The sequence below is a fragment of the Amblyomma americanum genome, chromosome 6, assembly GCF_052857255.1.
Source record: "Amblyomma americanum isolate KBUSLIRL-KWMA chromosome 6, ASM5285725v1, whole genome shotgun sequence".
NCBI lineage: Eukaryota > Metazoa > Arthropoda > Arachnida > Ixodida > Ixodidae > Amblyomma > Amblyomma americanum.
In genome coordinates, this window is record NC_135502.1 from 157,736,201 (window position 1) to 157,808,129 (window position 71,929).

Below are 71,929 nucleotides of genomic sequence, written 5' to 3' on the forward strand. Positions count from 1 at the left end.
TTTAGAAACTCCAGTTGGAAACACCCTGTTGGAGGAACTCCATGCTGGAGCAAATCCTTTTAGGAGAAACTCGTTGCTGGAGAAAGTCCAGTTTGGGGAAATCCCTGTTGGAGAAATACGATGTTAGAGAAACTCCCAGTTGAAGACTCTTCATGTTGTAGAATGTCCCTGTTGGAGAATCTCCCTTTCGGAGAAACTACCTGTTGAGGAACTCCATATTGTAGAAACTCCCTGTTGAAAAACACTCTTTTCGAGAAACTTCCTGTTAGAGAAACTGTATGTTGGAAATACTTCCTGTTCGAGAAATTCGCTGTTAGAGAAACTCCTTTTTGGAGAAACTTCATGCTGCAGGAAATTTATGTTGGAGCAAATCTTTGTTGGAGAAACGCCGTGTAGGAGAAATTCCATGCTGGACAAATTCCCTGTTCGAAGCGCTTAATGTTTGAGATACTCTTTTGAAGAAACTCTCTGTTGAGAAACTCTATCCTGGAGAAACTCCTTTGTTGGAGAAACTTTCTTTTGGAGAAACTAGATTTTGGAAAAACTTTGTGCTGGAGATTTAATCTGTTGTAGAAACATTGTTGCAGAAACTCTCTGTTGGAGAAACTCTTAATTGAAACTCCAAGTTGGAGAAACTTCATGTTGGAAAAAATCCCTGTTGGAAAAACTCTATGCTGGAGAAATTTCCTGTTCGAGACCCTGCCTGTTGGAGAAACTCAATGCCGGAGAAATTCCCTGTTCGAGACACTTCATGTTTGAGAAACTCTTTTGAGAATCTCTACGATTGAGAAACTTCATGTTGGATAAACTCCTTGCTGGAGAAACTCCATGTTGCAAAACTCCCTGTTGAGGAATTCCATGCTACAAAAGCTCCAGGTTGGGGAAACTCCCTGTTCGAGAAACTCCGTGTTGGAGAAGTTCGCTTTGAAGATTCTCGATGTTGGAGAAAATTCAGGTTAGAGAATATGTCGGACAAACTACCTGTTGGCGAAAATTCATGTTAGAGAGACTGCTTGTTGGACAAACACACTTTTCGAGAAACTTTCTTTTAGAGAAACTATCTTCTAGAAACTTTTGGAGGAATTCGCTGTTGGAGAAACTCCCTATTGGAGAAACTTCATGTTGAATAAACACCACGTTGCAGAGACTCCCTTTTGGAGAAACTTCATGCGGGAGAATCTCCCCGTTAGAAAAACTCCAATTTGGAGAAGCTCCATGTTGCTGAAGATCCCGGTTGGAGAAACGTCATGCTGTAGATATTCCCTGTTTGAAACACTTCATATTTGAAAAACTTTCTACTGAAGAAACTTCCTTTTGAGAAACACCATCTGAAGAAATTCCCGTTTGGAGAAACTCCCTGTTGGAGAAAATCCATGTTGGAGAAACTCCATTTTGCAGAAACACACTGCTGGAGAAAATCCCTGTTGAGGGACTCCATGCTGGAGAGGCTTCAGGTTAGAGAAACTCCCTGTTGGAGAAACACTCTGCTGGAGACACTCCATGCTTGAGAAATTCTCTGTTCGAGACCCTTCATGTATGAGAAACTCCCTGTTGAAGAAACTGCCTGTTGAGAAACTCCGTGCTGGAGTAACTGTAGGTTTGAGAAATTCATGTTGTAGAATCTACCTGTTGCGAATCTTCCTGTTAGAGAGACTCCCTGTTGAGGAACTCCATGCTGACGAATCTCCAGGTTGGAGAAACTCTGTTGTAGGAGCTCCCTGTTTAGAAACTCCTGTTGGAGAAACACCCTGTTGGAGGAACTCCATGCTGGAGCAAATCCTTGTAGCAACTCCTTGCTGGAGAAACCCTCTGTTCGAGACACTTAATGTTTCACAAACTCTATTTTTGTAGGAACATCCTGTTGAGAAAATCTATGCTGGAGAAACTCCAGTTTGGGGAGTTTCTTGTTGAAGAAATTCGATGTTGGAAAACTCTGTGTTGAAGCCACTCAATGTTGGAGAAACTCCATGTTGTAGAATCTTCCTTTTGCGGAATCTCCCTTTCGAAGAAACTCCCTGTTGAGGAACTCCATATTGGAGAAACTCTCTGGTGAAGAAACTCCATGTTGGATAAACTCAATGTTGGAAAAGCTCCCTGTTGAACACCCTTTTCGGGAAACTTCCGGTTAGAGAACCCCTATGTTGGAGAAAATTCCTATTGGAGAACCTCGCTGTAGGAGCAACTCTTTTTTGGAGGAAATTCATGCTGTAGAAGCACCCTGTTAGAGAAACTATGTTTTAGAGACTCCATGCCGGAGAAGCTAAAGGTTGGAGAAAGTCCCTGTTGGAGAAACTTTCTGCTGGAGAAACTAGATGTTGGGGAGACTCGGTGTTGGATATTTAATCTGTTGGAGAAACAATGTTTCAGTAACTCCCTGTTGGAGAAACTCTCTTTTTTGAAACTCCAAGTTGGAGAAACTTCTCGTTGGAGAAACACCCCGTTGGAAAAACTCCATGCTGGAGAAATTTCTTTTTCGAGACACTCCTTGTTGGATAAACTTCCTGTTGCGAAACTCTATGATGGAGAAACTCCATGTTGAAGAAAGTCCATGTTGGAGGAAATTCATGCTGGAGAAGTTTCCTGTTCGAGGCAATTCATGTTTGAGAAACTATCTGTTGAAGAAACTCCCTGCTTGAGAAATTGCATTTTGGGGAAATTCCATGTCGCAGAATCTCCCTGTTGGAGAAACTCCGTTTTGAAGAAAATTCCTGTTGGAAAACTTTATGTTGGCGAAAATTCCTCTTGGAGAAACTCCAAGTTGGAGAAAATTTCAGGTGCAGAAACTTTCAGTTGGTGGAAATTCATTTTGGAGAAAATCCCTGTTGAGAACCTAAACATTGGAGAATCTCCAGGTTGGCGATTTTGTTGGAGAAACTCTCGGTTGGAGAAACTCTGTTGGAGAATTTTTGTTGAGAAGCTTCATGTTGAAGAAGCTCCAGGTTAGAGACTTTGTTGGAGAAACTCCCTGTTGACGAAAATTTATGTTGGAGAAACTCCCTCTTTGAATTACACTTATCTAGAAAATTCTGGTTAGAGAAACTTTGTTGGAGAATCTTCCTGTTGGAGAATTTCGCTGAAACTCTATATTAGAGAAATTCTCTGTTCGGGACACTCCATGTTTGACAAACTTCCTTTTCAAGAAAATTCCTGTTGAGAAACTCTATGCTGGAGAAACTCCAGGTTGGAGAAACTCCCTGTTGGAGAAATGGTATGTTTGAGCTACTTCCTGTTGGAGAAACTAGATGTGCGCTAAACTCCGTGTTGGAAATTCTCTATTGAAGAAACTATGTTGCAGAAACTATCTGTTAGAGAAACTTCATGTTGGAGAAACTTCATGTTGTAGAAGATCCCTGTTTTAGAAACACCCGGTTGGAAAAACTCCCCGTTGAGAACATTCATGCTGGAGAAGATCCAGGTTGAAGAAACTCTAGGTAGGAGAAACTCCCTGTTGGACAAACACCCTTTTCGAGAAACTTCCTGTTAGAGAAACTATATGTTAGAGAAATTCTTTGTTGGAGATTCTCGCTGTTGGAGAAACTCCTTATTGAGAAACTCCATGTTGGATAAACACCACGTTGGAGAAACTCCTTTTTGAAGAAACTTCATGCTGGAGAAGCTCCCTGTTAGAGAAACTCTACGATGGAGAAACTTCATGTTGCAGAAGCTCCCTGTTGGAGAAACTCCCTGTTGAGGAACTCCTAGCTGGAGAAGCTCCAGGTTGGAGAAACTCCCTGTTAGGAAACTTTATGCTGGAGAAATTCTCTGTTTCAGAATTTTCATGTTTGTGAAACCACCTGTTAAAGAAACTCCCTGTTGAGATATCCCATGCAGGAGTAACTCCAGGATAAAGAAACTCGCTGTTGGAGAAACTTCATGTCGGATAAACTCCATGTTGTAGAATATCCCTGTAGGAGTATCTCCCTGTTGGAGAAATTCCATATTGAAGAATCTTCATGTGGTATAAACTGCACCTTAGAGAAGCTCCCTTTTGGCGAAACTCTATGTTGGAGAAGCTCACTGTTAGAGAAACTCCATGTTGAAGAATCTCCATTTTGCAGAAACTCCCTGTTGGAGAAAAACCCTATTGAGCAACTCCATCCTTGAGAATCTCTAGGTCGGAGAAACTACCTGTTGGAGAAACTCGTTGATTCAGAAACTCAATGCTAGATTAATTCTCTGCTCGAGACAGTTCATGTTTTTGAAGCTTCCTGTTGATGAAACTGCCTCTTGAGAAACTCCATGCTGGAGAAAATCCAGGTTCGAGAAACCCGCTGTTGGACAAACTCCATATTGGTGAAACATCCTTTTGAAGAAACATCATGTTGGAGAAATTCCATGTTGTATAATCTCCCTGTTGGAGAAACTCCCTTTCGAAGAAATTTCCTGTTGGAAAAAATCTATTTTGAAGAAAACTCCTGTTGGAAAACTCTATGATGGAGAAAATTCTTGGTGCAGAATCTTCTTCTTGGTGAAATTCCAGGTTGAAGAAACTCCATGTTGGACAAACACCCTTTTTGAGAAACTTCCTGTTAAAGAAACTCTATCTTGGAGTAACTCATTTGGAGCAAATCGCTGTTGGAGAAACTGCATAGTGGAGAAACCTCCTATAGGAGAAACTCCATTTTGAATAAACACCACGTTGGCAAAACTCCCTTTTGGAGAAACTTCATGCGGGAGAATCTCGCTGATAGTAAAACTCCAAGTTGGAGAAGCTTCATGTTGCAGAAGCTCTCTGCTGGAGAAGTTCCCTGTTGAGGAACTCCATGCTGGCGAATATCCAGGTAGGAGAAACTGTCTGTTGAAGGAACTCCCTGTTGGAGAAAATCCGAATAGAGGAACTCCCTGTTAGAGGAACTTTATGTTGGAGCACATCCTTTCAGGAGAAACTGCATGCCGGAGAAATTTCCTGTTCGATACACTTCATGTTGTAGAAAGTCTCTTTTGAAGAAAATTCCTGTTGAGAAACTCAATGCTGGAGAAGCTCCGGGTTGGAGAATTTCCCTATTGGAGAAACTTTAGGTTGAATAAACACAACGTTGGCGAAACTCCCTTTTGGAGAAACTTCATGCGGGAGAATCTTTCTGTTAGAAAAAACTCCAATTTGGAGAAGCTCAATGTTGCTGAAGCTCCCGGTTGGATAAACGTTATGCTGTAGATTTTCGCTGTTTGAGACACTTCATATTTGAGAAACTTTCTATTGAATAAACTTCCTGTTGAGAAACACCATGCTGGAGAAACTCCAGGTTGGAGAAACTCCGTTTTGAAGAAACTCTCTGTTGGAGAAACTCCATTTTGGAGAAGCTCCCTGTTAGAGAATCTCCATATTGGTGAAACTCCATTTTGCAGAAACACCCTGTTTAGAAATTCCCTGTTGAGGAACTTTATGCTGGGGAGGCTTAGGGTGGAGCAACTCCCCGTTGGAGAAAAGCTCTGCTGGAGACACTCCATGCTTGAGAAATTCTCTGTTCGAGACACTTCATGTTTGAGAAACTCCCTGTTGAAGAAACTGCCTGTTGAGAAACTCCGTGCAGGAGTAAGTCTAGGTTTGAGAAATTCATGTTGTAGAATCTACCTGTTGCGAATCTTCCTGTTGGAGAGACTCCCTGTTGAGGACCTCCATGCTGACGGATCTCCAGGTTCGAGAAACTCTGTTGTAGGAGCTCCCTGTTTAGAAACTCCTCTTGGAGAAACACCCTGTTGGAGGAACTCCATGCTGGAGCAAATCCTTGTAGGAACTCCTTGCTGGAGAAATTCTCTGTTCGAGACACTTCACGTTTCACAAACTTTCTCTTTGAAGGAACTTCCTGGTGAGAAACTGTATGCTGGAGAAACTCCAGTTTGGGGAACTCCTTGATGAAATTCGATGTTGGAAAACTCCGTGCTGAAGCCACTCCGTGTTGGAGAAACTCCATGTTGTAGAATCTTCCTGTTGTGGAATCTCCCTTTCGAAGAAACTCCCTGTTGAGGAACTCCAAATTGGAGAAACTCTCTGGTGAAGAAACTCCCTGTTGAATAAACTCAATGTTGGAAAAACTCCCTGCTGAAGAAACACCCTTTTGGGGAAACTTCCGGTTAGAGAAACTATGCTGGAGAAAATTCCTGTTGGAGAACCTCGCTGTGGGAGGAACTCCTTTTTTGGAGAAAATTCTTGCTGTAGAAGCACCCTGTTAGAGAAACTCTATGTTTTAGAGACTCCATGCCGGAGTTAGCTCAAGGTTGGAGAAAGTCCCTATAAACTTTCTGCTGCAGAAACTAGAAGTTGGGGAGACCCCGTGTTGGAGATTTAATTTGTTGGAGAAACATTGTTTCAGAAACTCTCTGTTGGAGAAACTCCCTTTTTTGAAACTCCAAGTTGGAGAAACTTCACGTTGGAGAAACACCCTGTTGGAAAAACTCCATGCTGGAGAAATTTCTTTTTCGAGACACTCCTTGTTGGATAAACTCTGTGCTGGAGAAATTCCCTGTTCGAGACACTCATGTTTGAGAAACTCCCTGTTGCGAAACTCTATGATGGAGAAACTCCATGTTGAAGAAAGTATATGTTGGAGGAAATTCATGCTGGAGAAATTTTCTGTTCGAGGCAATTCATGTTTGAGAAACTCCATGTTGAAGAAACTCCCTTCTTGAGAAATTCCATTTTGGGAAATTCCATGTCGCAGACTCTCCCTGTTTGAAAACTTTATGTTGGCGAAAATTCCGCTTGGAGAAACACCGAGTTGGAGAAAATTCCAGGTGCAGAAACTTCCAGTTGGTGAAACACCATGTTGAAGAAACTCCATGTTGGAGACACTCCCTGTTGGAGAAATCCCTGTTGAGAAACTAGACGTTGAGAATCTCCAGGTTGGCGAATTTGTTGGAGAAACTCTCGGTTGGAGAAACTCTGTTGCATAATTTCTCTGTTGAGAAGCTTCACGTTGAAGAAGCTCCAGGTTAGAGACTGTTAGATAAACTCCCTGTTGACGAAAATTCATGTTGGAAAAACTCCCTGTTTAAATAACACTTTTCTAGAAAATTCTGGATAGAGAAACTATGTTCGAGAAACTTCCTGTTGGAGAATTGCGCTCTGGAGAAACTACATATTAGAGAAATTTCCTGTTCGAGACACTCCATGTTTGACAAACTTCCTTTTGAAGAAAATTCCTGTTGAAAAACTATGCTGGAGAAACTCCAGGTTGGAGAAACTCCCTGTTGGAGAAACGCTATTTTAGATCAACTTTCTTTTGGAGAAACTAGAGGTGGGATAAACTCCGCGTTGGAAATTCTCTGTTGGAGAAACTATGTTGCAGAAACTCTCTGTTAGAGAAACTTCATGTTGGAGAAACTCCTTGTTGTAGAAGTTCCCTGTTTTAGAAACACCCTGTTGGAAAAACTCCCTGTTGAGGAATTTCATGCTGGAGAAGATCCAGGTTGAAGAAACTCTCTGTTGGAGAAACTCCCTGTTGGCCAAACACCCTTTTCGAGAAACTTCCTGTTAGAGAAACTATATGTTGGAGAAACTCGCTGTTGGAGAAACTCCTTATTGGAGAAACACCATGTTAGATAAACACCACGTTGCAGAAACTCCTTTTTGAATAAATTTCATGCTAGAGAAGCTCCCTCTTAGAGAAACTCTACGTTGGAGAAACTTTGTTTTGCAGAAGCTCCCTGTTGGAGAAACTCCCTTTTGAGGAACTCCTAGCTGGAGAAGATCCTGGTTGAAGAAACTCTCTGTTGGAGAATCTTCATGTTGGATTAACACGAAGTGGGTAAACTTTATGCTGGAGAAGCTACAGGTTGGCGAATCTCCCTGTTGGAGAAACTCCATGCTGGCGAAATTCTCTGTTCGAGATACTTCATGTTTGAAAAACTCTCTGTTGAAGAAACTGCCTGTTGAGAAACCCCATGGTGGAAAAACTTCCTGTTGGAGAAACTCCATGTTGGAGAAAATCATGTTGTACAATCTTCCTGTTGACGAATCTTCCTGTTGGTGAGACTCCCTGTTGGAGAAATTCTATATAAAGAAAATATGTTGAAGAAACTCCATGTTGGATAAATTCCACGTTGGAGAAGCTCCCTGTTAGGGAAAATAGAGCAGCACGTAACAAAACAGGACACAAAGAAGAGACATGGAACGACACGAGCGCTAACTATCAACTGTTTATTTCTTGCTGTCGCTACGTATAAATACATGAGCCTCAACTCGTTACGCTCTGCTCTATTTTCATGGATCACCAACTCGCCCAACAAGCAACACCCCTGTTAGGGAAAGTCCATGTTAGAAAAACTCCCTCTTGAAGAAACTTCCTGTTGGAAAAACTCTATGTTAGAGAAAATTTCTGTTGGAGAAACTCCATGTTGGAGTAAATCCCTGGTGCAGAAACTTCCTGTTGGTGAATCTGCATGTTGAAGAAACTCCATGTTGGAGACAATCCATGTTGGACAAACTTCCTGTTAGACAAACACTCTTTCGAGAAACTTCGTCTTCGAGAAACTCTATGTTGGCGAAACACTCTGTTATATAAACTTGGTGCTGGAGAAATTCCATATCGGAGAAACTTCCTATTGGAGAAACTCCATGTCAAATAAACACCACGTTGGAGAAACTCCCTTTTGAAGAAATTTCATGCGGGAGAATAACGCTCTTAGAAAAAGTCGAAGTTGAAGAAACTCCTTGTTGCGGAACTCCCTGCTGACGAACCTCCAGGTTAGAGAAACTCGGTTGGAGGAACACCCTCTTGGAGACACTCCAGTTCAAGAAACTCCGTGTTGGAAGAACTCCATGCTGGAGAAAATACTTGTAGGAGAAACTACTTGCCGGCGAAATTCCCTGTTCGAGATACTTCATGTTTTAGAAACTCCCATTTGAAGAAAATTTCTGCTGAGAAACTCTATGTTGGAGAAACTCCAGGTTGGAGAAGCTTCCTGTTGGAGAAACTAGTGTTGGAGATTATCTCTGTCGGAGAAACTGTTGCAGAAACTCTCTGTTGGAGAAACCCTCTGTTTTAGAAACTCCAAGTTAGAGAAACTTCATGTTGGAGAAACACCCTGTTGGAAAAACTCCCTATTGAGGAATTCCATGCTGGAGAAGCTCCAGGTTGGAGAAACTCTATGTTGGGGAACTCTCTGCTTGAGAAATTCGATGTTGGAGAACTTCATGTCCCAGAATCTTCCGGTTGGAGAACGTATTTGAAGAAACCCTCTGTTGGAAAAACTATGTTGGAGAAAACTCCTGTTGGAGGAACTCCGTGTTGGAGAAAATGTTTGGCACAGAAACTTCCTGTTGGTGAAAGTCTATGTTGAAGATACCCTATGTTGGAGACACTGCCTGTTGGAGAAAATTCCTGTTGAGAAACTTTATGTTGCAGGAACTTCAGGTTGGAGACTTTTGTTGGAGAAACTCTCTGTTGCAGAATTTTGATGCGGAGATTCTCCATAATGGAGAAACTCCAGGTTGGAGGCTACGTCGGGGAAACTTCCTGTTGGCGAAAATTATGTTCGAGAGACTCCCTGTTGGACAAACACACTTTTCGAGTAACTTCATGTTAGAGAAATTGTATGTTGGAGAAACTATTTTTTGGAGAAATTCATTGTCGAAGAAACTCCATATTAGAGAAACTCTCTATTGGAGAAACTCTATGTTGGATAAACACCACGTTGGAGAAACTCCCTTTTGGAGAAACTCTCTTTTGGAGAAACTTCATGCGGGAGAATCTCCCTGTTAGAAAAAATCCAAGTTGGAGAAACTTCATTTGCAGAAGCACCCTGAAGGAGAAACTCCCTGTTGAGGAACTCTATGCTGACGAATCTCCAGGTTGGAGAAACTCTGTTGGAGGAACTTTCTGTTTAGAAACTCCAATTGGAAACACCCTGTTGGAGAAACTCCATGCTGGAGCAAATCCTTTTAGGAGAAACTCCTTGGTGGAGAAATTCCTTGTTCGAGACACTTCATCTTTGAGAAACTCTTTTTGAAAAAACTTCCTGCTGAAAAACTTTATGCTGGAGAAAATCAAGTGTGAGGAAATCCCTGTTGGAGAAATACGATGTTACAGAAACTCCCTGTTGAAGACAGTCCATGTTGGAGAAACTCCATGTTGTAGATTGTCCCTGTGGGAGAATCTCCATTTCGGAGAAACTACCTGTTGAGGAACTCCATATTGTAGGAACTCGGTGTTGAACACTCTTTTCGAGAAAATTTCTGTTAGAGAAACTGTATGTTGGAGATACTTCCTGTTCGAGAAACTCGCTGTTGGAGAAACCTCTTTTTGGAGAAGCTTCGTGCTGGAGGAAATTTATGTTGGAGAAACGCCGTGTACGAGAAACTCCATTCTGGACAAATTACCTCTTCGAGGCGCTTCATATTTGAGAAAATCCCTTTTGAAGAAACTCCCTGTTGAGAAACTCTATCCTGGAGAAACTCCTTTGTTGGAGATACTTTCTGTTGGAGAAACTAGATATTGAAAAAACTGTGCTGGAGATTCTATCTGTTGGAGAAACAATGTTGCAGAAACTCTCTGTTGGAGAAATTTTCTTTTTTGAAACTCCAAGTTGGAGAAACTTCATGATGGAAAAACAACCTGTTGGAAAAACTCCATGCTGGAGAAATTTCCTGTTCGAGACTCTCCCTGTTGGGGAAACTCCATTCCGGAGAAATTCCCTGTTCGAGACACTTCATGTTTGAGAAACACTGTTGAGAATCTCTACGATTGAGAAACATCATGTTGGAGAAACTTCATGTTGGAGGAAATCCATATTGGTGAAACTCTCTGTTGGAGAAACTGCATGTTGGATAAACTCCTTGCTGGAGAAACTCCATGTTGCAAAACTCTCTGTTGAGGAATTCTATGCTAGAAATGCTCCAGGTTGGGGAACTAACTGTTGGAGAAACTCCATGTTGGATAAACTCCACTTTGGAGAAGCTCCCTGTAAGAGAAACTGCATGTTGGAGAAGCTACCTGTTGCAGAAACTTCCTTTTGAAGAAACTTCCTTTTGGAAGAACATTATGTTGGAGAAAATTCCTGTTGGGAAATTTTTATGTTGGAGAAAATTCCTGGTGCCGAAACGTCCTGTTGGTGATCTCTATTTTGAAGAACCTCTATGTTGGATAGGCTCCCTGTTGGTGAAAATCCAGGTTGGACACTTTGTCAGAAAGCTCTGTGTTGAAGATTTCCCGACTGAGAATCTCCATGTTGAAGAAACTCCAGATCCCTGTTTGAGAAACTCCCTGTTGAGGAACTTCATGCTGAAGAAACTCCATTTTGGAGAAACTGTCTGCTTGAGAAATTTAATGTTTGAGAAACTCTATGTCCCAGTATCTCTCTGTAGGAGAAACTCTTTCTGAAGAAACTTTGTGTTGGATAAACTCTATGTTGGAGAAAATTACTATTGGAGGAACTCCATGTTGGAGAAAAGTTTTGGCGCAGAATCTTCCTGTTGGTGATACTCTATGTTGAAGAATCTCCATGTTGGGGAGACTGCCTGTTGGAGAAAATTCCAGTTGAGAAACTTCATGTTGGAGAAACTCAAGGTTGGAGACTTTGTTGGCGAAACTGTGTTGCAGAATTACGCTGTGGAGATTCTCTATGTTGGAGAAACTCCAGGTTGGAGACTATGTAGGAGAAACTACCTGTTGGCGAAAATCCATGTTAGAGAGACTCCTTGTTGGACAAACACCCTTTTCGAGAAACTTCCTGTTAGAGAAACTCTATCTTGGAGAAACTATTTTGGAGGAATTCGCTGTTGGAGAAACTCTATAGTGGAGAAACCCCCTATAGGAGAAACTCCATGTTGAATAAACACCACGCTGGAGAAACTGCCTTTTGGAGAAACTTCATGCGGGTGAATCTCCCTCTTAGAAAAACTTCAATTTGAAGAAGCTCCATGTTGCTGAAGCTCCCGGTTGGAGAAACGTCATGCTGTAGATATTCCCTGTTTGAGACACTTCATATTTCAGAAACTTTCTATTGAAGAAATTTCCTGTTGAGAAACACCAACTGAAGAACTTCCAAGTTGGAGAAACTCCCTGTTGGAGAAACTCCATTTTGGAGAAACTCTCTGTTGGAGAAACTCCATTTTGCAGAAACACCCTGCTGGAGAAAATCCCTGTTGAGGAACTCCATGCTGGAGAGGCTTCAGGTTGGGGAAACTCCCTGTTGGAGAAACACTCTGCTGGAGAAACTCCATGCTTGAGAAATTCTCTGTTCGAGACACTTCATGTTTGAGAAACTCCCTGTTGAGAAACTCCATGCTGGAGTAACTCTAGGTTTGAGAAATTAATTTTGTAGAATCTACCTGTTTCGAATCTTTCTGTCGGAGAGACTCCCTGTTGAGGAACTCTATGCTGACGAATCTCCCGGTTGGAGAAACTCTGTTGTAGGAGCTCCCTGTGTAGAAACTCCTGTTGGCGAAACACCCTGTTGGAGGAACTCCATGCTGGAGCAAATCCTTGTAGGAACTTCTTGCTGGAGAAATTCTCTGTTCGAGACACTTCATGTTTCACAAACTCTCTTTTTGAAGGAACTTCCTGTTGAGAAACTCTATGCTGGAGAAACTCCAGTTTGGGCAACTCCCTGTTGGAGAAATTCGATGTTGGAAACCTCCGTGTTGAAGCCACTCCATGTTGGAGAAACTCCATGTTGTAGAATCTTCCTGTTGCGGAATCTCCCTTTCGGAGAAACTCCCTGTTGAGGAACTCCATATTGGAGAATCGTTTTGGTGAAGAAACTCCCTGTTGAATAAACTGATTGTTGGAAAAACTCCCTGTTGAACAAACACCCTTTTCGGGAAAGTTTCGGTTAGAGAAACTCAATGTTGGAGAAAATTCCTGTTGGAGTACATCGCTGTGGGAGGACCTCCTTTTTGGCGAAAATTCATGCTGTAGAAGCTCCCGGTTAGAGAAACTATGTTTTAGAGACTCCATGTAGGAGAAGCTTAGGGTTGGAGAAAGTCCCTGTTGGAGAAACTTTCTGCTTGAGAAACTATATGTTGGGGAGACTCCGTGTTGGAGATTTATTCTGTTGGAGAAACAAGGTTTCAGAAATTCTCTGTTGGAGAAACTTCCTTTTTTGAAACTCTAAGTTGGAGAAACTTCACGTTGGGAAAACACCCTGTTGTAAAAACTCAATGCTGGAGAAATTTCTTTTTCGAGACACTCCTTGTTGGATAAACTCTATGCCGGAGAAATTCCCTGTTCGAGACACTTCATGTTTGAGAAACTCCCTGTGGCGAAACTCCCTGCTTAAGAAATTGCATTTTGAGGAAATTCCATGTCGCAGAATCTTCCTGTTGCAGAAACTCCGTTTTGAAGAAAATTCCTCTGGAAAACTTTATGTTGGAGAAAATTCGTCTTGGAGAAACTCCAAGTTGGAGAAAATTCCTGGTGCAGAAACTTCCAGTTGGTGAAGCTCCATGTTGAAGAAACTGCATGTTGGAGAGACTCGCTGTTGGAGAAAATAACTGTTGAGAAACTAGACGTTGGAGATTCTCCAGGTTTGCGATTTTGTTGGAGAAACTCTCGGTTGTAGAAACTCTGTTGCAGAATTTCTCTGTTGAGAAGCTTCATGTTGAAGAAGCTCCAGGTTAGAGACTATGTTGGAGAAACTCCCTGTTGAAGAAAATTCATGTTGGAGAAGCTCCCTGTTTGACAAACACTTTTCGAGAAAATTCCGGTTAGAGAAACTTTGTTGGAGAAACTTCTTGTTGGAGAAACTCCATGTTAGATAAACTCCACCTTGAAGAAACTCCCTTTTGGCGAAACTCTACCTTGTAGAAGCTCACTGTAAGAAAAACGTAATGTTGAAGAAACTGTTTGAGTAACCGTTTCCTGTTGAGTAACTATATGCTGGAGAAATTCTCTGTTCAAGACACTTCATGGTTGAGAAACTTGCTGTTGAAGAAACTGCCTGATGACAAACTCTATGCTGGAGTAACTACAGGTTGGAGAAACTTCCTGTTTGAGAAACTCTATGTTGGAGAAAATCAAGTTGTAGAATCTCCCTGTTGGCAAATCTCGCTGTTGGAGAGGGATCCTGTTGAAGAAACTTCATATTGGAGAGACTCTTTGCTGGAGAACCTCCATGTTGGATAAATTCCACGATGGAGAAGCTCCGTGTTAGAGACTTCATGTTGCAGAATCTCTTTGTTGGTGAAACTCCTTGCTTGAGAAATTCCATGTTGGGGAACTTTATGTTGCAGAAGCTCCTGTTGTAAAAAGTGCCTGTTGAGGAAATCCATGCTGGAGAAGCCCCAGGTTGGAGAAAATTCCTGTTGGAGAAACTTCATGCAGGAGAAAATCTATGTTTGAGACACTTCATGTTTGAGAAACTTCCTGTTGAATAACTGCTTGTTGAAAAACTCTATGCAGCAGAAACTCCAGGTTGGAGAAAATCTCTGCTGGAGAAACTCCATGTTCGATAAATTCTGATAGAGAAGCTCCCTTTTAGAGACTTCATTTTGCAGAATCTCCCTGTTGGAGAAACTCCCTGCTTGAGAAATTCCATGTTGGTGAAATTCATGTTGCAGAAGCTCCCTGTTGGAGAAACTCTCTGTTGGAGAAACTTCATGCTAGTGAAAATCTCTGCTTGAGAAACTTCCTGTTGAATAAACTTCTTGTTGGAGAAACTTCATGTTGGAGATACTCCCTGTTGGAGAAACTCCATTTTGGATAAACCCCACCTTGGAGAAACACCCTTCCAGCGAAAATCCAAGTAGGGGAACTTCGCTGTTAGAGAAACTTCATGTTGAAAAACTAAATTTTGCAGAAACTCTCTGTTGGAGAAAATTCCTGTTAAGGAACTTCATGCTGGACAAGCTCCTGGTTTGAGAAACTCCGTTGGAGAAACTCCATGCTATAGAAATTCCCTGTTCGAGACATTTCATGTTTGAGGGACTCCCTGTTGAAGAAACTGCCTGTTGAGAAACTCCTTGCTGGAGTAACTACAGGTTGGAGAAACTCCCTGTTTGAGAAACTCCACGTTGGAGAAACTCAAGTTGTAGAATCTCCCTGTTGGAGAGAGACCCTGTTGAAGAAACTCCATATTGGAGAAACTCTTTGCTGGAGAAGCTCCCTGTTAGAGACTTCATGTTGCAGAATCTCCATGTTGGAGAAACTCCCTGCTTGAGAATTTCCATGTTGGGGAAACTTCATGTTGCAGAAGCTCCCTGTTTGAGAAACTGCCTGTTGAAGAACTCCATGCTGGAGAAGCGCCAGGTTGGAGAAACTCCCTGTTGGAGAAACTTCATGCTGGAGAAAATCTCTGAGACACTTCATGTTTGAGAATCTTCCTGTAGAAAAAACTCCCTGTTGGAGAAACTCCATATTGAAGAAACTCCATTTTGGATAAACTCCACCTCGAAGAAAGACCCTTTTGGCGAAACTCTATGTAAAAGAAGCTCCCTGTTAGAGAAACTTCATCTTGAAGAAACTGAATTTCGCAGAAACTCCCTGTTGGAGAAAATTCATGTTGAGGAACTCCATTCTGTAGATGCTCCAGGTTGGAGAAACTCCCTGTTGGAGAAATTTCCTGCTGGAGAAATTCTCTGTTTGAGACACTTCATGCTTAAGAAAGTCCCTGTTGAGAAACTCCATGCTGGAGAAACTCCCTGTTGGAGAAGCTCCACCTTGCAGAAAATCAATGTTGTAGAATCTCCCTGTTCGTGAATCTCCCCGTTGGAGAAACTCCCTGTTGAAGGAATTTCATATTGGAGAAACTCTCTGTTGGAAAAAGTCCATGTTGGATAAACTTCACGTTGGCGAAATTCCCTGTCGGTAGAGCACCCTTTTCGAGAAACTTCCTGTTAGAGAAACAATATGTTAGAGAAATTCAATGTAGAAACCCGCTGTTGGAGAAACTCCTTATTGGAGAAACTCCATGTTGGATAAACACCACGTAGGAGAAACTGTTTTTTGCAGAAACTTCATGCTGGAGAAGCTTCCTGTTAGAGAAACTCTACGTTGTAGAAACTTCATTGTCAGAAGCTCCCTGTTTTAGAAACTCCCTGTTGAGGAACTCCTAGCTGGAGAAGATCCAAGTTGTAGAAACTCCCTTTTGCGGAAACTTTATGGTGGCGAAATTCTCTGTTTGAGACTTTTCATGTTAAAGAAACAACCTGTTGAAGAAACTCCCTGTTGAGATATTCCATGAAGGAGTAATTCCAGGGTGGAGTATCTCCCTGTTCGAAAAAGTTCTTATTGAAGAATCTCTATGTGGGATAAACTGCACCTTAGAGAAGCTCCCTTTTGGCGAAACTCTATGTCGGAGAAGCTCACTGTTAGAGAAACTCCATGTTGAAGAAACTCCATTTTGCAGAAGCTCCCTGTTGGAGAAAAACCCTATTGAGGAACTCCATTCTTAAGAATCTCTAGGTTGCAGAAACTCTCTGTTGGACAAGCTCGTTGATTCAGAAACTCAATGGTAGATTAATTCTCTGCTCGAGACACTTCATGTTTTTGAAGCTCCCTGTTGAAGGAACTGTCTGTTGAAAAACTCAATGCTAGAGAAAATCCAGGTTCGAGAAACTCCCTGTTGGACAAACTCCATGTTGGTGAAACTTCCTTTTGAAGAAACACCATGTTGGAGAAATTCCATGCTGTAGAATCTCCTGTTGGCGACTCTTCCTGTTGGATAGACTCTCTGTCGGAGAAACTTCATATTGGAGACACTCTCTGTTGGAGAAACTTCATGTTGGATAAACTCTACATTGGAGAAGCTCCCTGATAGAGAAACTGTATGTCGCAGAATCTCCCTGTTGGAAAAAATTGCTTTCGAAGAAACCCTCTGTTGGAAAAAATCTATTTTGAAGAAAATTCCTGTTGGAGAAACTCGATGTTGGAGAAAATTCTTGGTGCAGACTCTTCTTGTTGGTGAAATTCCAGGTTTAAGGAACTCCATGTTGGACAAACACACCTTTCGAGAAACTTCCAATTAGAGAAAATTTATTTTGGAGAAACTCTCTGTTGGAGAAATTCGCTCTTAGAGGAACTTCATATTAGAGAAACTTCGTATTCGACAAACTGCATGTTGGATAAGCACCACGTTAGTGAAACTCGGTTTTGGAGAAACTTTATGCGGGAGAATCTCGCTGAAAGAAAAACTAATTTGGAGAAGCTCCATGTTGCAGAAGCTCTCTGCTGGAGAAGTTTCCTGTTGAGGAACTCTATGCTGGCGAATATCCAGGTAGGAGAAGCTCTCTGTTAGAGGAACTGCGTGTTGGAGAAACTCCAAATGGAGGAACTCCCTGTTAGATGAACTTTATGTTGGAGCACAACATTGAAGGAGAAACTGCATGTCGGAGAAATTCCCTGTTCGATACACTTCATGTTTTAGAAACTCCCTTTTGAAGAAAATTCCTGTTGAGAAACTCAATGCTGGAGAAACTCTCTATTCGAGAAACTCCAGGTTGAATAAACACAACGTTGGCGAAACTCTCCTTTGGAGAAACTTCATGTGGGAGAATCTCTCTGTTACAAAAATTCCAATTTGGAGAAGCTCCATGTTGCTGAAGCGCCCGGTTGGAGAAACGTCATGCTGTAGATATTCCCTGTTTGAGACACTTCATATTTGAGAAACTTTTTATTGAAGAAACTTCCTGTTGAGAAACACCATGCTGGAGAAACTCCAGGTTGGAGAAACTCCCTGTCGGGGAAACTCCACTTTGGAGAAACTCTCTGTTGCAGAAACTTCATGTTCGATAAACTCCACGTTGTAGAAACTCCTTGTTGGTGAAGCTCCCTGTTAGAGAAACTCCATGTTGCAGAAACTTCATTTTGCTGAAACACCTTGTTGGAGAAAATCCCTGTTGAGGAACTCTATGCTGGAGAGGCTTAAGGTTGGAGAAACTCCTTGTTGTAGAAACACTCTGCTGGAGAAACTCAATGCTTGAGAAATTCTCTGTTCGAGCCACTTCATGTTTGAGAAACTCCCTGTTGAAGAAACTGCCTGTTGAGAAACTCGGTGCTGGAGTAACTCTAGGTTTCAGAAACTCCCAGTTCGAGAAACACCATGTTGGAGAAACTTCATGCTTGGAGAAGTCTCCTGTTAGAGAAACTTGATGTTGGAGAATCTCCATGTTGCAGGAGATCGCTGTTTGAGGAACTCCATGTTGGAGAAGCTCTGCTTGAGAAATTCTGTTTGAGAAACTTCATGTCCGAGAATCTCCCTGTTGGAGATACTCTTTTTGAAGAAACTCTCTGTTGAATAAAAGCTGTGTGGAGAAAATTCCTGTTGGAGGAACTCCATGTTGGAGAAAATTTTTGGTGCAGAACTTCCTGTTGGTGCAGAAACTTCCTGCCTGTTGGAGAAAATTCCTGTTGAGAAACTTCATGTTGGAGAGACTCCAGGTTGGAGACTTTGTTGGCGAAATTCTGTTGCAGATGTTCACTGTGGAGATTCTTCGTGTTGAAGACTATGTCGGAGAAACTTCCTGTTGGCGAAAAGTCATGTTAGAGAGACTGTCTGTTGGACAAACACCCTTTTAGAGAAAATTCCTCTTAGAAAAACTCCAATTTAGAGAAGCTCCACGTTGCAGAAGCTACCGGTTGAGGAAACTTCATGCTGGAGATTTTTCTTGTTTGAGAAGCTTCATATTTGAGAAACTTTCTATTGAAGAAAATTCCTGTTGGAGAAACTCCATTTTGGAGAAACTCTCTGTTTGAGGAACTCCATGTTCGATAAACTCCACGTTGGAGAAACTCGATGTTGGAGAAGCTCCCTGTTAGTGAAACTCCATGTAGGGGAAACTATTTTGCAGAATCACCCTGTTGGAGAAAATCCCTGTTGAGGAACTCCATGCTGGAGAGGCTTCATGTTTGAGAAACTCCTTATTGAAGAAACTGCCTGTTGAGAAACTCCGGGCTTGAGTAACTCTAGGTTGGAGAAACTCCCTGTTCGAGAAACTATGGTGGAGAAATTCATGTTGTAGAATCTCTCTGTTGGCGAATCTCTCTGTTGGAGAAACTCCCGGTTGGAGAAACTCCATATTGAAGAAACTCTGTTGGAGAAACTCTATGTTGGATAAATTCCACGTTGGAGAAGCTCGCTGTTTGAGAAACTCCATGTTGAAAAATCTCCCTTTTGGGGAACTCTGCTTGAGAAATGCAATGTTGAAGAAACTTCATGTCGCAGAATCTCCCTGTTGGAGAAACTTGCTTTCAAAGAAACTCTCTGTTGGAAAAACTCTATGTTACAGAAGATTCCTGTTGGAAGAGCTCGATGTTGAAGAAAATTCGTGGCGCAGAAACTTCCTGTTGGTGAACTCTATGTTGAAGAGACTCCATGTTGGTAAGACTCTCTGTTGGAGAAAATCCCTGTTGAGAAACAGTATATTGGAGAAACTCCAGGTTGGAGACTTTGCCGGAGAAACTCTTTGTTGGAGATTTTCGCTGCGGAGAATCTCCATGATGAAGTAACTCCAGGTTGGAGACTATCTTGGTGAACCTTCCTTTTGGGGAAAATGTAACTTGGAGAAAATCTCTGTTGAACAAACACCCTTTACGAGAAACTTCCGCTTAGAGAAACTCTATGTTGGGGAAACTCTCTGTTGGAGAAATTCGCTGCTGGAGAAACTCCATATTGGAGAAACTTCCAATTAGAGAAACTTCATGTTGTATAAACACCACGTCAGAGAAACTTTATGCGGGAGAATCTCGCTGTTAGAAAAACTCCAAGTTGGAGAAACTCCATGTTGCAGAATCTCCCTGTAGGAGAAACTCCCTGTTGAGGAACTCTATGCTGACGAATCTCCAGGTTGGAGAAACTCTGTTGCAGGAGCTCCCTGTTTAGAAACTCCTGTTGGAGAAACACCCTGTTGTAGGAACTCCATGCTGGAGCAAATCGTTGTAGGAACTCCTTGCGGGAGAAATTCTCTGTTCGACACACTTCTTGTTTGATAAACTCTCTTTTTGAAGGAACTTCCTGTTGAGAAACTCTATGCTGGAGAAACTCCAGTTTGGGGAACTCCCTGTTGGAGAAATTCGCTGTTGGAAAACTCCGTGTTAAAGCCACTTCATGTTGGAGAAACATGAGAAACTGTCTGGTGAAGAAACTCCCTGTTGAATAAACCTAATGTTGGAGAACTCCCTGTTGAACAAACACCCTTTTCTGGAAACTTCCTGTTAGAGAACATTCATGTTGGAGAAAATTCCTGTTGGAGAAACTCGCTGTTGGAAGAACTCCTTTTTGGAGAAACTTCCTATCAGAGAATCTTGATGTTGGAGAAACTCACTTTTGCAGAAACTTTATGCGGGAGAATCTCGCTGTTAGAAAAACTTAAAGTTGGAGAAAGTCCATGTTGCAGAAGCTCCCTGTAGGAGAAACTCCCTGTTGAGGAACTCCATGCTGACGAATCTCCAGGTTGGAGAAACTGTTGGAGGAGCTCCCTGTTGGAGAAACTATCTGTTGGAAGAACTCCATGCTGTAGCACATCCTTGCAAGAGAAACTGCATGCCGGAGAAATTCCCTGTTCGATACACTTCATGTTTTAGAAACTCCCTTTTGAAGAAAATTCCTGTTGAGAAACTCAATGCTGGAGAATCTCCAGGTTGGAGAAACTCCCTTTTGGAGAAACTCCATGTTGGAGAAACTTCCTGTTGGAGAAACTTGATGTTGGAGAAACTTCGTGTTGGAGATTCTCTCCGTTGGAGAAACTTGCAGAAATTCTGTTGGAGAAACCCCATGTTTTAGAAACTCCAGAATGGAAAACTTCACGTTGAAGAAACACCCTGTTGAAAAAAATCTCTATTTAAGAATTCCATGCTGTAGAAGCTCCAGGTTGGAGAAACTCTCTGTTGGAGAAACTCTATATTGAAGAAACTCTTGGTTTGATAAACACCACGTTGGAGAAACTCCTTTTTGGAGAAACTTCATGCTTGGAGAAGCCCCCTTTTAGAGAAACTCCATGTTGGAGAAACTCCATGTTGCAGGAGATCGCTGTTTGAGAAACTCCTTGTTGAGGAACTTCATGCTGGAGAAACTCCATGTTGAAGAAACTGTATGCTTGAGAAATTTCATGTTTGAGAAACTCCATGTCCCAGAATCTCCCTGTTGGAGAAACTCTTTCTGAAGAAACTCTCTGTTGGATGAACTAAATGTTGGAGAAAATTCCTGTTGGAGGAACTCCATGTTGGAGAAAAGTTCTGGCGCAGAATCTTCCTGTTCCCCAGTAGTACTAATGGGGCTCTGAACTGCGGGACCTTGTGGGCCCGGCACGGGCTGCCCATAGGGGCCCCACGTGGGATGTGAGCGGGATTTGCATCTGCGCAATGGGGGGACCCTCAAGGGCTGCCCAGTGGGCTTACTGCATAGCCCCACAAGGCTCCGCACTGGATCCCCTTGGGCCTTCGTGGGCTGACCGTGCCGGGCCTCCGTAGGCTGGCCCGTGCCGGCCCTGCGTGGGCTGGCCCCTGCCGGGCCTGCGTGGGCTGGCCCGTGGCGGGCCTGCGTGAGCTAGCCCGTGCCTGGCCTGCGTGAGCTAGCCCGTGCCGGGCCTCCGTGGGCTAGCCCGTCTTGGGACCGTGGTGTAGCCCTTCTGATCCCAGTGGGCTTCCTAGGCGATAACTTGCGGAAAGTCGACTAAGGTAGCCCATACAGAACCAATAGCTGTATGCCTTTGGGCCCACCGACCCAATTAGACTTAAGGCCCACCTTGCCAACCCAGAGAGGCTTTATTCACTTCATCAGTATTTTTTGTGTACATGTTACTACTGAAATTACAATGCAAATAAAAATGCTTCTTATTTATTTATTTGTTTTGCAAGACATTTTGGGCAATCTTGCATACAAAGCCCCAATTACTGGGGGGAAGTGCCCGCCCCTTCATCCGAACTTTCCGACCGCCATCCCAGTCTCTCGCCCCCAGCACGAACGCAGCCACTCTGTTGTTGCCTTCCATGGTGGCTGTGTGGATTCTGTGCTGCATAGCAGATGTAAAAGTGAACGAATAAACACACATCAAATTGATATTCAGTAAGGTGGATAAAAATCACTTTCCAAAGTTTTACGGTCACATCTTTCAGGAAATGCTTCATGGCCGTATGCAGTGCTACAATGTGCAATACTTGAAATATCAGCAAATTTCGTATGCTGTTAATATCCGTAACCATAATAAATTTAAACAACCAAAATAAGAATAACAGAAAGGTGCATGAGCCATTAAAAAAATATAGACACCTAAATTTATTGCGTGTTTTATAAAAAACATGGATTACCAGGTAGTACTTGCCTACAACCCCGCTAAATAATTTATAATTGAATTTGTTCTCTCATGCTGTTTTGGTTTCATCGACCGAACGCCGACTGTCGTCAAGTTGATGTTTTGGACACCAGATGCAACTTGAAAAACTTATACAATCGCTGATACGTACCTTTAATTGACTACGACATTTATTCCAGCCTCTTCCAAGACCTGGAATGACAAAAAAAGACCTGTTAGCAATAATATAACCGATTTTTTATGCGTCATGTGAATTAAACGCTAACTTCACGCCACAGTCATCGTTCGACTGATGAAACCGAAACAGCGTCAAGAAGAAATTAAATTGCATAAAAACTGCACACTGCGCTAGTTGGTATTGATGCATAGTGGTGGTTCAAAAGCGCAAACACACACGGACCATGTATGAGACGAGACACACAAACCAGCGCTGAAGTTACTACAGATTTTTTATTAGGAAGAAGCACGTCATATATACACACACGAAAAAACAACGCACATGCGCAGTGTCAACAAGACTCCTAGTGCTAGTAGAAGGAAAAAACTGCTTTAAAACACGTGAATATCCGCAGAACCACTACACACTAAGTAGCATATTGATTTCTCGAAGCCGTAATGTAACAGATGGCATACTCACGCACCGATTACTTTTTCTGATAACATGAAACGCCTCAGCCACTTCTCTAGTGCGCCGGTCAGAATGAGCGAACAAGACATCAGTATCGTAAAAAAATGGCGTACATTTGCACGTGAAACAATGCTTAGCTAGGTTAGTTTCTTTCCTAAAGAATTAGCGAGCTTCATTAGCCGCACGTTAACGCAGCGGCCAAGTTTGACCTATGCAGGTAAGGCCACAGGACTGAGGGATTTGATACACTACGCCAGTCTTACAGGGAACATAACTATTTTCATGATTTATGTTGCAAGCATTTCTTCTGCGCCCTTCATGCTTTCTTTGAACTGCCGCTCCCACTCTCTAGCTTGTTAGGTGCAGTGAACAGAACCTTTAACCCATGCTTGCTTCCCACTCTTTTTAATCCGGTGCGAAAGCGTTTGGACATATTGCGTAACCCACTACCTTTCTTCTCCCTTCTTCCGAACCCTTTTCCAGCCCCGATGTACTTGCAGACGATTTCAGCTCATGGAGGACTTGTCTGCACTCGAAACGAGAACTGAGTCCCAGAAACCAGCTTCCCTACATCTTTCTATTTGGGCTAAGAGACTGGGCATTATTTTATAAGATTTCTTTACTGCCATGCTTAAGCATCCCGTAAACATGCCACTTTTTGCAAGCTTTGAAAGAAAAGACCTGTAATTCAAAATGGACTTTTCACTTCTTGGGGAATACTGCCAACAGACATGGTAAGATTCTTTCTTGAGGGACTTTATGTGTGAACCTTAGCCCCGACCAATTATGTGCAAAACTATGAACATTTGACACAAATTCGGGATTCACGGACCAAGGCAGCACCAGGTAATCATGCACATAACAGAAAATGCATATGCAATAACCGGCTAGATCAGTCTCAACTGTCATATCAACCTTGCTTAGATAAATGTCTCTGAGAATGGGAGCTACTTTAGCACCTATGAACAAACTCGATTTTTGCATATAAAGATGAACAACCCACTCAACAAACGTGTTACTCAGGTAGTAAGATAACAGTTAAAGAAAGGATCCTGTTGCGATCCCACACTCATTTTGGAACACGCAATCATCGCTCATCCGTAATAATTTGCTGAACATACTGGATTAGTTCAAAGTGTGGAAGAGAATAAAACAAATCAACATCTACGCTAAAACCATCACATAGTGCCCGGCTCTCATTTCGGAGGAAATCCGCTACTGCCTCAGAATTAGGTACGAGAAACGGATCCTTTACGCGAAGTGACGACAAATGTTTGCGAAGATAGGTAGACACAAACAACTGCCAAGAATTGTGCTCAGATACGCTTGCCCGGAAAGGAACTTTAGGCTTGTGCATCTTAGCACTAAAGAAAAATTCCAGCACCGATTGTACAGCTTCCTTCACTTTTTTGCTATACCTTCATACTTTAAACTTCGGAAGTAAAGTCATCGCCTTTTCTGAAGATCGGTGCTAGAAATTTCCTTTAGTGTTAAGATGCACAAGCCTAACGTTCCTTTCCGCGCAATCGTCTCTGAGCACATTTCTTGGCAGTTGGTTGTGGCTACCTATCTTTGCAAACATTTGTCGTCACTTCGCGTAAAGGATCCGTTTCTCGTACCTAATCCTGAGGCAGTAGGTGATTTCAACCGAAATGAGAGCCTGGCAACATGTGATGGTTTAAGCATAGATGTGGTTGATTTGTTTTATTCTGTTCCACACTTTGAACTAATCCAGTATGTTCAGCAATGTATTACGGAGGACAAAAATGAATGCGTGCTCCAAAATGAGTGTTGAATCACAACAGGTTCTTTTCTGGAACTCTTATCTTACTACCTGAGTAACACGCTTGTTGAGTGGGATGGTCGACCTTATATGCAAAAATCGGGTGTGTGCATAGGTGCCAAGGTAGATCCCATTCTCAGTAACATTTATCTAAGCGTGGTTGATATGAAATCTGAGACTGATCTAGCCGGTTATTGCATACGCATTTTCTGTTATGTGGACGATTACCTGGTGCTGGCTAGGTAGGTGAATCCCGAATTTGTGTCAAATGTTCTTGATTTTTTTTGCACGTATTGGGTCTGGGCTGAAGTTCACACATGAAGATCCTCAAGAAAATATCGCAATTCCTTGATTTAAAATTCTCTTTCAATCCCAACCATGTCTGTTGGCAGTATTCCCCTAAAAGTGAAAAGCCTATTTTGAATTACAGGCCCTTACATTCAAAGCTTGTAAAAAGTGGCACCGTTACGGGATGCTTAGGCATGGCAGTAAAGAAATCTTATCAGAAAATGATGCCCAGTCACTTAGCCCAAATAGACAGACGTAGGGAAGCTGGTTTCCGGGACTCAGTTCTCATTTCGAGTGCAGACAATGTCCTCCAAGTGCTGAAATCGTCTGCAAGTACCTCGGAGCTGGAAAAGGGTTCGGAAGAAGGGAGAAGAAAGGTAGTGGTTGTGCCATATGTCCACACGCTGTCGCACCGGAATAAAGAGTGGGGAGCAAGCATAGGGTAAAGGTTCTGTACCCTGCACCTAACAAGCTAGAAAGAGTGGGGGCGGCAGTTCAAAGAAAGCATGAAGGGCGCAGAAGAAATGCTTGAAACATAAATCATGAAAATATGTTCCCTGTAAGACTAGCGTAGTGTATCAAATCTCTGTCCTGTGGCCTTACCTAGATAGGCCAGATTGGCCACTGCGTTAACGTGCGGCTAATGGAGCACGCTAATTCTTTAAGAAAGAAACTAACCTAGCTAAGCATTGTTTCACGTGCAAATGTACGCCATTTTTTGACGATACTGATGTCTTGTTCGCTCATTCTGACCAGCGCTCTAGAGAAGTAGCCGAGGCGTTTCATATTATCAGAAAAAGTAATCGGTGCATGAGTACACCATCTGTTACATTATCGCTTCAAGAAATCAATATGCTACATAGTGGGTAGCTGTTCTGCAGATACACACATGCTTTTAAAGCGGTTTTTACCTTTTACTAGCACTAGAAGTCTTGTTGACATCGCACATGTGCGCTGTTTTTCCTTGTGTATATATATGTCCTGCTTCTTCCTAATAAAAAAATCAGTTGTAAGAACAGTGTTGGTTGTGTGTCTCGTCTCTTGGTCCGTGTGTGTTTGCACCTTTGAACCACAACTATGAAATTAAATATTAAATTATTTAATGGTCGTACAAGTATAGAATGTCTAACGCTTGGTTTGAAGGAAGAAAACGAACAAGCAAAAATTTAGTACCTATAGTCTTAAATTTGGATCCCTACTCAGTAATTGATAACGGAAGTGCTGAAAACCACACCAGGTAGATTGAAAGTAGCTTTTTCCTGTAAGTAGATGGTGTGTTCACAAAGTGTCTATAACCTTCAGAAGATTCACATGTACTAACCAAAAATTGCGCTGTACAGCCGTAGGTTCTTATATGCTTCTTTTTCGCCCCGCCCCTTCAATGTGTACATAAGGGCCACAGGAGTCTTCACTAGTCTTCATAATAAGTTTTGTAGCCTCATCAGCTGGCTCACTCTCAATGAGTGCTAGCTTTTTGATCTGAAATAGATTATACAGATTATACAAAGTGAACTATGCCATGAAAACCATACATTGAACCATTCATAAAACTCCCTCTTCGGGGAACCATGTGCAAGTCAACAAAAAATTCAGAAGGATGTAGAACAGGATAATACAGAGGACTCAAAGAGACCTATGATCACAGTGGTGTGACTCAGCTTAATGATAATAGAATTCTCTGTTGTCTTCTAAACGCCCATCTTTGCATCATCATATTGTTACGGGGATGTTACGGCGGTAAGTCTATATGGGCGGCTGCTCTGAGATGGCCAGCACTCAGCTCAGAACCGAGCGCCCAGCTACCAACTGTCAACGTCGTCGTCGTTCAGCGCACCGCCACTTCGTTCATGATTCGTCCACTTGTAACACTATCCCCCTCGGCTGAAGGCAACGTCACGGTGCGTGTTAGGCGTACGATGTCGATGGTGGGTGATAGGGCTTGAGGCGAGCTACATGAACGACTTCGGACTTCAGTGGAGCGGACGTCGGCTTTGGGTGCAGCGGCGTGATTTCATACGTTACGTCGGTCACTGCCCGTAATACACGATAAGGACCTGTGTAGCGCGGCAGAAGTTTTTCACATAACCCCACCCGACGGGATGGGAGCCACAGCAAGACGAGAGATCCAGCAGGGTATCGCACATCACGGTGCAGGCCATCGTAGCGGTGTTTTTGAGTCTCTTGGGAGGCGGAGAGCTTGTGTCGAGCAACCTGGCGGGCGGCGTCTGCTCGGGCGATAGCGTCACGCGCATATGTAGTGACAGGGCCAGCTGTGGGCAGCAGAGTAAGGGGTCTCGTATAAAGAGAAGATAGAAGGGCGAGTAACCAGCGGTATCATGGCGCGAAGAGGTGAGGCGAAGGTGACAAAAGGCAAGCTTATGTCCCAGTCCCGGTGGTCGTCGGATACGTACATGGCGAGCATGTCTGTCAGCGTGCGGTTGAGACGCTCCGTAAGGCCGTTCGTCTGAGGATGATAAGCAGTGGTGAACTTGTGACGAACGGAGCACGAACGAAGGATTTCGTCAACAACTCGGGAAAGGAAGCAGCGGCCACGGTCGGTAAGGAGTTGACGGGGAGCGCCATGGTGTAATATGACGTCGTGCAGAAGGAAGTCAGCGACGTCAGTGGCGCAGCTGGTTGGAATGGCGCGACTGATCACGTACCGCGTGGCATAATCGCTGGCGACGGCAATCCACTTGTTCCCCGTGGAGGACTCCGGGAAGGGCCCAAGTAAATCTAGCCCAACACGAGAAAACGGGTCGGTCGGGATGGGGATCGGCTGCAGGTGTCCAGACGGCAGGACAGCGGGCTTCTTTCGGCGCTGACAGACGTCGCAAGCGGCGACGTAGCGTTGGATGGAGCGGTACAGACCAGGCCAGAAGAAACGCCGGCGCACGCGGTCGTACGTACGGGAGACACCAGGATGACCAGCCGTAGGTGCGTCATGCAGTTGTTCGAGGATAGCGGACCGTAGGTGGCGGGGAACAACGAGCAAGTGCTCAGCGCCATCAGGTCGCATGTTGCGGCGGTACAGCGTGTTCCCGTCCAGCAAAAACCGGGCCAGAAAAGTGTCGCGGCGGTCGGTGCTGAGGCGGTCGATGAGAGAGGTGAGGGTGGGATCCAAGCGCTGTTCGTCGGCAATGTGGGAGAGGTCGGAGATGGAGAGTACACAGGCATCCGACTCACAGTCTGTAGAAGGAGGATCGACGGGATAGCGGGAAAGGCAGTCTGCAACTTGATGGAGGCGACCGGACTTGTGAACCACGGAAAAGGTGTATTCTTGCAATCGCAATGCCAACCGGCCAAGACGGCCAGTAGGGTCCTTGAGAGATGAGAGCCAACACAGGGCGTGGTGGTCGGTTATAACAATGAATGGGCGGCCGAACAAGTATGTGCGGAATTTTCCAATGGCCCAAACAAGAGCCAGGCACTCGCGTTCTGTGATGGAGTAATTCTTCTCGGCGGAAGAAAGAAGACGGCTGGCGTACGCAATCACGCAGTGCTAGCCGCGTTGTCGCTGAGCAAGGATGGCGCAAATTCCGTGACCACTGGCATCGGTGCGAAGTTCAGTCGGGGCAGACGGGTTGAAATGGGCAAATACAGGAGGGTTGGTGAGGACGGCGATAAGGCTGGAGAATGCAGTAGCCTGCTCTGGGCCCCAGGAAAAAGGAACGCTTTTCTGCAACAGATTGGTGAGAGGGCGAGCGACGGCTGCGAAGTTCGGGATGAACCGGCGAAAGTAGGAACAGAGACCGATGAAGCTGCGGACATCACTGGGCGAGCAGGGGACAGGGAAAAGCACTGACGGCACGAACTTTATCAGGGTCAGGTTGTATGCCACTCGCATTCACCAAATGGCCGAGGACTTTGAGTTCGCGGCGGCCGAAAGTACATTTTTTTAGTTGAGTTGAAGACCTGCGCGGCGGAAAAGTGCCAAGATGGACGAAAGGCGAAGCAGGTGGGTTTCAAAAGAGGGCGAGAAAACAATTACACCATCTAAGTAACAAAGGCAGGTCGTCCACTCTAAGCTCCGGAGTAACGAGTCCATCATCCGTTCAAATGTGGCAGGGGCGTTACAAAGGCCGAAGGGCATGACCTTAAAATGGTAAAGGCCATCAGTTGTGACGAAAGCTGTTTTCTCGCGGTCTCTTGCGTCAACAGAGATTTGCCATTGCCCGCTACGAAGGTCGATGGAAGAAAAGTAGCGGGCGCCATGTAAACAGTCCAGGGCATCATCTATGCGCGGAAGGGCATAGACGTCTTTCTTCGTGACCTTGTTGAGATGACGATAGTCGACGCAAAACCGCCAAGTTTGGTCTTTCTTTTTCACGAGAACGACAGGAGATGCCCAAGGGCTGTTTGAAGGCTCGATGATATTGTTGGCCAACATCTTGTCCACCTCCCGCTGGATGATCTGGCGCTCTGGTAGCGACACACGATAAGGCCTCCGGTGTATCGGTCTGACATCGCCGGTGTCAATGCGGTGAGTCACTACCGATGTTCGACCCAGAGGAGCAGAAGCGAAGTCAAAAATGTCGGAGTAGGACACCAAAAGGTTGTGAAGATCCTGTGCATGCTCGGGGCTCAGCTCAGAAGCAATCATCGCAGAAATGAATTGCGGAACGTTAGCCGGGATGTCGGCCGCTTGAGAGACAGTAGAAGGCGGTCCAGGTGAGAGAGCAGTGACGGTACAGTCGGTGAGAGAAGACAAAGTAGCAAGCGATATGCCTGCAGAAAGAACTTGTGGTGACAAGCTGAAGTTGAGGACAGGAAGGGAGGTGCTATTCTTGGTGGCGGTCACGATGAGGTGCGGAAGAACAACATTGCGGGAGAGAACGACATCGGCGAGTGAACAGGCAAGATAATCCCCATCAGGAACCGCAGGAAATGGGGACATTGGCAGATAAACGGCAGAGTCGGGGGGCAGGCGAGCGTACTCAGTGGAGCGAAGGCGGGGCGTGGAGCTTGAGGGTGTGTCGGCTGAGCTGAGAGGCTGGTCCAATCGTAGAAGGCCGCTGGAGCAGTCGATAAGGGCAGAGTGAGCGGTTAGAAAGTCTAGACCAAGGATCACATTGCGAGGTCAGTGTTCGAGGACGGTGAACAAAACTGGGATGTGACGATCGGCAAGAGTGACGCGGGCAGTGCACAGGCCAGTGACGGCAGCAGTGCTGCCATCGGCAACGCGAACGGTGGGCGAAGCGGCAGGGGTCTGAACTTTTTTGAGGCGACGGCAAAAGGATGAGCTAAGAACCGAGACTTGGGCACCAGTGTCAATGAGGGCAGAAAGAGGAACACCGTCCCCAAAAACGTCGAGCAGATTACAGGGCGAAGGCTGGGTCAGTAGAGGATTTTCAGGTCGGGGCACCAACGCAGCATCACCTCCGGGAGCTGCACTGGCTAGTTTCCCGCGAAGCGGCCTGCAGAGGACGGTGAGTAACTGCGGTGCGGAAGAGGTGAGCGGGAACGGTGGGCTGTCTGGGAGGGAGAGCGGCTGGTTCTACGAGAAGGCGGTGTGGACTCGGCGCTGGGTGGGTCATTCCGAGGCGTGAAGCGACGGGGTCCATAGTCATAACGGCGGTCGACGAAGGGCAAAGGTCGGGGAGGTGCGGACCAACGGCTGCGGCAGTGGCGGGAGATGTGGCCTACGCGCGAGCACGTAAAGCAGATCGGCCGGTCGTCAGGGGTACGCCACTCATCCGGATTGCGATACCTTGTGTAACTTGGGACGAAGGTGTTGCGGGCCGTAGCAGTAGCGACCACGGGAGAGATGGGGCGCGCACTCCGAGGTTCGACGGGACGATGGCTGGAGGGCATGCCCAAGTTGGCGACCTCCTGGCGGACGACAGCTTGAATAAGGGATATTGTGGCCAGGGTGTTGGCCGACAAGGGCGCGTTGGGCGTAACAGGAGCCAGCGCCTCCAGTTCACGGCGCACGATGCGAGTCACGTGGTCGGGGTTGGAAGGCTGCCTTAGTGTCGGAAGATCCTCGCACGTGGACCTGGCAGCTGTGTTAGGCAGGCGGTCGAAGCGGTGTGCAATGCGCCGGTGTTTGGCCTGCTCGAAGCGTCGACAAACCTGCAGAACGGAGTCAACCGTAGAGCAGTCCCGGCATAGAAGAAGGTGGAAGGCATCGTCGGCAATGCCTTTAGGAATGTGGCCTACCTTATCGTCTTCGGTCATGTTGGGATCGACCTTTCGGCACAGTGCCAAGACGTCTTGAATGTATGTAATATATGATTCAGTGGCCGTTTGGGCGCGAGCTGCAAGTTCTTTTTTGGCAGCAAGCTGACGGCCAACTGGTTTCCCAAACAGGCCGCGGAGCTTTTGCTTGCAGGCATCCCACGTGGCAATCTCTTCTTCGTGGGTTTCGAACCAGACGCGTGCGGTGCCAGCGAGATAAAATATTACATTGGCCAGCATCAGCGTGGCGTCCCACCTGTTGTGCTGGCTAATACGCTCATAAAGCGAGAGCCAGTCCTCGACGTCCACGCCATCTGTACCGCAGAATGTGCCCGGGTCGCGAGGGTGGGCTACGACGACAGTTGGCGTGGCAGGCGCAGACGGAGGGGCCGAGTCGGTAGTCATCTAGCCGGTTCGGCCCGTCGTCTCGTCGGCTCGTCGGGTCGTCGGCATGTCGGCCTGAACCCGCGACCTCCACCAAAAGATGGTACGGGGATGTTACGGCGGTAAGTCTATATTGGCGGCTGCTCTGAGATGGCCAGCACTCAGCTCAGAACCGAGCGCCCAGCTACCAACTGTCAACGTCGTCGTCGTTCAGCGCACCGCCACTTCTTCGTTCATGATTCGTCCACTTGTAACAATATTATCTTCCTTTTATGCACGACTCAATGGCATATGCTTCCCAAACAATAAGATAAGGGGGAAAAAGTGAAGCCATTCCTTTAAGGCCACCTTGAACTATGGCAAAATTGTAGTCTGGAGCTAAATGAGTGATGTAAGACATAACCATCAGCTGCCACTATGAACAGCAAGGCTAATGCTTGTGCTAATTTCTTGTAGTAGGCTATATATTATATACAGCAAATTCTCTTTCAAATACACTTGTACAAAATGAAGCTTTCAGGTCTACAAATCCAAATGCAACATGAGGAAATTTTGAAGTCCCAAGTTAGTCTGAAGTGGACTCACCATATGTAGACGGCTCAAATTAAACTACAGCTGAACAAAACACTATGCATCAAAATTATTTTAAAAGGAATCAATACGCTGCCAGTAGTTCATAGGCACAATTGAAAGAAATGCCATATACCCATTCGAAAAAAAAACACCAGCCCGTTTCTGGTGTTTACACCAAACTGGCTTTTTTAGACACGGGGTCTGGTGTGACCGTGTCTGGTGATCCGACCAGACCAGGATTTTCAGACACGGGTCCTGATGTGGCGTAGTGTGGTGTGCTTTAGTGTGCTCTGGTCTGGCTTTCTGTGCTGTGACCCGGTTGTCTGATACCGGCTCTGGTGTGGTTTCGTTTGGTGTTTCCTGGTGTGGTCGATGTACCATTCGATTTGGTGTGGTTGGTATACTGTAGAATGTCTTGATTGAGATGCTGTGAGCTTGGACATACTATCGTAAGAAAAATTAAGAGATCCCAGTGAATGTATGCCAAATGGTGTAAAACGGCATGCACTCCTGATGTCGAGTCATGTGCACTAACATCCATCAATTTCGCTGCGCCGGCCTTGATGGCACGAGCATTTCATCAGATAACACCTGCACGCAGTTAGGCATAGTGTGGCACACACTCGTAGCGTCATAATTTTTCAAATGATTGTACACTGGAGCATGCACATAACCACATCATTTCTGTTCTTGCCGAAGACGAAGAGCAAGCACATATCGTAAACAAAAAAAAATGATCACATTTGCACAAAAGCATCCTTAGCTTCATTGGTAGACAAAATTGGCAGAATAACCAAGATGGAGGCCCCTAGCATCTTAGCATGCATCTTTTCTGACAAAGTCGAATAGGTTGAATTTCCTGATAGCAGCTTGACTTCAGCTGTGTAGCAACAATGCCTGAAGAACAACAGAACAAAATCACGAATTTGTGTGAAATACACTATAATAATCACAGTGCAAAGACAACCAGCAAATACTGCTATTAAATTTAGCTCAGTGGTACAAACATACAGTACACATTCAATACGACTTGCAATGCCTCTGCAGTAAATCAACTGTCTTCTACTTTATAGTAAATCAATGCTACTCACATAAAGCACCCCACATGCATTAATTTGCTTGAAATCAGTGTCTGGATGAGCAAGTATTTTACACTTTCATTCACACAGTACTACGATGAACACGGACAAGGGGGAAGACACTGAAAAACACTGAGGTGCCTCCTCCCTTGCCCCTGTTCATCATCATGCTGTGTGAATGAAAATGTGAATTATTGTGTTGTGTTTTTCTTTTGTATTCATAGCTAACTGCATATATTTACAACACAGTTGGGTACGCCTGCTTCATATTCTGAATTCCTATCATATTTTGGCATTGCAGCTGATATTGAGCATGACAGTCCTTCTAACACAGTCAGGCTTTCTGAGACAATCAACAGCACTCTAGCATCTCCGGTAATTTCAATCATTACCAGGCTCAGAGATACTAATACTTGGTAGCCTGGAGAAATAAATTGATATGGAAATTCTACTGCTGCAGAAAACAAAAATAAGAGAAATTAGGGAATTACAGAAATGATTACAAGATGCCCATAATGATGGGCACAAAAAGGAGATAAGATGTAGTTCGACTAAAAAAAATATATGATGCGAGTATATTTCAGGGTGACAAAATCTATGTATTGAGACTTTATGCGCACAGGGTGCAGAACTGTAAAGCACTGCATGGCCGGCTGCATCTATTTAGAAGACCATTCCTCTTCATTTCTTCCAAAAAAGTGGCAAAAAAGTGACATGAGTTTTGTTTAGGTATAGCTTGCTATACACATCCTGATCCTCTGGTGCAGCTGACTGCAGAGTACCTGCAGACACTTGCACACATACAAAACCCACACTAGATTCTGCGTACTGTGCATTGCCCACTAGAGTGCCTAGCATGCTCTGTCTTCCAGTGAGATGCACTTCTTTTGGTGCATCCAGGCGTTAGGGTTCCAGTTATAAAAAATGTCCGAGTTGATTATGAGTTAAGTGAATAAGCTTAACAAGTTGACTGGTTCTAAGCAGGCAGATCACTTGCAAGAGCCGCTTCTCACAGCAAGGCAGAAAACAATAATGGCTTCAGGACACTGTAGTGCAGGGCTCCAAATTAGTTTAGACCAAGTGGGGTTCGTTAAGCTTCGCTGACATTGTATGGCAGACCGGCGCCTTTTCAAAAGTAGCAATGTTTACTGCCACACATATACGTAACTCACAAGTCGCGTGATTCTTCCCAACATGTAAGTGTAAAAAAGTGGCCAAGATATGCTTTGTCATATTCAATGCTACAAACTATTTTTACAAAGCATGCGGCAAAGCTAGCGAAAGAGTGCTCAAGCACACCTATGCTTGAGTAAAAAGTAGCCAAAATCTTTTTACATATAAACTGAAGTAGGCGAAGTTAGAACGTGACTTGTAAATCTGTATGCAAAACAGCTAGACAAGAGAGCATAGAAGGTAAGAGCAAACAGGGGCTCATAATGGGCTACATGATGGGCTGTAACAGTCACTTCCATCATGGCATATGACAGTTAAACAATAGGCCAGCTGCATTCAATTCAAGCTTATTTTCATGCAAAATGCTTTCAGTGATGGCTACAAGTTATAACATACAAATTTTCGTTGTTAAGTAGAGGCAACCACAGGATTCATGGACGATGGCAAATGTGGCGGCACCCAAGAATGCCTATACTGAATCAGCATCACTTAGGCCTCAGTACCTAAATTCCAAGCTTCAGGGCAAATGACTGCTAAGTACCATCCGTCTTCTGTTTCCATGGCATGAGAAGTACATATTCACTAAAAGTTGTTCATTATGAGTAATTTCATTGATTCTGCACTGCCGCACTGCACATAGAGCCTAGGCTTTTAAGCTGCTTTTATCCTCACACGAGCTAACTAACCCATCAATTAACCTCCTGTAAATAAACTTTCACATGAAGACAACATCTACAATTATTTGATCACGTCTTGTATGTTTGGCATTATCCTTTGTTTGGTGCTTTCATATTATAAACCACTAACAAACCGAGTCGTAATTCTCACATACACTGACGGAGTGAGTATATGCCCCTGAGATATATTCGGATACAGCTAGCAATTACCTCTCAGTGCATACATTTTTCGCACTCCAGCGCACAAAAATACATGAACGAAGAGGATAGGCACCATGGACACCGGACATATTTTTTGTGCGCTGGAATGATGTCTCACAATTCTTCCCAGAACCGACTATCCCAGCCCTCTATGCTTAGCCTTGTGGAGAACATTTTCCTTGCCTTCCGCTGTCACCTCCTGAGCACTTGCCACTGGAACTGCATAGTACAACTGCTTCTGTTGACCAGATGGGAACGGCAGTTCTCTTGTGAAATACTGCATCCTTTGGGATTCCCTTCACGGTGTCATACATTGCCTTCTATACCTTAAATTCAGATAACCTAAAGGAAAAAGAACACGTATATAAAAATTCTTAGCCATATTTGCAGCCAGGAATATGATAATAATTGTATTTGTACACTTCACAGCAACAACAGCAGTATGCTTAAACGCCTGTTGAAGCAAGAAAGTAAGAAATCATTCCGTTTATTACCAACACAAGACTTGCACCTTGACGTTGATGGTGTCATGCAATAGTGGTGAGTTCTGATAGCAGTGTGAAGTAGAAAAGGCAACTGCTTGCTCCGAACTTTAGAACATGCAACTTTAACTGCACAATTATTGAAAAAAATGACTTCATCCTTGAAAATCGCTGATTCGTATGTATGGCAGCAAATACTGAAAATAAAAATAGTAGAAGCACTGCCTGTGTTTAAATCAACACGCGGTGACTGGTTTGGTTTATGGTTTGTTTTATATGGGTTCAACGTCCCAAAGCGACTCAGGCTATGAGACACCATAATAAAGGACTCCAGAACTTTCGACCACCTGGGGTTCTTTAGAATGCTCTGACACCGCACAGTACTCGGGCCTCAAGAATTTCGCCTTCATCGAAATTTGACCGCCGTAGCCGGGATTGAATTCACGTCTTTCGTGCCAGCAGCCGAGTGCCATAACCACTCAGCCACTGCGGCGGCTTCGCAGTGACTGGTAAGAGCAATTTTCGAATTGCAGTTCTTGCCCATGCGCTTGTCAAGCAAGGAACTAATGCCGGTTGACCTGTAGTAAGTCGAATGTGTCCTCAACATGCTGCCTTGTTAGCAAAGTTCTTGTGGTCAAAATTGAACAAAAAATTACTTATTTTTTCAGCTAGAAGCGCATGGGCTATTGATATAGTCCAAGGCAAACAACTTAGTGTCTTAGAATAGTGTTCAACGAGGAGCCCACACGCAGATGCACTTGACTTGCCACTGTTTCCTTATACAATGTAATACAGGAGTGCATGGCCTGTGGTTCATGCTAAGAAATACAAAATATAAATAGAAACAAAACTGAAGTGCAAAGAAAAATGACAGACAAGTTCTGTCATAACACCTTATGTGACACTAGAGAGTACATGTTCATAAAGAAGTAGTAAAATGAACATTTTGAAATTTTTCAATAATCATTTAATTGTCATGAGCACAGTCAGTATGCCTTTTCTTCAAACAAAAGGTTTCCAGCGGCTCCAGTGCACTTCAGTTTCTTTTTAGTACAGTGCCTTTAAAAGACAGAAATTGGTCAAGGGCCACAAAATGGTAATAACTGTGTATCACCGGTTTCACATCTAAGCTTCATTACTTTTTAAAACAACCTCCAATATGACCCACATGATTTGCTGCAGGAGCAGGATTCCAGTGTGCACGACTCACGCTAAATGAAGGACCTGGCTGCCTTTTCCAAGTGTTATACTAATTTTCACAATGAAAGTGCCGTTGAGCGAGTTTGACAGCAAGCAAAAACATGATTTGAACCCAATACCATCAGGAAATTTTAAAGTGGTCCGTAACATTATGCTTGTTACAAGACCACTTCTTGTGTCAATACTCATCAAAGTTGCCATCAGATCTCAGCTTTGGTGTGCTCATAAAGGGAGGGTGGGGTGCTTAGTTATAATGACCGATTGTCACGGCTGGTACATTGTGCTACCTACTTCAATGATGAAGGATGTGACAAACTATCCTCCAAAATGTGACATCTGGCGTAAAGGCTGAAAAGCAAAAGCAAATGAAGGACCACTAAGACCTGAAATTATTTCCTACTTGAACAATTATGCACATCATAAAGAAAGCTGACAAACGGCACGAAGTTATAGTGGTATTTTGGCCTCAGATGCTCGCTCATTTGAGCCTCAGTATACTAACTAAAGCAATAAAAAAGACATGACTGTTGAAGGCATCTTAAGCTCCTGTAAAGCTCATCAGCAGTGAGAAAAACATATTCTAACCTTCATAATAATATAAAATTCAGCCAATGAGGCCACTGTGCCAGTCACCAACTAAGAGACCATGTACAAACTATACACTCTAAATGCACAAACTCTACATGAGAGCAAAGCATGCCCTGCACTTCTGAAACAAATTTGTGTCAATGTAAGATTCTTGGCAACAGTAGGCATCACCATTAATGGCATGTGCTAAAAAGGAAGAGGGCACCTTAATGATGCTGTAAATTTAGAATTCAGCCTTTGAGTAAACTATATTTTGTCTAGTACTATGAGCACCGTCAGAGCAGAAGGCAAAAATGAAAGGAAAGCTGCCAGCTGTCATGAGGCCTGCCACAAAAAAAAACAATGAACAGAAGTGGTGCACAAACAAAAAAGAAGGGATGCACTATGCGGTTACAGAACACAATATAACACAGGAAAACAGGGCCCAACCAATGAATGAAAAGAGAACAACAAAAAGAAGGTAAGCAGTACTGAACACTGCTAACTCTGCAAATTGAGAACACTGAAATATACAACACCTAAAAAATAAGTTTCAAGGACTACAAAAACGTAACTTTGGTCAAATATTTTTTAAACGCTGCATTAGACATTAGAAAACACGAATCCCAAGTGGTATTTGCCTACCATTAAATAATTTATAATTCCATTTCTTTCTCTGATGTTGTTTAGGCATGATCAGCCGAATGACTGCTGTGATGCCTAGTTGGACTTTAGGTCTGCTGAGGCATAAAAAAGGCTACAATATAAATGTTCATATGCAGTTTTAATTCACTACAGCACCTAAAACAGCCTGAAACAACAAAGAGAGACACAATTATAAATTATTTACCAGTCGCAGAGCAAATATCACAGGGTGGTCCATGTACAGGTGCAGACAGAAGTAAACGGAACGCGCCGCACAAGAACTGCGTGTCAGCGCCGGCTAGCCAAACCAGGTGAAAGCTCGAAATCGCCACGCGCATGTGTAGGCCCGCTTCCGGCGCGACCCTCTCAATGCTCCGCTTGCCTCGCATTCGTCCGGCGTCAGTGTCGTGCTGATGATGATCATGATCGGATGGTCATGCTCTGTGCAGCTAGCGAACATTTCGGAAAACAAAGACCGCTGTCTTGAAAAGGCAAATTGCGCGGGGACGGCTCTACCGTTAAGCCGCTTCGTTTGAGACAGCTGGAGGCGTGTTTGCGCCGCAAACAACCCGCGTGTTTCGAACTTTTGCTGCCGCTGGGACTCTGCTGCGTCTCACTCGCAAGCAAACGCGCTCAAAACACTCGGCATACTGCCGCAGTTTTGTGTTAATTTTCTACAGTTATCACTGATGATTCGCCTTGTCCCTACCAGGCGCTTACGCAGCACTAGTGCATGCACCCTGCCTGTCTCCCTCGAAACAAACTGCCCCTATACTGGATCCTGCTCTTACCACCACCGAGACAGTGCGCTGCGTATCGCTCTGTCATGTGCGGAGCAGAGCTCATGGTAATCACTTTGCGTGCACCTTCGGATCTTAGGATGACTACAAGCACCCGCTGTCTCACCCACACGAATGCCGCGGCAGCAGTGCGTCACTGTTGCGTGCCCCGCGTGCGAAATTCGGCATATAAGTACCGTGATCACCCACTAATTAGAGTATGAGCCACGACAGAACCCGGCAAGCGATCCAAACTCTTCTGTGCGAGCTGTATTACTTCACTGCTACCGGTTACATATAGACATTGGTCTGTTTGAGAATATAGGTGTGGAAACCCAACAGCTGCACCCAGCACATTTGGAAGCAGTCACTATCCTTGAGACGCTGGTTTGCGCTGTAAAAAGCGCGAAGAGCTGCGGTTTCATCTCATTTTAAGCTGACCTCCTAGGCGAGGTTCCAATGCAGGAGCACTGTGGTGAAGTACAGACACACAGGGTGCATGATTTGCAGCTCCGTCGGTTCCTCGTAGGAGTAAGCCGAAAATGAACGGTAACTGTAAGAAAAGAACCCGAAACTGCGGCAGTGGATCGAGTGTTTTTAAGTTTATTTGGTCTAAAGCGAGATGGAAATGATTCCCAGAGGCAACTAATGTTTGAAATACGCGCGCTATTTGCGATGAAAATGCGCCTACAGCTGTCACAGATGAAGCGACATAATGATAGCGTCGCCCCCGCGGGATTTGTGGCATCAAGGCAGCGGTCTTTGCACTCCGAAATGCCCGCTCGCTACTAAAGGCGCAACCATCCGACCATAATCATCATCAGCGTGACCCTGACTACAGCCGAATGTGAGGCGAGCGGAGCAATGAGAGGGTTGCGCTGGTAGGGGGCATGCATATGCGTGTCGCGATTTTGAGCTTACGTGTGGTTTTGCTAGGCGGCGCTGAAAAGCAGTTCTTTCTTGTGCGGCACGCTCTGTTTATTTCTGTCCGCGCTTGAACATTAATGTCTAAGGCATTTGAAAAAAGCCGCAAGCAAACATCTGGTGTCCATAGTGTATGCAGTTTCTTTCAAGCTTTGTTGAACTATATCAGGTAGCATGCCGAAAGGCTGAGTCAAACAGGTCACTACAAGCTCCTAATTTCCTGTAAGTGTATTAGAGCAAGTATATTCACTGAACTTGCACAGTGTCATCACCAAGCAAGTGAAATGGCAACAAAAAAATAAAAACTGACCAAGATTATCACAGAGGTAACAATTTATGATGAACATTTACCTTTTCTCATTTAGCACTTTTAGCTTTTTTGTGCACAGGCTATAATTCAACAGACCTTTAGGTAGTTTGCAGTAGACGTTGCTTATTTTCCACTTGTATCTAGAGGCAGTAAAAATATTGCAACTACATTGAACAGTTCATTTAACAGTACCTCTTGCTGGACTAGTTGGTGTAACATTTTGTAAGAAAAGTAAAAACAGCGCTAATTTTTAGATAAACAACACAGAAAGAACATACACGACAGTGCCCGTCCTGTTTGTTCTTTCTGTGTTGTTTATGTAAAAATTGGCGCTGTTTTTACTTTCGTTATACAGTGAGAGGCCACAGAAGAGAAGCTGTCAAGTCCAATTAATGTTTCTCATCTTTGAGGTGCATTCATAGCTGCACTATATAACACTATTCATATTCTTTTCATCGTGTGAAATAAGACGTATTTGCTGGACCAGTCTCTGAGGAGTGCCATGTGACACCGGCATTACTGCAGAAGCTTGACATGGTTATCCTTCTACTATGATTGTCTATGAGGAGTGCCATGGAAGATGGATACTAGAGGAAAAAAGAATAAAAGCATTGTTCTCATGCTGTAATATCACCTTAGAATGCTGCCCTGTAGCCCATTACTTCATAATTGCATTTTTTAAAGCCTGGCTGCATTGAAGGGGGTCTCTAGTGACTCGAGAAATGGTGGGGAGGGAACTAGAGAGAGAGAGAGAGAGAAAGCGGCTGAGCTGACGCTATGCCAGTGTGCTCGTTGTTGCTGTGTAGCCTTGGAGCTGAGCGGCCAGCTCTGGACTCACTCATGGTATGAGGGTGCGGGTTTCCCTTTTTCTTCCACCCTGTGTGTTGTGCTGTCAACTTTGCATTTTATCGTTTCGGCTTTAAGAAAACGTGTTAATGATTCTTGCTAAAAATCACCACGAAATTTTATAAATGACAGCAGAAATGTTGCAACCACCACTAACAAGAAAAAGAAAATTGGTTGCTTGCTTCGGATTCATACATTTCATTTCATTTATTGGTTTTGTTTGGCCAGTACAGAGACTGCAAACAAGGAAGAGCAAGCTAAAGGTGCCTAGTACCGCCTGACAGAGGCCTGTCCTCCCCATGTAAAAAAAACAAAACAAAGTGGCACTTGGCAATGGTACAAAATTTCCATAAGTAACAGAAACTAGAAAAGCAGCGGATTTATTGACAACGAAACAGAAATAAGTCATGCATAGAGCTAAGCACAACAAAACTAAGAGCAAAACATAACAAAGACAAAAACTGATTAGGTAAAAACACACCACAACTAGCTATAACAAAAATATTCATGAACAGATTTCCTAAATATGACCTCGGACATATTTTGTACTGACAATTCTGTTAAGTATGGATAGGTGTTTAATGTATGAGGAATTATGTGAGTTAGTTTTTGGAACCCATAGTTTGTACGGGATTTTGATGCATGGTATTGATGGTGCCTTAGACTGTAAGCTGTTTGGGCAATTAAATATGTGCTCTCGAAGGTCTGCCAGTTTCCTTTCATAAGGTTTCTGATATAAACAGCAAGCTTCTTGTGGTAAGCGGCCGTGATGGTTAGCAGTCTATGGTTGAGGAAGGAAGGACCCGTGCTCTCACTGGAATGTAAATTATCAATCGCTCGTACGGCTCTTTTTTGTAAAGTAAGTACTTTCACAAGATTGGTTGAGGTAGTCGTTCCCCAGATCAACAAACAATATTGTACATGCGAAAAGACTAGAGAGAAATAAATTTGTAGTTTGAATTTTCGAGGCAGTATTGTGCGAAATTTATTTAGGATACCAACAGAGCGAGCCATTTTAGTGCAAACGTAGTTTACATGATCTGTCCAGAGTAAGTGTTCTTCAAAAATGACTCCAAGGAACATTGTAGAGCTGACACTAGTTATAGGAGTTTGTTCGAAGTGAATTTGAAAGTTGTTCGAACTTCCGTATTTTTGGCTCTAAACAGTATGTACTTTGTTTTCCTGACATTAAGTTCTAACTTATTTGATTTTAACCAAACAGACAATTGGGATAACCAACTATTGGAGGCTGCTTGCAAAATATTACTATCTTGCCCTGAAAAAAATACGTTAGTGTCGTCTGCATAGATTATAATGTTGTCTGCTGGACGAAGGTTGACGATATCAATAATATATAATAAGAACAACGTTGTTCCTAGAACGGAGCCCTGTGGCACACCAGACAACATCTGACCAATCCCAGATGAAATACCGCTAATGATAGTTGTTTCAGATCGGTTGTCAAGGTAGCTAGCAAATAAAGTTAAAGAACGCCTCGTATTCCATAACACTGCATTTTTTCAAGCAATATCTTATGGTTAACCGAGTCAAACGCTTTCCTCATATCAAGGAATATGCCAACTGTTAGCAGTTTATTTTCTATGTTTCCAATTAGCTTTTCTTTGATTTCCAGTAAGGCGGCCTCAGTTGTTTTGTTTTTTTGAAATCCGTACTGTTGCTTGGAGATACATGGTTTTTGTCGAGATATTGAGAAAGACGTGTGTTGATTGCAAGTTCCGCAATCTTAGAGAAAACTGAAAGAATGGAGATCGGCCAATAATTATTTAAATCATTAATGTCACCCCCTTTATGAATGGCAGTGACACGAGCTATTTTCAACTGATGTGGAAATGTGCCTGTCGTGAACATTAGGTTGACTATATGTGCTAATGGTATCGCAATGACATCTGCTACTTTCTTGATCGGGACTGGAGCTATGCCATCTACACCTGGAGCACTATTACTGCGTAAGGAGTGAATAATGGTAATTATTTCTGAGTCAGTGCATGGTAACAAAAACATGTAATTACTTTGTTTACTGGTTATATAGACTGAGGCATCTTGATATGGACCATCAGTAGATTTTCGTGGAAAAACAGATAAGAAATGCCCATTAAATTCATTCGCTAGGTCAGCGCCATCAATGTTCGCAGCATGAATGTGGAGTGAAACGGGTGCGTTGGTTCTGTTTTTACCTAGAAGATCGTAAGTGTATTCCATGTTCCCTTCGAGCCATCAGACATGGAGAACTTTCTCGCGTAATAATCTCTTCTTGCTTTTTTTAATGTCAGCGCCTAACTTATTGCGGAACGTTTTGAATTGACGGAGAATGTCAGTGTCTTTTGTTCTCACAAAACGAGAAAAAAGTCTGTTCTTTTCCTCTATGCGGTCATATAGTTGTTTTGAAATCCACGGCTTTCTTGATTTTCTATGAGTTCTGTGCGTTGCTTGCGGAAATGCAGTATTATAGTGTTCTTGAATAGTAGATATAAAATTTGTGTACGATTGGCATGCATCCTCCTGTCTTAAAATATTACTGCAATCTGTGCTAGCACAAAGACGTCGAAACTCTGATAAGCTGTTTTCACAAATTCTTCTAAATGTAGAAGTTTCCGGTTTACTCCTGTGTTGTTTTGGTTGACTCGGAACTATACAGAATATAGGCATATGGTCACTAATGCTTAATGTCAAAACGCCAGCCGGGACATCACTAGTGCAAATATTCGTAAAGCACACATCAATAAGCGTTTCAGGGTTATCAGTAACTCGTGTTGGTGAGAAAATTAAGTTCACAAATCCATAGCTGTTGTACAAATCTAGCAGATTTCTCGTAACGGACGTTTGACCCAGAATATCAACATTTATATCACCAAGAAAAACCACTTCATAATTATTAAGAGAGACATATTCCAAAGTTTTTTCAACAAAGTTACAAAACGCAGATACCGAACCTGAAGGCGGTCTGTATAAACCTATAACAACAATGTTTCCGCAGCACAAAGACAAAGCTTCTACATCTTCATTCATTTCACAGCATTCAGGTAAACAGTGATAGCCGATTTCCTTCCTCAAATAAATTGATAAGCCCCCTCCTCTTTTCTCTTGTCGAGCCAAAGATACGCATTTATAATTATCAATGTTAGGAGCATCATTATCATTGCTAAACCTGGTTTCAGAAAATACTAATACATCCCACTTTAACCTCAAAGTTGACAGCAACACAACCATTTCATCTATTTTGTTTTGCAGACTTCGTGCGTTTAAATGAAAAAACTGAGAGAATTGTTGAGAGACTTTCCAGAATTCAGCATGTACTTATTGAAAGAATCAATATCAAAATAGGTCATGATAGGTTTCTTTTTTCCCACAGAAAATCAGCGCGAATGAAAACCTAAGGCTACCGAATGTTTACCAAGTCGTCTTCGCAAGCAATGCAGATTGCATTCTCTCCGGTTCTGTTCCTGACAAATATTTTGCCACTTCTCTGCCAGGTATACTGGTAGCCACACTGCTTTGCCTTTGAACGTGCCAGCCACAAGAGTCGCCTGATGAAGGCTGTCAGGTTGTCAAAAAGGCGTATGTCAGATTGCTTACCTTTCAGATCTTTTACTTTTGCTAGCCATTGATCTTTTGTTTTCCGGCTGACAAAGCGGATCAGCACAGGAGGCGTTTTGTCCTCATTTTTCCTCTGAGGAAGTCTGTGCACACCTTCAATTTCACTCTCAGTGACCGGTTCAAGGCTCAAAGACAATGCAAGGTCGTTCACAACAGCTAACACCTTTTCGTTCTCAGTGTATTTCAGACCGTGGATCTCAAGATTCTGGCGTCGTCCATACTGTTCAAGGTCATTTATTTGCCTTTTCAATCGACCCACCTCAGCCTCAGATCCCACCAATTCTACGACTTCAAGCCGTTTGTTCAGATTTTGTATTTCCGTATCGTGTCGTTTTTGCGTTTCTAGAAGCTCGTCATACTTGGCTGACATCATCTGCACTGACTGTTCAAGACTTTCTATAACTTCTTTCAAGCTACTTAGAGCGTCGACTTTCTCTTTCATCTGCAAGAGAACAGTTAACTTGGCGTTGATTTGCAATAGTTCAGCCTTGTGCTCACATGCCTGTTCATTTTTCGACTTTTCATTCGACTTTCCCCCTCTGGTTCTGGCAAGTATGCAAGTCGAACACTTCCAGGTGGCCTTGGAGGTTTTCCCCTTTGTACTTTTTACATAACCTCCAGAACAGTTTCCATTGTGATAACTGCAACTGCATTCGTCACAAGTGATACACTCGTCGCGATCATCAAGGTTCTCTTTACATACAGGGAGTCTCAGATTCCTCACTAGTTTTGTAAGGGTTCCGAGGCCAGCCGATACCCCCCCCCCCGTATTTAAGCACTGCTTCTTTCTGAGCATGAAACTGGCACTATCTGATGATGACCTACTAAGAAGAGACACGCACGTTATTTAGAATAGGGGAATGCCAATACATGCAATCAACGTTCTGCTCCAAAGCAGACATTACAACACACTGACCTCAATGCAGAGGTGAAAAAAAAAATAGATCTGAGAAAACTCGACACATACTTGTGCTCTGCAATGTACGCTGAACGGGCACAGACAAGAACAGCCCCAAATCTGGACAGTGGAGACATCTTCTCCGACGAAGCTCTTTCAGACCTCTTCACTACTGAGGAGAAGGCACTTCACCTGCATAACATCATACTTTCCAGCTGTCTATTTTGCACCCACAAAGCCTGGCACTTCCTGATAATTATTTGTATAGCTGGCATTTCACACAACCACAAGAAAATGTATAAACAGCCAAACTTCAAATACATAGCGCCACTTGCTCACACTAGTTTTTATGATAAGCTCAGTAGTACTTAGGTTATTCAAAACCAATTAATTTGAAAGGGCTACAAAGCGCTCTTTTTCTAGGGCTACTTCTTCGTCATCATTTAGCAATCATTTTTATTCACGGCCGCCAGCAACTAAAAGAATTTTACAGCTGCAGGCAACGTTACCAATGTTACAAAAGTGATCGAGCAGGCAGCTACCTGTTGTGGTATCGCAGTGACGAGTCGCTTCAATTCTCAAAGTCGCTTGCATGCCTTGACGCGTCACACCCCTCCCACTCTGAGCTTGACAGCTGGTGTAATCAGCTCGTAGAGGTGTGTTCTAACCTTAAGACGCCACATCAGATCACTATAAAGACGCACATACGCGTAGCGAATAACAGAACGCTAAACAAACCGAGCGGCGCACGCTATCGGCAGTCCGCAACGGGCCTCAAAAACACGCGTGCATGCAGTGCACGATCACGTCCCACATCTAATAATGAACAGGAAGTCGGGAAACCACCTCAACGAAAGCCCAAAACATAGGCACGCGCCTTGCTGGGCGGTATACAATTGCCACATTTACATTTAGGACTCCTACGCGTGCCTGCCATTCAGCAAACGCATCTATGCATACACCTTGGCCCTCGCGTCGCAACGCATACACTGTGAACACTGACGGACCAGCAGTTTGATGATTCGATGTGGAATGCACTTTGCTGCCGCGGAAACAACCAGTGACTCACGCGCAATGCCGAAGGGAAACGAACAGGACAGAGCTGACAGAGCCTCGTCCGTTCCGCTTCTTCTCGCCTTTGCGCTCGCTCGTTTATTTTCGCGGTCGCAAATTGCACGCACTCTTGCGCTACACTATGGATCTCACCTGGAAACGAAGACTACGCATTCCAGTAACCGCTTTCGTCTCTTGCTTCGCGGTTGCTATGGTTGAAGTCGAACGTGTTGTGGAAACGAAGACTCGACGCATTCCAGTAACCGCTTTCTTCTCTTGCTTCGCTGTTGCTACGGTTGAAGCCGAACGTGTTGTCAATATGAAACGGCTCCATGCTTCTCGGCGTGGTACTTTTCACAAAGTACGCGAACGGCTGCATTGCTGACACGCGGCGCAAGCTGCGATAAGCAGGAAATCCAAACGGAAGTTTGAAGGAACGATTTTGAAATCAGACACAAACAGCACACGAACAGCAGCAGCACGGAGCACGGTACGGCGCGGCGTAAGGCCTAGCCGGATATCACTCCGCAATGCACCGAGAGAGAGGAGGGTGTGCTGCGACCTGCCATGTGACCTGGCAGCAGCGCGCTGGATTTGAACGGCGTTGGGAAGCACTCTAGGCGCTGGCGCGTGGCTAATAGCGTGTCTATTAGCGTCATGGTAAATATATACTGCAAACTGTTAGAAAATTGCAGTTAGACTAAGGCGCTCCGCGCCTCTGTGCATCATTGCCGTGCAGTTTTCATGTCAAAAGCAGGCGACAATGTTTCAGCTTCTTGCAGAACTTTACAAATTGTTTTCTTAGCTTTTCTCTTTTCTTTCTGGTCTTTTGCCGACCGAATTAACGAGCTTTTCCTGCATATTTCTTTACCACAGCACCAAGTTTCTTGTAAACCACATTTCGCCTTATTTTTCATTTCATTTCTTTTATTCATACTGTCAGCCCTGGGCGGGCTATTACAGGAGTGGATACCAAACTTGAAACAGAAAAAGAAAACATTAAACAAACACTGAGATCAACACTACATTTCATACATAAGTGTGTTTGCCACTTGAACAAAACAAAAACATTGTCATAGAAATCATGCAGAACATAAAACATTGTGCGGTTTATCTAAAAATTCGCTAAGTGATTGTGACGTGACAACGGAGTTTGGTAACATATTTCATTCCTTAATGGCTCTCGGGAAAAAACTAAATTTAAAGCAAATATTTCTGACAGGCGGCATTGGGATGTACAAACTGTGACGATGGTGTGATGTTTCCCCTGTTTTAATTTCAAAGTATTTTGTTTGATCGAGTTTCAAGTAGTGGTTAGCGATCTGGAAAAGAAACTTGAGTCTGCCGCATTTGGTTCTAATGTCAAGTGTTTGCAAATCAGCAGATTTACACAAAGAAGTTGGAGAATCAGAATAACGATACCTATTAAATATAAACCTTGCTCCGAGACGCTGGATTCTTTCCAGCTTAGAATAGTTGGAAGCAGTGTACGGGTCCCAGACAACTTTTGCATATTCGAGGATAGGCCTAACTAGGCTTTTGAAAACCAGACTTTTTATTTCAGGAGTTGCACTGCACATATTGCGTCTCAAGCTCCAGAGTGCCTTGGAAGCCTTAGTACATACATTATCTATGTGAATTCCAGCGTAAGTCAGGTGTGAGTGTTACTCTAAGGTATTTAATATTACTTACTCTAGTTAGTAATCTACCATTAATGCTGTAACTGTAATCAAGGACAGTTTTCTTTTATGTAATGGTCATAAAAACTGTTTTGTTTGAATTTATTACCATCTGCCACACCTTACACCATTCATGTATTTTCTGCAAGTTTTGATTGAGTTCTGCCTGATCTTCTGGAGTATTAATTTGTTTAAAAACAATGCAGTCGTCTGCAAACAGTCTAACTGGAACGCTCAAACCAACAGGCAAGTCGTTGATGAAGATCAAAAACAAGAGAGGGCCCAGAACACTGCCCTGGGGAACACCGGAATCGACTGGCGTGATGTTTAATTTATACTCTTGAACCTGAACATACTGTACTCTAGACGAAAGATATGACCTGAACCACTTAGTTATAGTTTCATTTTTAAATATGGCACTGATTTTAGTAATAGCTTAGGGTGCGAAACCTTATCAAACGCCTTTGCAAAGTCAAAAATTACGATGTCTGTTTGCATGCGGGAATTAATTGACTGGGAAAGATCATGTACAGTTTCCAAAAGTTGTGTGATGGTAGAAAGCCCCTTGCGGAAGCCATGCTGGTTTACAAATAGGTGATTGTTACTCTCAAGAAAAGTTGATAAGTGAGCGTACATAATATGTTCGAGTAACTTGGAACACGTGGTAATGAGGGACATGGGTCTATAATTTTCAACGTTAGAAGTGGGACCATTTTTATGCACAGGCACTATTTTCGCACATTTCCAGGCAATGGAAACACAACTACTGTCGATAGACGATTGAAAGATTTTGGTAAGAAATTTAGAATTCCACTCTGCATATCTATATAAGAATTCATTCGGGATACCGTCCGGTCCTGAGTTCTTTTTAGTGTTGATATTCAAAAGGAGTTTCAGAACTCCTTCTTCACTTATTTCTAAATCGGGTATAGGAGGGCAACCTGGAGGCTCAAAAAACGGTGATTCGCCGTCATCTTCAGTGAAAACAGATGCAAAAAATGAATTAAAACTATCAGCCCATTGGGGGCTCTCTTCTTCATTAGAATGGTGAGGTTTACCGCCGCCGTTTATATATCGCCAGAACTTACTGGGCGCTTCAGTAAGAAATCTGGTGAGAGTCTGACTGTAAAAGGTATTTTTACTTTCTTTGAGGAGTCGCTTTAATTCTTGGCTCATACGACATATGGAGGTTTTTAATTCATGGCTTGGGTATTGTGAGCATCTTTTTCGTTTCCTTTTGAGCTGTCGTTTTTTTGTGAATAATGTCTCTATTAATCCAAGGATGCTTCCTTTTTGTTATTTTTGTGGTTTTAGGAATGAACATCTCAATTGCTTTCGCTGTCATGTTTGCAAAAAAATTCCACAACTTATCTGTGCCAAGTCCGTCTTGATATAAACACATGAATTCATCAAACGAGATTTCAAGGTAGTCCAGTAATCCGACATCATCGGCAGCCGCAAAATTCAAAACAGTCTTTCTGCAAGATTTGTGACATATTTCGTGAGTCATATTGAGCGACATAATCACCATTTTATGGTCAGACATTCCTTCTTCAACATCACAACTCAGCAAAAACTCTAGTAGACCACATGACAAAAAGACAAGGTCTAGTATCGAGGATGTTGTCGTACATACTCTCGTACTCTTTTCAACAATCTGAGTCAAACCATAGCAATAGGCGAGTTCGATCAGATGTTCACTGCTAGCTGTATCAACTCTGCCGGGAGAAAGCGACATCCAATCAATTCCTGGCAAATTAAAATCACCTGTCAGCATAATATTGTCATCAAAGTGTACATTTAGGTCCAGTAACCTTTTTAGGTTATCAAGCACGTCTATGGTTGAATTGGGAGCTCTGTAGAAAAAACCCACTATGACAGTACGACCATTCAGTCTGGTTTTAATTCATGCAGTTTCTAAATCATCAAACCCTTCTATAACTGAGAATACTATATTACTCTTAACCAGTATTGCAACGCCGCCACCCCTCCTTTCACGGTCTTTTCGTACTATGGAGTAGTTTGGGGGAGCAACATCACAGTCTCTAATATCATTATGTAGCCATGTCTCTGTGATTACCATAATATCGGGTTCATGTTCAAGGCATATACTTTCTATGGCGTCAACCTTGTTAAGCATGCTCCTAGCGTACATATTTATAAATTTAAAGCACATCGTTTTATGATTGTTTAGTCACTCATTGCTAGTGCTAGTGGCAACCTGGCATTTGAACCGCTGGTTGGTCTTCTCATTCCATGCGTACTAGGTATTCTTGACTTTTACCTTATCAAAAATTAACTTAGCTTTCACGCCGTTCCTTTGTTCATCGGCACAGGAATTTCAAAGGTTTATTCGTATTTCCACAACCCTTTTAGAAAAATCTTCATTTACACTAAATTGAGTGCCTTTTAGGTTGAAACAGTTACTCATTATTTTCATCTTATCCCTAAAGTCAATAAGTTTAATAATAATCGGACGGTCTCTACCTGGTTCCCTCTTTCCACGTCGGTGAATCCTTTCAATAGTGTCCACCCTTTGTTTCAGAATTTTATCAAAGATGTCATTGTTTACTTTCTGCAGTAGGTCCTCTTCACTCTCTGATTCCTCCTCCTTGACTCCGCGTACAATCAAGTTATTGCGCCGCGAGCGGTTTTCGAACTCATCAAGTTTTCTCGAAACTGTACTCATTTCTATTTCACATCTTTCAGCAAAAGTTTCTAGTTTCGAAAGCCTCGAAAGTTTCGAAAAGTGTACAACAGCATAATCTTACCGGTACTCACCTACGGGGCAGAAACGTGGAGGCTAACGAAAAGAGTTCAGCTTAGGTTAAGGACAACGCAGCGAGCCATGGAAAGAAAAATGATAGGTGTAACGTTAAGAGATCGGAAGCGGGCAGAGTGGGTGAGGGAACAAACACGGGTTAATGACATCCTAGTCGAAATCAAGAGAAAGAAATGGGCTTGGGCAGGGCATGTAATGCGAAGGCAAGATAACCGCTGGTCCTTAAGAGTAACAGAGTGGGTTCCAAGAGAAAGTAAGCGTAGCAGGGGGCGGCAGAAGGTTAGGTGGGCGGATGAGATTAAGAAGTTTGCAGGCAAAAGGTGGATGCAGTTGGCAAAGGATAGGGTTAATTGGAGAGACATGGGAGAGGCCTTTGCCCTGCAGTGGGTGTAGTAAGGCTGATGATGATGATGATGATGATGATGATGATCCCGAGACTCGTCAAAGGTTTGTAGCTTTTGTTCTATAGAAGACAGCCTGGATTTCATGTCCAGAATTCTTGCTTCAGACGATGTTTGGTTTTCCTGTATTTCGCTTAATTTGCTGAGGATTTCAGTTTGAGAAGCAATTACTTGTTGAATCATTTCCATTGTATCCGGGCCAGGATTTTCCTCAACATCACCGGATAACTTCAGCAACAGGACTACAATTGAGATACAATCACTAAAGCAAACCAGCAATGTGCGTGGACACGGCAACACGATCAAAAAAAGGATGTTGCTACGGCAGCAATATTTTCGTCCACCAACCTGCACAAATAGTGGCACATCAGTTGACATTGTCACGACGGGGTTGCCGTGTCCACTGTTAATGGAAGGCGCAGGCGTCCCTTTTATAGACAAAAACCGGGCTGGAAGTGTGGATGACGTCGCTGTGCTCGAAGAGGGTGCGCAGAAGGCAGTATCCACGTGCCACGACAGCAGCTCGCAGTGTGAAAAATGTACGCCCCCCGCGCACGGCAGTCGAAAGGCATCGGCAGAAGCTGGGTGACGATTGAAGCCGCTGTCTGCGCTTACTGCACGGCCCAAGGCGATGGAAAAGAATCCGGTAAGTACCTGCACAAATAGTGGCACATCAGTTGACATTGTCACGACGGGGTTGCCGTGTCCACAAAGATATGATCTGCAGAACAAGTCTGCTTTACTCAACTTCAAAAAAAAGTTAATCTCAAAGGTGCTATTGTAGATTTCAACAAAATGTGTATTACTGCAAAATCTCAATAAATCGAACATGAAGGAACCATAAAAAGTTCAAATTATCAAATGACCCCCAAGAAAACTGAAAAGACCATTTGTACCAGAGTATAAGTCGGAAGAGGGGACCGCCTCAGTTATTGCTGGCAGCCGGAACACGTCTACCTATATGCTTTGCCATCTTGAAGCGCATATAACTTAAATTACTTGCTTAATTGCATATTCTATGCAGAATATATTTAGCTTGAACGCGGGAATGCAAGTTATAAGCCCACATTTGTCTGGCTTCATCAACGTGCTGAGTGGCAGCCCATATACTAAGCATATATATATATATATATATGCCCGCACTTCACCCATGCGCCCATGCTCCATCGCTGTGGTACCCATGCAGCCCTTTTACATGTAATGTAGGATATGCAGCCAGGCTAATGTAACTGGAACTACATGTCTATAGGTGTCGCCTGGCAACGATCGGTAACATTACGCGTTATGTTTCTGCACTGCAAACTCCAGAATAATCGACGCAGGACTTACGAAGGCTACAGGCTGAAATATACTCCTGTTTCTACACACAGTGTAGTCAGAGTGATGCACGGCAAGCCCCCATCGCGGTTGCCCGCAATTCAACGTCGTATAGCCCAGGTTCACGCACACACATTTTGCCACTGCACAGTCCACACGTAGACCTTTTCTACCACTTATGTAGGCGGAAAAGGTGTGGGAATGGCTGAGATATGCCCATGCGCCGCCCACGTATTTTCTACTCAGTGCCTTTGTGGGCTGTAGGCGGGAATATTGTATGTTTGCCCACACACAGTTAGCCTCCTTGGATCCTTGAGGGTGCTGCACGGGCCGCCTCTATTGGGTTTGCCAGCACTTCACCATCATGTAACCCCATATTTTATGCACACGTACGGCATGCAGCCCATGCTTAGCCCTTTCATACCCTGTTTAGAATAGGGTCGGGGAAGATGTAGAAATGACAAATGTGCCCACGCCTAGCCCATGCGGGAACAACGGAGGCGTTGCTCAGACAGCCCAAACTGCATGCCTACAACGCTTCGCCGCTGTGCAGCCCAAAGTTTAGCCCCTGTAGTTTCCATACAGTACCCGTGTAGGCAGAAGGCGGGAATACTATCTCTCTGCCCACACAAAACCACCGTAGCTCCCTCAAGGCGTTGCATGGGCAGCCCCAAGAGGGACTGCCCGCACTTCGCCATGATAGAGCCCGCACTGTTGCCCGCATGTATCTGAGGTGGGACCCATGTGGGCTGGCCGCTCTTTTTAAGCCCATGCGTAGCTGTCGAGCGGCCCACTCAGGCATAAAATGGGCAGCCCAAAACTTTTTTGCCAGCACTGCGCCCACGAGGAACCCATGTAGGTTTATTGCGGGCACCCACCAGCCCTCATTGTCCATGTCGGACCCGCTTGGGCCCGCCACGTTGTGCTACTTGGGTTGGTGAAACTCTATGTTGAAGAAGCTCTATGTTGGGGAGACTGCCTGTTGGAGAAAATTCCTGTTGAGAAACTTTATGTTGGAGAAACTCCAGGTTGGAGAATCTGTTGGCGAAAGTGTGTTGCAGAATTTCGCTGTGGAGATTCTCTTTGTTGGAGAAAGTCCAGGTTGGAGACTATGTTGAAGAAATTTCCTGTTTGCGAAACTCTGTTAGAGACTCCTTGTTGGACAAACACCCTTTTCGAGAAACTTCCTGTAAGAGAAACTCTATCTTGGAGAAACTGTTGGAGGAATTCGCTGTTGGAGAAACTCCCTATCGGAGAAACTCCATGTTGAATACACACCACGTTGGAGAAACTCCCTTTTGGAGAAACTTCATGCGGGAGAATCTGCCTGTTAGAAAAACTCCACTTTGGAGAAGCTCCATGTTGCTGAAGCTCTCGGTTAGAGAAACGTAATGCTGGAGATATTCCGTTTGAGACACTTCATATTTGAGAAACTTTCTATTGAAGAAACTTCCTGTTGAGAAAGACTATGCTGGAGAAACTCCAGGTTGGAGAAACTCCCTGTTTGAGAAACACTATTTTGGAGACACTCTCTGTTGGAGAAACTCCATGTTCGATAAACTCCATGTTGGAGAAGCTCCCTGTTAGAGAAACTCCATATTGGAGAAACTCTATTTTGCAGAAATACCCTGTTGGAGAAAACCTTTGTTGAGGAACTCCATGCTAGAGAGGCTTCAGGTTGGAGAAACGCCCTGTTGAAGAAACTCCCTTTTGAGAAACTCAGTGCTGGAGTAACTCTAGGTTTGAGAAACTCCCAGTTCGAGAGAAACTCCATGTTGGAAAACCTCCCTGATGAAGAAACTCTATGTTCGAGAAATTCATGATGTAGAATCTCTCTGTTGGGAATCTTCCTGTTGGAGAAACTCCACATTGGAGAAACTTTGTTGGAGAAACTCTATGTTAGATAAATTCCACGTTGGAAAAGCTCTCTGTTAGAGAAAGTCCATGTTGCAGAATCTCCCTGATGGAGAAACTCCCTGCTTGAGAAGTTACGTTTTAGGAAATCTTGATGTCGCAGAATCTCCCTGTTGGAGAAACTCCCTTTTGAAGAAAATTCCTGTTGGAAAACTTTATGATGGAGAAAATTCCTCTTGGAGAAACTCTATGTTGGAGAAAATTCTTCGTGCAGACTCTTCCTGTTGGTGAAATTCCAGGTTGAAAAAACTCCATGTTGGACAAACACACTTTTCGAGAAACTTCCTGTTAGAGAAACTTTATTTTGGAGAAACTCTGTTGGAGAAATTTGCTGTTAGAGAAACTTCATATTAGAGAAACTTCCTATTCGAGAAACTGCATGTTGGATAAGCACCACGTTAGTGAAACTCGGTTTTGGAGAAACTTCATGCGGGAGAATCTCGCTGATAGAAAAACTCCTTGTGGGAGAAGGTCTATGTTGCAGAAGCTCTCTGCTGGAGAAGTTCCCTGTTGAGGAACTCCATGCTGGCGAATATCCAGTTAAAGAAACTCTCTGTCGGAGGAACTCCCTGTTGGAGAAACTCCAAATGGATGAACTCCCTGTTTGAGGAACTTTATGTTGGAGCACATCCTTGCAGGAGAAACTGCATGCCGGAGAAATTCCCTTTTCGATACACTTCATGTTTTAGAAACTCACTTTTGAAGAAAATTCCTGTTGAGAAACTCAGTGCTGGAGAAGCTCCAGGTTGGAGAAACTTCCTTTTGAAGAAACTCCAGGTTGAATAAACACCACGTTGGCGAAACTCCCTTTTGGAATAACTTCATGCGGGAGAATCTCCCTGTTAGAAAAACTCCAATTTGGAGAAGCTCCATGTTGCTGAAGCTCCCGGTTGGAGAAACGTCATGCTGTAGATATTCCCTGTTTGAGACACTTCATATTTGAGAAACTTTCTATTGAAGAAACTTCCTGATGAGAAACACCATGCTGGAGAAACTCCAGGTTGGAGAAACTCTCTGTTGGAGAAACTTTATTTTGGAGAAACTCTCTGTTGGAGAAACTGCATGTTCGATAAACTCCACGTTGGAGAAACTCCATGTTGCAGAAGCTCCCTGTTAGAGAAACTAAATGTTTGAGAAACTCCATTTCGCAGAAACACCCTTTTGGAGAAAATCCCTGTTGAGGAACTCTCTGCTGGAGAGGCTTAAGGTTGGAAAAACTCCCTGTTGTGGAAACACTCTGCTGGAGAAATTCCATGCTTGAGAAATTCTCTGTTCGAGACACTTCATGTTTGAGAAGCTCCCTGTTGAAGAAACTGTCTGTTGAGAAACTCCGTGCTGGAGTAATTCTTGGTTTGAGAAACTCCCAGTTCGAGAAACTCCATGTTGGAGAAACTCCCTGTTGGAGAAACTCTATGTTCAAGAAATTCATGTTGTAGAATCTCTCTGTTGCGAATCTTCCTTTTGGAGAGACTCCCTTCTGGAGAAACTAGATGTTGGAGATTCTCTCTGTTGGAGAAACTATTTCAGAAACTCTCTGTTGGGGAATTCCCATTTTTTGAAACTTCAGGCGGTAGAATCTTCACGTTGGAGAGACACCCTGATGGAAAAACTCCCTATTGAGGAATTTCATGCTGGAGAAGCTCCAGGTTGGAGAAACTCTGTGTTGGCGAAACTCGCTATTGAAGGCACTCCTGGTTTATAAACACCACGTTAGAGAAACTATTTTTTTGAGAAACTTTATGCTTGGAGAAGCCCCCTGTTAGAGAAACTCTATGTTAGAGAATCTCCATGTTGAAGATCGCTGTTTGAGAAACTCCCTGTTGAGGAACTTCATGCTGGAGAAGCTCCATGTTGGAGGAACTGCATGTTGAAGAAACTGTCACCTTGAGAAATTTCATGCTTGAGAAACTCCATGTCCCAGAATCTCAGTGTTCGAGAAACTCTTTCTGAAGAAACTCTCTGTTGGGTAAATTCTATGTTGGAGAAAGTTCCTGTTGGAGGAACTCCATGTTGGGGAAAAGTTGGCGCAGAGTCTTCCTGTTGGTGGTTGGTGAAACTCTATGAAGAAGCTCTATGTGGGGAAGACTGCCTGTTGGAGAAAATTTCTGTTGAGAAACATCATGCGGGAGAATCTCCCTGTTAGAAAAACTACAATTTGGTGAAGCTCCATGTTTCTGAAGCTCCAGGTTTTTAGAAACGTCATGCTCGAGATATTCCGTTTGAGACTCTTCATATTTGAGACTTTCTTTGAAGAAACTTCCTGTTGAGAAAGACCATGCTGGAGAAACTCCAGGTTGGAGAAACTCTCTGTTGGAGAAACTCCATTTTGGAGAAACTCTCTGTTAGAGAAACTCCATGTTGGAGAAGCTCCCTGTTAGAGAAACTCTATGTTGGAGAAACTCCATTTTGCAGAAACACCCTGATGGAGAAAACTTTTGTTGAGGAACTCCATGCTAGAGAGGCTTCAGGTTGGAGAAACTCTCTGTTGAAGAAATTGCTTGTTGAGAAACTCAGTGCTGGAGTAACTCTAGGTTTGAGAAACTCCCAGTTCGTGAAACTCCATGTTGGAGAATCTGCCTATTGGAGAAACTCTATGTTCGAGATATTCATGTTGTAGAATCTCCCTGTTGGGAGTCATCCTGTTGGAGAGACTCCCTGTTGGAGAAACTCCATATTAGAGAAACTTTGTTGGAGAAACTCTAGGTTAGATAAATTCCACGTTGGAGAAGCTCCCTGAAAGAGAAACTCCCTGCTTGAGAAGTTCTATTTTAGGGAAACGCGATGTCGCAGAATCTTCCTGTTGGAGAAACTCGCTTTTGAAGAAAATTCCTGTTGGAAAACTTCATCTTGGGGAAAATTTCTCTCGGAGAAACTTCATGTTGTATAAAATTCCTGGTGCAGAAACTTCCTGTTGGTTAAACTCTATGTTGAAGAAGCTCCTTGTTGGAGAGGCTCCCTGTTGGAGAAAATCCTTGTTGAGAAACTAGATGTTTGAGAATCTCCAGGTTGGAGACTTTGTTGGAGAAACTCTGTTGCAGTATTTCCCGGTTGAGAAGATTCATGTTGAAGAAGCTCCAGGTTGGAGACTATGTTGGAGAAACTCTGTTTGACAAACACTCTTTTCGAGAAATTCTGGTTAGAGAAACTCTATGTTGGAGAAACTCCATGTTGCAGAATTTCGCTCTGGAGAAACTCCATATTGGAGAAACTCCCTATTAGAGAAACTTCATGTTAAATAAACAACACGCTAGAGAAACTCCCCTTTGCAGAAACTTCATGCGGGAGAATCTCGCTCTTAGAAAAATTCCACGTTGGAGAAACTCCCTGTAGAGGAACTCCATGCTGACGAACCTCCACTTTGGAGAAACTCTGTTGGAGGAACTCCCGGTTGGAGAAATTCCCTATTCGAGATACTCCATGTTTGAGAAACTTCCTTTTGAAGAAAATTCTTGTTTAGAAACTGAATGCTGGAGAAACTCTAGGTTGGAGAAACTCCTTGTTGGAGAAATTCGATGTTGAAGAAACTTCCTGCTGGAGAAACTAGATGTGGGATAAACTCCATGTTTGAGATTCTCTCTGTTGGAGAAACTATGTTGCTGAAACTCTCTGCTAGAGAAACTCCATGTAGGAGAAACTCCATGTTGTAGAAGATCCCTGTTGGAAAAACACCCTGTTGGAAAAACTCCCTATTGAGGAGCTCCATGCTGGAGAAGCTCCAGGTTGAAGAAACTCTCTGTTGGAGAAACTCTCTATCGGAGAAACTCCATGTTGGATAAACTCCACGTTGGAGAAACTCCTTTTTGGAGAAACTTCCTGCTGGAGAAACTATGTTCAAGAAATTCATGTTGTAGAATCTCTGTTGCGAAGCTTCCTGTTGGAGAGACTCTCGTTTGAAGAAACTAGATGTTGGAGATTGTCTCTGTTGGAGAAACTCTTTCAGAAACTCCCTGTTAGAGAATTCCCAGTTTTTGAAACTCCAGGTGGCAGAAACTTCACGTTGGAGAGACACCCTGTTGAAAAAACTCACTATTTAGGAATTCCATGCTGGAGAAGCTCCAGGTTGGAGAAACTCTCTGTTAGCGAAACTCTCTATTGAAGATACTCCTGGTTTGATAAACACCACGTTGGAGAAACTGTTTTTTTGAGAAAATTCATGCTTGGAGAAGCCCCCTGTTAGAGAAACTCTATGTTGGAGAATCTCTATGTTGCAGGAGATCGCTGTTTGAGAAACTCCCTGTTGAGGAACTTCATGCTGGAGAAGCTCCAGGTTGGAGGAACTGCATGTTGGAGAAACTGTCAGCTTGAGAAATTTCATGTTTGAGAAACTCCATGTACAGGAATCTCCCTGTTGGAAAAACTCTTTCTGAAGAAACCCTCTGTTGGATAAACTCTATGTTGGAGAAAATTCGTGTTGGAGGAACTCCATGTTGGGGAAAAGTTTTGGCGCAGAGTCTTCCTGTTGGTGGTTGGTGAAACTCTATGAAGAAGCTCTATGTGGGGAAGACTGCCTGTTGGAGAAAATTCCTGTTGAGAAACTTAATGCGGGAGAATCTCCCTGTTAGAAAAACTCCAATTTGGTGAAGCTCCATGTTTCTGAAGCTCCAGGTTTTTAGAAACGTCATGCTGGAGATATTCCGTTTGAGACACTTTATATTTGAGACTTTCTATTGAAGAAACTTCTGTTGAGAAAGACCATGCTGCACAAAATCCAGGTTGGAGAAACTCCCTGTTGGAGAAACTCCATTTTGAAGAAACTTTCTGTTGGAGAAACTTCATATTCGATAGACTCCATGTTGGAAAAGCTCCCTGTTAGAGAAACTCCATGTTGGAGAAACTCCATTTTGCAGAAACACCCTGTTGGAGAAAACTTTTGTTGAGGAACTCCATGCTGGACAGGCTTCAGGTTGGAGAAACTCCCTGTTGAAGAAATTGCCTGTTGAGAAACTCAGTGCTGGAGTAACTCTAGGTTTGAGACACTCCCTGTTCGAGAAACTCCATGTTGGAGAAACTACCTATTGGAGAAACTCTATGTTCGAGAAGTTCATGTTGTAGAATCTCCCTGTTGGAAGTCATCCTGTTGGAGAGACTCCCTGTTGGAGAAACTCCAAATTAGAGCAACTTTGTTGGAGAAACTCTATGTGGGATAAATTCCACGTTGGAGAAGTTTCCCTGATGGAGAAACTCCCTGCTTGAGAAGTTCCATTTTAGGGAATCTCGATGTCGCAGAATCTCCCTGTTGGAGAAACTTGCTTTGAAGAAAATCCTGTTGGAAAACTTTATGTTGGAGAAAATTCCTCTTGGAGAAAATTCATGTTGGATAAAATTTCTGGTGCAGAAACTTCCTGTTGGTGTAACTCCTTGTTGAAGAAACGCCTTGTTGGAAAGACTCCCTGTTGGAGAAGACCCTTGTTGAGAAACTTGATGTTGGAGAATCTCCATGTTTGAGACATTGTTGGAGAAACTCTCTGTTAGAGAAACTCTGTTTCAGTATTTCCCGGTTGAGAAGATTCATGTTGAAGAAGCTCCAGGTTGGAGACTATGTTGGAGAAACTCTGTTTGACAAACACCCTTTTCGAGAAATTCTGGTTAGAGAAACTCTATGTTGGAGAAACTCCATGTTGCAGAATTTCGCTCTGGAGAAACTCCATATTGGAGAAACTCCCTATTAGAGAAACTTCATGTTAGATAAACACCACGCTAGAGAAACTCTCCTTTGCGGAAACTTCATGCCGGAGAATCTCGCTCTTAGAAAAATTCCAAGTTGGAGAAACTCCCTGTAGGGGAACTCCATGCTGACGAACCTCCACTTTGGAGAAACTCTGTTGGAGGAACTCCCGGTTGGAGAAATTACCTGTCCGAGACACTCCATGTGTGAGAAACTTCCTTTTGAAGACAATTCTTGTTTAGAAACTCAATGCTGGGGAAACTCCAGGCTGGAGAAACTCCATGTTGTAGAAACTTCCTGTTGGAGAAACTAGATGTGGGATAAACTCCGTGTTTGAGATTCTCTCAGTTGGAGAAACTATGTTGCTGAAACTCTCTGTTAGAGAAACTCCATGTTGGACAAACTCCATGTTGTAGAAGATCCTTGTTGGAGAAACACCCTGTTGGAGAAACACCCTGTTGGATAAACTCCACGTTGGAGAAACTCCTTTTTGGAGAAACTTCATGCTGGAGAAGCTCCCTGTTAGAAAACTGTTGGAGCAACTCCATTTTGCAGAAATCCCTGTTGGAGAAGATCCCTGTTGAGGAACTTCATGCTGGAAAAGCTCCAGGTTTGAGAAACTTCCTGTTGGAGAAAGTTCATGTTAGAGAAATTCCATATTGGAGAAACTCTGTTGGAGAAACTCTATGTTGGATAAGTTCCACGCTGGAGAAGCTCGCTGTTAGAGAAACTCTATGTTAAAAAATCTCCATTTTTGGGAACTCAGCTTGAGAAATGCCATGTTGGAGAAACTCCGTGTCGCAGAATCTCCCTGTTGGAGAAACTTACTTTCAAAGAAACTCTCTGTTGGAAAAAATTTATGTTGCAGAAGATTCCTGATGGAAGAGCTCTATGTTGAAGAAAATGCATGGCGCAGAAACTTCCTGTTGCTGAAACTCTATGTTGAAGAAACTCCATGTTGGTAAGACTCTCTGTTAGAGAAAATCTCTGTTGAGAAACAGCATGTTAGAGAAATTCCAGGTTGGAGACTGTTGGAGAAACTCTTTATTGGAGAATTTCGCTGCGAAGAATCTACATGTTGAAGTAGCTTCAGGTTGGAGACTATCTCGGAGAATCTTCCTGTTGGCGAATATGTATGTTGGAGAAACTCTGTTGAACAAACACCCTTTTCGAGAAACTTCCGGTTAGAGAAACTCTATGTTGGTGAAACTCCCTGTTGGAGAAATTCGCTGCTGGATAAACTCCATACTAGAGAAACTTCCAATTAGAGAAAATTCATGTTGGATAAACACCAAATTAGAGAAATTTTATGCGGGAGAATCTCGCTGTTGCAAAAACTCCAAGTTGGAGAAACTCCATGTTGCAGAAGCTCCCGGTTGAGGAACTCCATGCTGACGAACCTCCAGGTTGGAGAAACTCTGTTGTAGGAGCTCCCTGTTTCGAAATTCCTGTTGGAGAAACACCCTGTTGGAGGAACTCTATGCTGGAGCAAATCGTTGTAGGAACTCCTTGCTGGAGAAACTCCAGTTTGAGGAACTCCCTGTTGGAGAAATTCGATGTTGGAAAACTCCGCGTTGAAGCCACTCCATGTTGGAGAAACTCCATGTTGTAGAATGTTCCTGTTGCGGAATCTTCCTTTCGGAGAAACTTCCTGTTGAGGAACTCTATATTAGAGAAACTCTTAGGTGAAGAAACTCCCTGTTGAATAAACTCAATGTTGGAAAAACTCCCTGTTGAACAAACACCCTTTTCGGGAAACTTTCTGTTAGAGAAACTATATTGGAGAAAAATCTTGTTGGAGAAATTCGCTGTTGGAGGAACTCCGTTTTGGAGAAACTTCATGCTGTAGACGCTCCCTGTTAGAGAAACTCTATGTTTTAGAGACTCCATGCCGGAGAAGCTCAAGGTTGGAGAAAGTCCCTTTTGTAGAAACTTTCTGCTTGAGAAACTAGATGTTGGGGATACTCCGTGTTGGAGATTAATTTTGTTGGAGAAGCAATGTTTCAGAAACTCTCTGTTGGATAAACTCCCTTTTTGAAACTGCAAGTTGGAGAAACTTCATGTTGTAGAAACACCCTGTTGAAAAAACACTATGCTGAAGAAATTTACTGTTCGAAACACTACCTGTTGGATAAACTCCTTGCCGGAGAAATTTCCTGTTCGAGACATTTCATGTTTGAGAAACTCCCTGTTGAAAAAACTGCCTGTTGAGAAACTCCATGTTGGAGAAATTGATGTTGTAGAAACTTCCTGTTGGAGAGACTCCTTGTTGTAGAAATTCTTTATTGGAGACACTCTCTGTTGAAGAAACTTGGTGTTGGATAAATTCCCCGTTGGAGAAGCTCCCTCTTAGAGAAACTTCATGTTGCAGAATCTCCCTGATGGAGAAGCTCCCTGCTTGAGAAATTCCATTTTGGGGAAACTCCATGTCGCAGAATCGCCCTGTTGGAGAAACTCCGTTTTGAAGAAATTTCCCGTTGGAAAACTTTATTTTGGAGAACATAATTCTTGGAGAAACTCCAAGTTGGAGAAAATTCCTGGTGCACAAACTTCGAGTTGGTGAAACTCCATGTTGAAGAAACTCCATGTTGGAGAAACTCCCTGTTGGAGAAAATCCCTGTTGAGAAACTAGACGTCGGAGAATCTCTAGGTTGGCGATTTTGTTGGAGAAACTTTCGGTTGGAGAAACTCTGTTGCAGAATTTCTCTATTAAGAAGCTTCATGTTGAAGAAGCTCCAGGTTGGAGACTATGTTGAAGAAACTCCCTGTTGATGAAAATTGATGTTGGAGAAACTCCCTGTTTGACAAACACTCTTTTCGAGAAAACTCCGGTTAGAGAAACTGTGTTGGAGAAACTTCCTCTTGGAGAATTTCGCTCTGGAGAAACTCTATATTGTAGAAACTTCCTATTGTAGAAACTCCATGTTGAATAAACACCACGTTGGAGAAACTTCCTTTTGAAGAAACTCCATGTTGGATAAACTCCACCTTTGAGAAACTACCTTTTGACGAAACTCTACGTTGTAGAAGCTCCCTGTTAGAGAAACGTCATGTTGAAGAAACTCTATTTTGCAGAAACTCCTTGTTGGAGAAAATCAAGTTGTAGAACCTCCCTGTTGGCGAATCTCCCTGTTGGAGAGGGACCCTGTTGGAGAAATTCCATATTGGAGAAACTCTTTGCTGGAGAACCTCCGTTTTGGATAAATTCCACGATGGAGAAGCTCCCTGTTAGAAACTTCATGTTGCAGAATCTCCCTGTTGGAGAAACTCTCTTTCCTTAGAAATTCTATGTTGTGGAAACTCTATGTTGCAGAAGCTCCTGTTGGAGAAACTCCCTGTTGAGGAACTCCATGCTGGAGAAGCCCCAGGTTGGAGAAACTTCATGCTGGAGAAAATCTCTGAGACACCTCATGTTTGAGAAACTTCCTGTTGAAAAAGCTCCCTTTTGAGAAACTGTATGCAGCAGAAACTCCAGGTTGGAGAAACTCAATATTGGAGAAACTCTCTGCTGGAGAAACTCCATATTGGAGAAACTCTCTGCTGGAGAAACTCCATGTTGGATAAATTCTACGATAGAGAAGCTCCCTGTTAGAGACTTCATGTTGCAGCATCTCTCTGTTGGAGAAACTCCCTGCTTGAGAAATGCTATGTTGGTGAACTCCATGTTGCAGAAGCTCCCTGTTGGAGAAACTCTCTGTTGAGGAACTCCATGCTGGAGAAGCCCGAGGTTGGAGAAACTTCATGCTATAGAAAATCTCTGCTTGAGACACTTCATGTTTGAGAGATTTCCTGTTGAAAACTCCCTTTTGGAGAAACCTCATGTTGAAGAAACTCCCTGTTGGATTAACTCCATATTGGAGAAACTTCAATTTGGATAAACCCCACCTTGGCGAAACACCCTTTTGGCGAAAATCTAAGTAGGAGAACCTCCCTGTTAGAGAAACTTCATGTTGAAGAAACTGAATTTTGCAGAAACTCCCTGTTGGAGAAAATTTCTGTTGAGGAACTTAATGCTGGAGAAGCTCCTGGTTTGAGAAACTCAATGTTGAAGAAACTCCATGCTAGACAAAGTTCCTGTTCGAGACATTTCATGTTTGAGGAACTCCCTGTTGAAGAAACTGCCTGTTGAGAAACTCCATGCTGGAGTAACTTCAGGTTGGAGAAACTCCCTGTTTGAGAAACCCGATGTTGGATAAACTCAAGTTGTAGAATCTCCCTATTGGCGAATCTCCCTGTTGGAGCGAGACCCTGTTGAAGAAACTCCATATTGGAGAAACCCTTTGCTGGAGAAGCTCCCTGTTAAAGGTTTCATGTTGCAGAATCTCCGTGTTGGAGAAACTCTCTGCTTGAGATATTCCATGTTGGGAAAACTTCATGTTGCAGAAGCTCCCTGTCGGAGAAACTCACTGTTGATGAACTCCATGCTGGAGAAGCTCCAGGTTGGAGAAACTCCTTGTTGGAGAAACTTCATGCTGGAGAAAATCTCTGAGACACTTCATGTTTGAGAATCTTCCTGTTGAAAAAACTCCCTGCTGGAGAAACCATGTTGGAGAAACTCTCTGTTGGAGAAACTTAATATTAGAGAAACTCTATTTCGGATAAACTCCACATCAGAGAAACACCCTTTTGGCGAAACTCTATGTAGAAGCTCCCTGTTAGAGAAACTTCATTTTGAAGAAACTGAATTTTGCAGAAACTCTCTGTTGGAGAAATTTCCTGTTGAGGAACTCCATGCTGTAGATGCTCCAGGTTGGAGAAACTTCCTGTTGGCGAAACTTCATGCTGGAGAAATTCCCTTTTTAGACACTTCATGCTTGAGAATCTCCCTGTTGAAGAAACTGCCTGTTGAGAAACCCCATGGTGGAAAAACTTTCTGTTGGAAAAATTCATGTTGTAGAATCTCCCTGTTGACGAATCTTCATGTTGGAGAGACTCCCTGTCGGAGAAATTCTATAATAAAGAAAATTTGTTGGAGAAACTCCATGTTGGATAAATTCCATGTTGGAGAAGCTCCCTGTTAGGAAAAGTCTTTGTTTGAAAACCTCCCTCTTGAAGAAACTTCCTGTTGGAAAAACTCTATGATGGAGAAAATTTCTGTTGGAGAAACTTCATGTTGGAGTAAATCCCTGGTGCAGAATCTTCCTTTTGGTGAAACTGCATGTTGAAGAAAATCTATGTTAGAGACAGTCCCTGTTGGAGAAATTCCCTGTTAAGAAGCTTCATGTTGCAGAAAGTCTAGGTTGCAGACTATGTTGGAGAAACTCCCTGTTGGCGAAAGTCCTTGCTGGAGAAACTTCCTATTGGACAAACACCCTTTCGAGAAACATCGTCTTCGAGAAACTTTATGTTGGCGAAACTCTCTGTTAGAGATATTCGGTGCTGGAGAAACTCCATTCCGGAGAAACTTCCTATCGGAGAAACTCCATCTTAAATAAATACCACGTTGGAGAAATCGCTTTTTGAGAAATTTCGTTTGGGAGAATCCCGCTGTTAGAAAAACTCCAAGTTGAAAAAACTCCTTGTTGTGGAACTCCATGCTGACGAACCCCCCGGTTAGAGAAAATCTGCTAGAGGAACTCCCTCTTGGAGAAACTCCGGTTGAAGAAACTCTGTGTTAGAAGAACTCCATGCTGGAGCAAATCCTTGTAGGAAAAACTCCTCGCCGGCGAAATTCCCTGTTCGAGATACTTCATGTTTTAGAAACTCCATTTTGAAGAAAATTCCTGTTGCGAAACTCTATGCTGGAGAAACTCCAGGTTTTTAAAACTTCCTGTTGGAGAAACTTGTGTTGGAAATTATCACTGTCGGGAAAACTGTTCCATAAACTCTGTGTTGGAGAAACCCTCTGTTTTAGAAACTCCAGGTTAGAGAAACTTCATGTTGGAGAAACATCCTGTTGGAAAAACTCCCTATTGAGGAATTCCATGCTCTAGAAGCTCCAGGTTGGAGAATCTCCAAGACAGGGAACTCTCTGCTTGAGAATTTCTATGTTGGAGAACTTCATGTCCCAGAATCTCCCTGTTGGAGAAACTCTTTGAAGAAACTCTGTTGGAAAAACTCTATGTATGAGAAAAATCCTGTTGGAGGAACTCCATGTTGGAGAAAGTTTTGGCACAGAAACTTCCTGTTGGTGAAAGTCTATGTTGAAACTTCATACTGGAGAGACTGCCTGTGGAGAAAATTCCTGTTGAGAAACTTTATGTAGGAGAAACTCCAGGTTGGAGACTTTGTTGGAGAAACTTCCTGTTGGCGAAAACATGTTGGAGAGACTCCCTGTTGGACAAACGCCCTTTTCGAGAAACTTCCTTTTAGAGAAATTCTCTGTTGAAGATTCCCCGATTGAGATTCTCCATGTTGGAGAAACTCCAGGCTGTAGACTATGTCAGAGCAACTTCCTGTTGGTGAAATCCTATGATGGACAACCTTCCTGTTGGACAAACACCCCTTTAGAGAAACTTCCTGTTAGAAAAACAAAGTTGAAGAAACTCCCTGTTGGAGAAATTCGCTGCTGGAGAACCTCCATATCGGAGAAACTCCCTTAGGAGAAACACCATGTTGGATAAACACCACGTTGAAGAAAGTCCCTTTTGGAGAAACTTCATGCGGGCGAATCTGGGGGCGAACCGGGCGAACCGTGTTGCAGAAGTTTACTGTTGAAGAAACTCTCTGTTGAGGAATTTCATGATGGCGAATGTCCAGTTTAGAGAAACTCTGTTGGAGTGAATCCCTGTTGGAGAAACTCCAGTTGGAAAACTCCCTTTTGGAGGAATTAAAGTTGGAGAAAATATTTGTTGCAGAAACGCCGTGTAGGAGAAGTTACATGCTGTAGAAATTCTCTATTCGAGACATTTCATGTTTGAGAAACTCTGTTGAGAAACTCCATGCTGGAGAAACTCAAGGTTGGAGAAAGAATGTGATAGAGAAACACCGTTGTTGGAGAAACTTTCTGTTGGAGAAACCGGAGTTGGAGAACCTTCATGTTAGAGATTCTCCCTGTTCCAGAAACTATGTTGCAGAAACTCTCTGTTGGAGAAACTTTCTTTTTTGAAACTCCAGGTTGGAGAAACATCACTTTGGAGAAACACCCTTTTGAAAACACTCCATGCTGGAGAAATTTCCTGTTCGAGACACTGTCTGTTGGAGAAACTCCATGCCAGAGAAATTTCCTGTTCGAGACACTTCATGTTTGAGAAACTCCCTGTTGAAGAAACTCCCTGTTGAGAAACTCTATGTTGGAGAAATTCCATGTTGGAGGAAATCCATATTGATGAAAATCTCTGTTGGAGAAACAACATGTTGAATAAACTCCACGCTGGAGAAACTCCATGTTGCATAAACACTACGTTGGACGAACTCGTTTTTGGAGAAACTTCATGCTGGAGATGCTCCAGTTTATAAAAACTCTGTTTTAGAACCTTCATGCTTGAGAAAGTCTCTGAGAGACTTCATGTTTGACAAACTTCCTGTTGAAGAAACTTGCTGTTGAGAAATTTCATGCTAGAGAAACTACAGGTTGGAGAAATTTCCGGTTGGAGAAAGTTCATGTTCGGCAAACTCTCTGTTGGAGAATCTCCCTGTCGGAGAAACTCCCTTTTGGAGAAACTCCATATTGAAGAAACTCAATGTTGGAGAAACTCTATGCTTTAGAATTTTCCTGTTCGAGACACTTCATGTTTGAGAAACTAACTGTTGAAGAAACTGCCTGTCAAGAAACTCCATGCTGGAGAAAGTCTATGTTGGAGAAATTCATGTAGACTCTCTCTGTTGGCGAATCTCTCTGTTGGAGAGACTCCCTGTTGGAGAAATTCCATATTTGAGAAAATCTTTGTTCAAGAAACTCCAAGTTAGACAAATTACACGCTATAGAAGCTCCCTGTTAGAAAAAGTCCATGTTGGAAAATCTCCCTTTTGAAGAAACTCTCTGTTGGAAAAAGTCTATGTTGGAGGAAATTCCTGTTGGAAGACCTCCATTTTGGAGAAGTTTCCTGGCGCAGAAACTTCCTGTTGGTGGAACTCTATGTTGAAGAAACTCCATGTTTGAGAGACTCTCTGTTAGAAAATATACCTGTTGAGAAACTTCATGTTTGAGAAACTCCCGGTTGGAGACTTTGTTGGAGAAACTTTCTGTTGGCGAAAATCCATGTTGGAGAAAATCCCTGTTGGACAAACACCATTTTTCGAGAACCTTCCAGTTAGAGAAACTCCCTGTTGGAGAAACTCGCTGTTGGGGAAATTTCATATTAGAGAAACTTCCTATTGGAGAGTATCCATGTTGGATAAACACTACGGTAGAGAAACTCTTTTTTGGAGAAACTTTATGTTGTAGAAACTGAATTTTGTAGAAACTCCCTGTTGGAGAAAATTCCTGTTGTGGAACTTCATGCTGTAGATGCTGCAGGTTTTAGAAACTCCCTGTTGGAGAAACTCCATGCTGGAGAAATTCCCTGTTTGAGACACTTCATGTTTGAGAATCTCCCTGTTGAAGAAACTGCCTGTAGAGAAACCCCATGGTGGAAAAACTTCCTGTTGGAGAAATTCATGTTGTAGAATCCCCCTGTTGACGAATCTTCCTGTTGGAGAGACTCCCTGTTGGAGAATTTCTATATTAAAGAAAATATATTGGAGAAACTCCATGTTGTATAAATTCCATGTTGCAGGCGCTCCCTGTTATGGAAAGTCCTTGTTTGAAAAACTCCGTCTTGAAGAAACTTCCTGCCTGTTGGAAAAACTCTGTTGGAGAAAATTTTTGTTGGAGAAACTCTATGTTGGAGTAAATCCCTGGTGCAGAAACTTCCTGTTGGTGAAACTGCATGTTGAAGAAACTCTATGTTGGAGACAATCCCTGTTGGAGAAAATTCCTGTTGAGAAACTTCATGTTGCAGAAAGTCCAGGTTGGAGACTATGTTAGTGAAACTCCGTGTTGGCGAAAATCCATGTTGAAGAAACTTCCTGTTGGACAAACACCCTTTCGAGAAACTTCGTTTTCGAGAAACTCTATGTTGGCGAAACTCTCTGTTAGAGATAATCGGTGCTGGAGAAACTCCATTCCGGAGAAACTCCCTATTGGAGAAACTCCATGTTAAATAAACACCACGTTGGAGAAAATCCCTTTTGGAGAAATTTCATGCGGAAGAATCCTGCTGTTAGAAAAACTCGAAGTTGAAGAAACTCCTCGTTGCGGAAATCCATGCTGACGAACCTCCAGGTTAGAGAAACTCTGTTGGAGGAACTCCCTCTTCGAGAAACTCCAGTTGAAAAAACTCTGTGTTGGAAGAACTCTATGCTGGAGCAAATCCTTGTAGGAAAAACTCCTTGCCGGCAAAATTCTCTGTTCGAGATATTTCATGTGTTAGAAACTCCCTTTTGAAAAAAATTCCTGTTGAGAAACTCCATGCTGGAGAAACTCCAGGTTGGAGAAACTCTCTGTTGGAGAAACTTCATGTTCGAGAAACTTCCTGTTGGAGAAACTAGTGTTGGAAATCATCTCTGTCGGAGAGACTGTTTCAGAAACTCTCTGTTGGAGAAACCCTCTGTTTTAGAAACTCCAGGTAAGAGAAACTTCATGTTGCAGAAACACCCTGTAGAAAAAACTCCCTATTGAGGAATTCCATGCTGGAGAAGCTCCAGGTTGGAGAACTTCTATGTTGGCGAACTCTCTGCTTGAGAAATTTCATGTTAGAGAACCATGTCCCAGAATCTCCCTGTTGGAGAAACTCTTTGAAGAAACTCTCTGCTGGAAAAACTCTATGTATGAGAAAAATCCTGTTGGAGGAACTCCATGTTGGAGAAAATTTTTGGCACAGAAAATTCCTGTTGGTGAAAGTCTATGTTGAAGAAACTTCATGCTGGAGAGACTGCCTGTTGGAGAAAATTCCTGTTGAGAAACCTTATGTAGGAGAAACTCCAGGTTGGAGACTGTTGGAGAAACTCTCTGTTGCAGAATTTTGATGTAGAGATTCTCCATAATGGAGAAACTCCAGGTTGGAGACTATGTCGGAGAAACTTCCTGTTGGCGAAAATTATGTTGGAGAGATTCCCTGTTGGACAAACACCCTTTTCGAGAAACATCCTGTTAGAGAAACTCTATGTTGGAGAAACACGCTATTAGAGAAAGTCCATGTTCTATAAACACCACGTTGGAGAAACTCCCTTTTGGAGAAACTTCATGCGGGAGAATCTCCCTGTTAGAAAAACTCCATGTTGCATGTCTTAGAAAAAACTCCATGTTGCAGAAGCACCCTGAAGGAGAAACTCACTGTTGAGGAACTCCATGCTGACAAAACTCCAGGTTGGAGAAACTCTGCTGGAGGAACTCCCTGTTGGAGAAACTCCATGCTGGAGCAAAGCCTTTTAGGAGAATCTCCTTGCTGGAGAAATTCTCTCTTCGAGACACTTGATGTTTGAGAAACTCTCTTTTTGAAAAAACTTCCTGTTGAGAACATTTATGCTGGAGAAAGTCCAGTTTGGGGAAATCACGGTTGGAGAAATTTTGTGTTGGAGAAACTCGCTGTTAGAGGAACTACATGATGAAGAAACTCACAGTTGGATAAATTTCATGTTGCAGAAACTCCCACTTGGGAGAAACTCTATGTTTGGAGAACCGCCATGTTGGTGATTCTATATTGCAGAAACTTCATTTTGAAAAACTCTCTGTTGGAGAAAATCTTGTTTGGAGAAACTTCCTGTTGAGAAGCTCCATGTTGGAGGATATCCCTGGTGGGTAAATTTCATATTTGAGAAACTCACTCTTGAAGAAACACTCTGTTGAAAAACTCCACACTGGAGAAACTTTATGCTGGCAAAACCCCATGCTGGAAAAACTCCACGTTGCAGAATGTTCCTGTTTTAAAAACTCTATGTTGGAGAATCTCCATATTAGAGAAACACCACGATGGAGAAACTTCATGTTGGATAAACTCCACATTGGAGAAACTGTCTGTTGGAGACGCTATGTTGAAGAAACTCCATGGTGCAGAAACTCCATGTTGCAGAAACTCTCCATTGGAGATACTCCATGTTTGAGAATCTCCCTGTTGGAGAAACTCCATGGTGGAGAAACTCTCTGTTCGAGAAACTCTATGCTGAAGAAACTCCATGTTGGAGAAACTTCATTTCAGATAAACAGCAAGTTTGATAAGCTTCCTGTGGAGAAATATTATGGCGGAAAACACAATGTTCCAGGAACTCCTTGTTGAGAACCACCCTCTTGGAGAAAACATGTGTTGGACAAACTCCATGTTGCAGAAGCTCCCTGTTGGATAAAATCTATGTTTGAGAAAGTTTCTGTTGGAGATACTCTATGTTAAAGAAAGTCCCTGTTGGAGCAACGTTCTGATAGAGAAACTGCCTGTAAGAGAAAATCCCCGTTGGCGAAACGCCCTCTTGGAGAAACTCCATGTTGGAGCATGTCCTTGTTTGAAAACACAATGTTGGAGAAACTCCCCGTTGACGCAAACTCCCTATTGATAAAATCCATGCTGGAGAAACTCTATGCTGGAAAAGTACACATTAGAGAATCTTCCTGTTGGAGAAACCCCATGTTAGATACACTTCATGTTTGAGAAACTCTCCGTTGACTAAATTCTTGTTGAGAAACTTCATGCTAGACAAAGTCTATGCTGGAGAAACTCCAAGTTGGAGGATCTCTCCCTAGAGAAATTGCAAGTTGGATAAACTCCGCGTTTGAGAAATTCTCTTTTGGAG

At 43.3% G+C, this 71,929-nt stretch overlaps 1 protein-coding gene and 1 long non-coding RNA gene across 2 annotated transcripts; both read right to left on the minus strand.

The window, feature by feature from the left end:
• Positions 1-21,692: 21,692 nt before the first annotated feature.
• Positions 21,693-32,049, minus strand: LOC144094138 (uncharacterized). The gene is made up of 3 exons (XM_077628060.1): positions 26,204-32,049; positions 22,335-22,375; positions 21,693-21,883 (listed from the first exon to the last, which is right to left on the minus strand). Exon 1 carries the CDS (start codon positions 31,465-31,467, stop codon positions 30,280-30,282), a length of 1,188 nt encoding a protein of 395 aa, XP_077484186.1. The 5' UTR covers positions 31,468-32,049; the 3' UTR covers positions 21,693-21,883; positions 22,335-22,375; positions 26,204-30,279.
• Position 32,050: 1 nt separating this feature from the next.
• LOC144094139 (uncharacterized) lies at positions 32,051-46,953 on the minus strand. The gene is made up of 3 exons (XR_013306428.1): positions 46,622-46,953; positions 45,485-45,607; positions 32,051-35,491 (listed from the first exon to the last, which is right to left on the minus strand). It is a non-coding gene; the product is annotated as an uncharacterized LOC144094139 (long non-coding RNA).
• Positions 46,954-71,929: the final 24,976 nt, after the last annotated feature.

Excerpts from the sequence above, each read along its gene's own strand:
- LOC144094138 (XM_077628060.1), bottom strand. The coding sequence starts at position 31,467 with ATGACTACCGACTCGGCCCCTCCGTCTGCGCCTGCCACGCCAACTGTC.